This window comes from Eleutherodactylus coqui, chromosome 2 (genome assembly GCF_035609145.1).
Source record: "Eleutherodactylus coqui strain aEleCoq1 chromosome 2, aEleCoq1.hap1, whole genome shotgun sequence".
NCBI classification, from domain to species: domain Eukaryota; kingdom Metazoa; phylum Chordata; class Amphibia; order Anura; family Eleutherodactylidae; genus Eleutherodactylus; species Eleutherodactylus coqui.
In genome coordinates this window covers 172,650,135-172,708,465 of record NC_089838.1, presented here as the reverse complement: position 1 = coordinate 172,708,465, position 58,331 = coordinate 172,650,135, and the positions used below count along the sequence as shown (strand labels likewise).

Genomic DNA, 58,331 nt, shown 5'->3' with positions numbered 1-58,331 from the left:
CTGCATTCTGTAACAGCTCCCAGAAGCTCATTTGCATGCAAATGAAGTTGATAAGTACTAATAGCAATTCATGCCGATTAGTACTTTTATGCAAAACGATCCTTGATCTTTCAATCTTTTGAAAGATATCTGTGTGTGTAAATGGGCCTAAAGGTATGTGGGCCAATCAATAGTTTTTCAGTATTGAGTTGATTTCTGTATATGAGTAGCTCAATATCAGGTTTGTGGTGGGGAGAAATGCATTGAATCTTTAATGGAATTTTAATAGTTCTTCTTGGGGTTGGTTCAGTTTATTATGATGTCATCAATGTAGCAGACATAGGCCAATAGTTTGATGGAGGAGGAGGCGGCCAGGAAGTCAATCTCCAGTTTTACCATGAAAGGTATCATATCTACAAGATCACTTTGTTCCTCTTACTGAGAACAATCACATTTTGCTCTACTGGCTAACACAATGCCAAAGTTTTTTCTTCATACTTTACTGTATAATGATACCTCCTGGGGTAGAGATTTTTGCATATGCTGTGCACGTTTCCCCTAGGTATCTAGTAAGTATAGTATGCATGCCAATGAGAGAGTAGAGTGCCTTCACTATATATCATACAGGCTCCCAAAATCATCTAGAGCAGAGCAAGAGGTGAAGTAAAGGGAAAACTCTCAGCCAAGCAGGTGTCAAAAGGGAACCTCAGTGCAAATGATTAAAATCCCATGCATTTTGTATGGTGTTTCTATATTTTTGTCCACCCCCTGTATATATATATATTTTTTTTTCTTTCATTGACCAGGTTTATTTTACCATTAAGGCTCAGTTAGGAATAGTGTGCTCTCTGATGTCCCAGAGATTAGTGGCAACAGCCCATTACATCACTGTTGCCATTGATCTATATACAGAGACATGTTGAGCAGACATTGTTACTTCTCTGCATTTTCCTCCCGCCCTTTTCCCTATCAGTGATGTCCCTGGATTCACTGGTGAGATTGAGTTTATTATGACCGCTTTGTTCAAGGATTTTAAGGAGAAGGAACTGACTACTTCACTTCCTTTTTATAGTACAGGATTGGGCTGTCAGTGTGACAGCCTAATCCTTTCCACAAATAGTCTAATGCCCTTTATGTACATCACTAATACCACGATACTTTAAGCAGGGAGCTGTTCTGCTATTTACAACTGAAACACTGGGTTGTAGCTCTCCTCACCACCTAACCAGTTTTGGATCCATATATCTCAAAGTGACCCTTTGAGTCTGAAGAAACAAAGATGGCCGAACCACTTCTTTGACTACCTGAGGCACACTGTGAATTAGTATGCATTGATAGGCTAAGGCCACTCTCACATGCGTTCAGAATACACCACTCAAAATTGCAGCATTTCACTTTAACCACTTAAGGACATTGCCCATTTTTTGCTTTTCATTCTCATTTTTTTCCTCCTCACTTTCAAAAAAATCATAACTTTTTTATTTTTCTATTGACATAGCTGTTTGGGGCTTGTGTTTTGCGGGATGAGTTGTATTTTTAAATGGTACTATTTAATGTACCAAAAAACTTTTAAACATGGGGGTGTGGCCTGGACCTGAACTGCACTAGGCGCACTTGTGTGAGCTCCTCCAGAAGCAAGAACACAACAATTCAGCCACTGATACCTCAAAACCAGTGCCTGCTAGAGTGGATTGCAATGATAACCTGCCAGAGGACTTCAAAGGCGTAACCGAAGCGTCTGACAGAGTTTTTCTCTGCTTGCGGCTCACAGCAGGACAAGCAGGAGAGTACAGAATGGGATGTCTTCTTCCTCACCCGGGGTCCCAAGGGACATTGAGGATTCTCAGAACAGAGGATCCCCAATTGCTTCACGCTCTCCTCTGTTGCTGGCAGCGTACCCCAGGGCTTTATCTGTAATGAGGCTGGTGAGTAAGGAAGGAGAGTCTCTATCTTCCCTCACAGCACACCACATAGAGCCAAAATGGAGCCCGCCCATACAGCAGGCTCTGCTACATCACATTCACCCACAAATAGCCCAGTTAGGCCGTATTCACACGGATGAGAAAATCGTGCGAGATTTTTGCGTTGTGAGACTCACAAATCTCACACACATATGAATGGGGTCATACACATGAGTAATGCTTTCCCGCATGGCACCACGATGCTATAAAGTTTGTAGCGCCACAAAAACGCGGTATTGCCACAAGAAGATGCAGTGATATCGCATTGTGTTGCCCGTGTGAAGGAGGCCTAAAGGAAAAACAATTATTTCCTGACTTCAAGTACAAAGGACACAAAGTCATGTCAGAATGTAGTTGTGATGTGGTCACAAGCCACAGCGAGTCCATTTTTCATTGTTTTCTATGGTATATTTGATGTACAACACAGACAGAGCTTGGTTGTTGTGTTGATTTTGTCAACTCTGGATTAAGCATTTGGCCGTAGATATCTCTTTACTAGTCTTAATGTTTTCTATTTTGTTTTGTCCAGGAAGCACATGTAATCCATCTGTAACTGATTGTCAGGCTCATTGATGCATAATGCTAGACACAAGTGCTATCAATGAGGTCTTTAAACACACTCCTTCTCTATTTGGCTTCTTTCCCACGAGCGTATATCAGCCTGCCGTTTTTACGGCCAGCTGATATACAATATGTTGGGAGAGATAAAATTGGTGAAACGGGGGCATAAATCAAATGTTTGTTTGCCTGTTCAGATGGCATGGGTCCCAGCGCATATACGACGAGACTACCATGCCGTCGCCCCTTTTCCCTCCCTCCCTATCGCAGGCTCACCTCTCTTCTCCTCCCCGCTTGTTCTTTGCAATGCATGGGGGTGGAGCTAAGCACCATCCTGTCCTGCCTCCTCCCATTGCTGGCTGTGAACAAGGGGGGGGGGTCATGGGTGGAGCTCTGCCCACGTCCCACCCCTTGTCCACAGTCAGCAATGGGAGGAGGCGGGATGTCTCTGCCCACGTCCCGCCCCTTGTCCACAGCCAGGAATGGTAGGAAGCGGGACAGCGCTTAGCTCTGTCTCCATCCCGCCCCCTCCCATTGCAGAAAGCCAGCGGGGAGGAGAGGACAGGTGAGCCTGCACGGGGGAAGAGAGCAGAGGGAGGGAGTTTAGCAGGCACGCTGCTAAACTCCCTCTCACCTGTGGCTGCTGCCATGGATGTATTCTGGCCCAAAAGATAGTTTCAGGACTATCTTTTGGGCTTGATGTAAAAACGCCCGGCGCTATATTGGGCTGGCCGGGCGCTTTTACGTCCCAGGAATACGGCCATGTGATCTGATGCATTGGAATCCAATGCATCAGATCACAGCGTATATCGGCCGACCGTGAAAACATCCGGCTGATATACGCTTGTGGGAAAGAAGCTTAAGTATGCGAGAAGCAATGGAGAGGCACAATTTAACACCACCTCCAAGCCAATTGTCTATGATTAAAAAAACCTCCTAAGGGCTCTCTCACACGAGCGCATAAACGACGATTTTACTGTATATTTTCTGTATAAGTGCCTGAATGGGCGTTTTTCCGCGATCACGGCCAGTGTTTTTTTGGCCATTCACACGACCGTGAGAGTAGTTTTTAGCGAAAAAATGCGCTGCACCCCAGAAGCCCCTCGCTCTCAAAATCCTTGGGATGGCTTCAAATGCCTCTATAGAGGCACCTGTAAGCTTTTCGCAGCGTTGGACGCTGTATAAATGTTCCTCCCTCCCTTCTCTTTCCCTGCTCCCATAGGAAGTCTATGGGACCCGCCAGCATATATTGGCCAAAAGATAGTTCCAGAACTATCTTTTGGCTGAACGTATATGCTCCGGATTCGTTTATGTTCTAACTTTTATGCTACTGGCGTATTTACACACTTTATATTCGCCCATGTGAACGGATACATTGAAAATCAATGTCTCTCATGGGCGTGTATATACGCCTGGGTGTAAAAACGCGCCATAAATGCACTCGTGTGAAAGAGCCCTTTTGCACCGCTTTGAGGCTTCAACACATTCATTTTTAGAGTGCTTTCAAAAAGCCCATAATAAAACTGCAAAAAATGCCTCAAAACACTGTATGTGAATCCAGGTTACCTTCATACCTTACTGAATTGGCTGTGGATAGTCTGTAGCATTTTATAGTACTAGTAGTGTGGTGAGATTTCAAGAAATCGCATTCACATGCTGCAGAAAATATTGGCAGTGTAAAAATCCACAGCATGTCAATTTGTACTGCAGATTTTCAGCATTGATTTCACCCCTTTGAAATGAGGGGTTGAAATCTGCATTAGAACACGCATGTAACACGAAATCCACAGCTGATTTTTCACTGTGAAAAATTCACTGTACCCTTAGGCTGGTTTCATGCAGCGCATACTAGTTGTGGAATTTTAATACCAAAATCTGCACTGGAATTTCGGTACTTAGTACTGTATAATGTTAGTGAATGGGGTTTAACAAACCTCATTCACTCATAGCTGAAAGAATCTGCTGTGCTTTCCAATCCGCAGCATGCTCTATTGGAGGTGGATATTTCACCTTGGGTTTCATTTATGTCAATGTAATGAGTGAAATTCATGGCTAAATCTGCAACAAAATCATATGCTGATTTCATTGCAGATTTTGATACACAATTTTTTCTCTGGCTTTACATCAAAATTTTTATGCTGCTTGTGAATTTAGCTTTATCATTGCAATTGAAAGACTTTCAAAGTTCCACATTCATTAAAGTATTAGTGTACTGTTGGAATTCTGGCTAGTGATTCATGGAATGCTTTAGATTTTATGGGATTTTTTAGGCACCCTTTTAGCATTATTTTTATTGTAAGGCCGCCTGCACACGAGCGTTCCGGATTCCGCTAGCGGATTTTCACGCGCGTATGGTACCTAAATGTGCTTGCGGATAGGTGCGGATGCGTGAAAAATCACGCGCGGATATACGCGGATGTGTTGCGGAAAAAAACGCGCAGAAAAACCAGCAGACACCCCTTATTGTAAACCCAACCCCTAGAGAACTGCCCATTCCTTGGAAAACAGCTTAAAAACCAACACCCAGACTCCATTTTGTCCCTCTTGCTTGTGCGAGCACCGTTAAATTATTCTGGCAACATGCTTTCACCCGGTGAGCAGATGTCTTTGTGGGCATGGTTGATCCATGTAACTTTTTTTAGGCGCTTCTCCAGCGTGACTTTATTTCAGTCACTGCAAAAAAATTCACAAGAGGAATTCATTACTACAGATTTTGCATTCTTACATCCTGCATTGGCAAGAAATACTACCTATCTCCCTCTACAAATTTGCCTGTGAAGCTCTGCTGTGTGTTGGGACGCCTCCTACCATGCCTACTTCCTGTAGTCATAGCAACCAGTGACTCCATCTGCAGCTGCACTGCGGATGTACTGCGTGAAAAAACGCACCCATTCACTTGTATTGGAGGCTTCACGCGCAGAATCCGACCCAAATTAGAACAGGTCGCAGATTTTTTCACGTGCGTGAAAAAACGCGATACAAATCCGTCCATCTGGGGACAACTGCGGATCCTCATAGGAGTATATTGGCTGCGGTCTGGGGCAGATATTGTGCCTAAAATAACGCGCTGGAAATTCCGTTCGTGTGCAGGCACCCTAAAGAATATGATTTCTTCATTTCTCTCTCATGGTTAATTGATGGCAAGCACTTCCTTGATCAACATATTCTGATGCTGTCCCACATTGCATAATACCGCAACAAGAATAAAACAATTAATAAAAGCTAATTATTGACAAATGAATTGCAATATATTAAAAGCAGATAAGTGATTGTATTATAAGACAGAAACGTTACTATTAAGTAAGTACAATGTGTTACATTTCAAGTCTATGTTTATACACAGACACAATACTTGTTTGTACACAAACATCTAGTCGCTATGCAACAAACACCCAGGAACAATGAAAGATTAGCATTCAAATATTTTATTAGAAGTATGTTGGATCACCAATATATATATATATATTCATTGATTAATAATACGCTGTAATAACAATGCTTTCTAATACGTTTCTAAGAATCTATTACTAGTTAATCCAAAATGTAATGCATACAGTATATTCATACACTTATAATAAAAAGTGTGGGAGGGACAAAAACGAAAAGAAATAAGCTTAATTTGGTAATAGCTGGAAATGTTATTAAGCGACTTAAAGGAGATGTCCCGAGGCAGCAAGTGGGGTTATACACTTCTGTATGGCCATAATAATGCACTTTGTAATATACATTGTGCATTAATTATGAGCCATACAGAAGTTATAAAAAGTTTTATACTTACCTGCTCCGTTGCTAGCGTCCTCGTCTCCATGGTGCTGACTAATTTTCGGCCTCCGATGGCCAAATTAGCCGCGCTTGCGCAGTCCGGGTCTTCTGTAGTCTTCTATGGAGCCGCTCGTGCCAGAGAGCGGCTCCGTGTAGCTCCGCCCCGTCACGTGCCGATTCCAGCCAATCAGGAGGCTGGAATCGGCAGTGGACCGCACAGAAGAGCTGCGGTCCACGAAGGCAGAGGATCCCGGCGGCCATCTTCAGCAGGTGAGTATGAAGACGCCGGACCGCCGGGATTCAGGTAAGCGCTGTGCGGGTGGGTTTTTTAACCCCTGCATCGGGGTTGTCTCGCGCCGAACGGGGGGGGGGTTTAAAAAAAAAAAAACCCGTTTCGGCGCGGGACATCTCCTTTAATATTAAGAGAATATTGCTATAAGGGGATGGTTGAAAATAATCCAGGGACTGCTAGATTTCATATGACTCAAGACAAAAGGGTTAATATGAATGTGCTGGATGGTGAGTTTATTCTACCTCAAACTGGTGATGAGAGTCTGTGTTTTCCCGTAAATAGAACTTCCCTTGGGCTGGTCGGACTATATAATGTGAATGGCACAGGTAGCCTGCCAAGGTTGCTGAGGGCTGCGGATTTCACAGGTACACACAAATATCATTGTATCAGTGTTTGTCATTTTCACAGTCAGTTCCATACAAATCATAGATAGATAAACAATTTTGCAGTTTGGCCTATATTCTTGTGCATCATATTGAAAAAGACACTTTTAAGGTTTTTTTTTTTAAAAACGCTGAATGATTTCAGGATATGTGTAGTTATAAGTCTGGTAGTTATTTCACATACTTTTGGCTTTGTTCTTCAGATGACATCAGGAGGGATGGATATGCAAAGCCCTGGTTATAACCAATATTTTGTGGCACGATCAGTTTATTCAGAACCAGCTTTCCAGGAGGAAAATGAAAAGAAGGAAATTGTTAAGAAAACTATCCAGGAGAAGCTCCAAAAGAACTGCAGGTTGTTACTACAATCATCTCCAATACTTTTGATGTGGTTCCATTGGGTAATGTGATGATATTAGTGTGCAGAGACAATTACTGTAGATTTTTGCATTCTTTTTGTATAGTTTTTAAGGATTAGCTAGTAAGTTACAGCAGCAAAACATGATACAAGCATGTAACATTAAGGTACAATGAATTGTTTCTGAGGTAAGTGCCCACCAGCTTATAGTCAGTGCAAAGCAATGAGATCACTCATCCCCTGCCTGCCTAGTGGGCCACTGGAACCCTAAATTGATTGTGCTAAACATATTTTATTTATATGTATACATGATATTGAGGTTAGAAACAAACATGTTACCTGTCAAGTATTGTTAATTAATGTTCAATGGCTTATGAGCATACAATCTGCTCTGTACATCTGTCTTATTTCTTTAGGCCTATTTTCTTATTCATTCTTAACTTATATGTACAACTTTAACTTCAATTATGCAATTTGGATGTGACCGATTCACTGTTAATACAGTTTCTGTTTTCTGTATAAAAAGTGAATGGATCACTTCTGGAACCCCCTCTAAATTGCAGTAATTAGTAAATAGCTAAAAAGATGAGGATTCAGAATCTGTAATTTTTACAAATCATTTCTACTTACTTGCATTCTTCCTCTGTGCACCTGCAAATGGGTGTGCATTGATGGTGATACATAGAGAGGGCTCTTCAATATAAATGAGAGGACCCTAAGGATGGCGCTACACACAGCATTTTTGGAAAACACACTTGCAATTTGGATGCAGTTTTTTGAGCCAAAGTTCATCTCCTTCCTGTTGGATCCATCTCTAACTTTGGCTCAAAAAACTGCATCAATATCTGCAAGTGCATTTTCCAAAAAATGCTGTGTGTGGAGCCACCATTAGTATTCTCCATCAGCATACAAAACACAGCCCATTAGCGGGCACACAGTGGGGAATTCGAAAAATAAAGATTGCGGATTTGGAATTAGCATCTTTTAAGCTATTTACTGATTACTACATTCTGAGGGGGTTCTCAGAGGTGAGAGTTTCTCTAAGGACATATTATTGAATTTAAATGTACCTGTATACATCCGTCTTCAATAAGTTCCCCCACTTTGTGGCTGACAGAAGCCATAATTTTAATATTTAACTATATGACTTTGTGAAAGGGAATTCAAGTATATAAAATTATTAAATATCTAAATTAACTAGAACTAGATCTTGTACTTTAAAAACTGACATTCAACGTTGGTGACTTTTATGTATTATAAATATATTTTAGAAATATTTTCTGATATTATATTACCATTAGATATTTTGAGTACAGGCACATTTTAGGCTGTAATCATGCATCTGCTGTTAGTACATGAGCGATTTTGTCAGTGTGTTAATCCTGCTTTCTTATTTGATAGCTGTACATCCAAAAGAGCTCTACTGATCGTGAAGTCATTATTCCCTGTCCTGGACTGGCTTCCTAAGTACAAATGGAAGGAATGGATTGTGAACGATCTTATTTCTGGAGTAAGCACAGGACTTGTTGCTACACTGCAAGGTATGCTTGATTATTTAAACATTGAAATACTTCCTCAAGACGCACCTAGAGACACAGAAAATTCTGCACCAAAATCCACACATATACATGCGGGCTATAGAGCAGAAATCCACAGCAGCAGATGGAGCAGCGTTTTCTGTCACATCCTTAGGTGCGTCTTGCAGAAACATTCCGCACGTGTGAAAGGTCCCTAATACACGGTGGTACCAGGAGATAATTTATAGAGCTAGGTTATAATAAGACATTAAGATCAAGTATATTCATAGAGGCATCCACATTGGGACATTTTCATTTATCTATACCTAAGATCTGGGCTGCAATATGACTTAGTGCTAGAGATGTAGTCCAACAATGGGAATAATTAGGCTACAGAGCTGCATTGTAGTTATTCAGGAGTTGAAAAGGGAACTATTGTAAAACTTGACTTTTATTTTATACCACTAAACTATAAAAAGTGCTATTCATATTGATAATACTCCTCCTAACCTATCATTCCTGACACATAGCTTTGAGGATAGAAACTGTGAGAAGACAAATTCCCCCTCCACTGTAGTTACAGTATATTCCCTGTCTAATTCTGCTTGTGCCTTCAATGCCTATTACTGTCTATTCATTGTGACTACAATTGTGTTTAGACAGAGGAATTAAATTTTTCAAGTTATGTCAACTTCCGGTCATGGCCGACAGAGCTGTATTGTATTACAGGGGTTACAGGGCATTACTCATTAAAGGGAACTTGTCACGTCGCTACAGCATTACAAACTAAGTTATGGTGCTGTTAATGGATGTGACATGGAGTCGGGTGATGTATGTTTTATACTCACCTGCCTCCTGCGATCCCGCAGTGTCACCCTTTGAAGATTGCAGTGCACTGGAAAATCTGACTCTCTTCAGAATCCCGTGCGTGCTTTTCCCATAGACTTTTGTAGGAGAGCGTGCACTTGGGACTCTGAAAAGAGCCAGGTTTTCCATCACCACAGGAACTTCATCGAGTGACATCGCAAGATTACAGGAGTGGGTGAGTATAAAAAAATACATCACACGGCTCCCTGTCACGTCCCCTAACAGCACCATAGCTTAGTTTATGGTGCTGTAAGGGGACGTGATAGGTTCCCTTTAAATTTAAATAGCTTAGACAGCTTGTTCTTATGTGATAGAAAATTTGCTAACCAGTAAAAGTGCAATTTATTTTATCTCCCTAAAGTAATATTTTTATTGTGAAAAGAAATCACTCTAAAGTGCTGGTTACTAGCGGTCTCCCTTCCTTCTCATTTGCTGTACACTGTCTGATGTCAAGTGACGACTGTGTTTAGTAACAGAGATGATGAGATGGAGAACAGCAAGTGAAGGAGGGTGATGACTCATGCTGCCCATAGAAGTCTATAGAGAGGAGAAACATGAGGGAGAGGAGGGAGACAGAAGCAGAGAGCCTCATGAGGGTGCCAGCAGTTAATAGTAAACGATTGTTTACTGTCTTATAGATGCTGGAATCATATGTACATTTGTCAGTACTTCTCTCGTGTCCTACATTAGTGTTTATTAACTCCAGTCCTCAGGGACCCCCAACAGGTCATATTTTCAGGATTTCCTCAGTATTGCCCAGGTGATGTAATTATTGTCGGTCCCTCAGACATTGCCACAGGTGTTCTTACTATAGGATATCCTGAAAACATGAGGACTGGAATTGAGAAACACTATCTAAATGATATTTCTGTGTGTGTGTTTCAGACAGTTAGGGAACAGAATCTTCAGTCTTCTCTGTACGCAATGTGTATGAAACATCATAAGAGCAAGCTCCTCTCACCAGTTCAGAGACAACTGAAAATCAGACTTAGAGCCTGTAGAGGGATAAACTAGTGATAAATGCCATATACACATAATATAATGGCCAGATAGTGTTTTTATAGTATATACATACACTAATGCAGCTAAATGTATTTTACCAGATTTTAAATGAAAATTGGATTCTGTCTTAATGAATTTATAATATTATAATTAATTGGCTAACAGATTTTATAAGGTTGAAGGTTGCTATAGCTATGTTAGTAGATAAACAACCACTTTAAATAGAAAGACGTGAGGAAAATGCTGATTATTTCTGGCTATTTTCGTTTGGTAGTATATGACTGCAGTCTACTTGATATTTATTGTGGACAGGTCTGGCTTTTGCCTTGCTTGCTGCAGTCCCTGTTGGATATGGCCTCTACTCATCATTTTTCCCAATTTTGACGTATTTCATCCTGGGAACATCTAAACACCTCTCAGTTGGTAAGTTTTCATACATTTTAAGATAGAAAAAATAGTTCATTTGCCTCGTGAAAAACAAAAACTTGTAAGTAGTATCCTTTTGTCTGAATACACAGATACAATACATATACAGAATATATCAAGCATTCTATATTGGACTCCCATTGTGCCTCTCTGATTTCATAGTTTCTTATTGTCATATTTGCTCAGTAATGCACCCTGTTTGATCCACAAGGAGTAGTGGCAACTAAGTAATCAAAAAATGGTTATTATTTTTTTAGACCATTTAAACATTGGCTTGATCAGCTAGATTAAATATCTCCATTGTGCCAGGAGTAATTGTTCTAAATCACTATGGCCATTTCATAGATGTCTGCAGTTGGTTTATCTATAATACAGCTATGTGAAATTGGTAAGCCGTTTCTGTTTGTCTCAACAGGCCCATTTCCTGTGGTCAGCTTGATGGTGGGGTCTGTTGTCTTAAGTATGGCTCCTGATGAGAACTTTCCCATGATCGGAAACAGCACTGGACTTAACAAGACAGTTCTAGACGTAACGGCCAGGGATGCAGCTCGAGTTATGATTTCGGGAACTCTAAGTGTCCTAATTGGAATCATTCAGGTAATAAACATTTCTTTTGAAATATGTACATAAAACATATAGCACATGTTGCTAACCACTAGTACTCACAACTTTGCTTATAGTGTGCAAAGAAGAATGTATAAGAACATGGTATTGAATAAATCAGTGGAGTTTGCTCTGCTTTTATTGAAATTTCCTTCCTCTGCCCTTACAAATCCACCAGTTACTGCTCAGCACCCAACTACAAACTACCAGCACTATTCATAAGTGTATAATAACACATTCACATGCATAACACTATCTTTCTATTGATGTACACATCTGTGTTTTGTCTTCACAGCTTTTATTAGGGGTCTTTCAGATTGGCTTCATTGTGAGGTACCTGGCAGATCCTTTAGTTGGTGGGTTTACCACTGCAGCTGCTTTCCAAGTCTTAGTCTCCCAAGTCAAAACAGTGCTCAACGTTCCCACAAAAAACTACAACGGGGTGCTTTCTATAATATATGTAAGTTTGCCAGCATTTGTAAATGTGCTTTATGTAAAATGTCTATGTTGAGCCTGTCAGTTGACATTAACAAGCCGTGCCTGTAATATCATATAAGAATGTATGTCTGTCACATATGTCACTACACCATGGTCAGCTACTGACACTTATTTTTATTTCAATACAGACAATTATTGATATCTTTAAAAACATTGGACAAACCAACATTTGTGATCTGATTGCCGGACTTTTGACTTTTATTGTATGCGTTGTGGTGAAAGAATTAAATGATCGATTCAAGCACATTATTAAAATACCCATTCCGATAGAAGTCCTGGTGGTAGGTGCAATACTTGGACTGATATATTAACGCCTTTCTAGGGTGCATTTGCTTAATTTTCATTTCATTTTAAATATAGACAATTGTGGCTACAGGCATATCATATGGAGTCAATCTAGAAAAGAAGTTTAATGCAGGAATTGTGAAAAGCATTCCGAGTGGGTAAGTGTTTAGTTGCATTTAAAAAAGTTGTTTAGTGTTTAGAAATGAATTTATGTGGCTATAAAGATGCAATATGTGTTACTATGTATCAGCCAATATATGGTATTGTATGAGCAGATAGTGTAGAATTCACTGACTATATTTGTGTTCAATATTAAAGATTTCTTACAGTCACACACAGCATTTTGTTGAAAAACATCATCTTTTGTGGCGTTTTATGCTTTTTTTTTTATTGTGTGAGTTGTTATAAGCAAAAATGCTGCAGACAGATGACACTAAAGTCAATAGTAAAATATAAAATACACTACATATACAGTGTTAAGGCATTTTTGATGTCTGTGGGTTTTTTTTTTTAAAACGTAGCTTGCTATGAGCATGATGTTTGTCCAATAGACGTCTCTATAAGTTCTCAAAAAATGCCAGGAAATTAGTAGGCAGATTTCATTAGCAATGTAGCTGAATAGGTGGTGGAATCAACGTCTCTAGGAATATTAGAAGGCACTACTGCAAGACAGAAGACTAAATATTATATCAATCTACCATAAAACACATAAGTACATTTATTTCACTAAATAAATTAATTTATTGACCACTGGAAATTCGATATTTATCATTAATTAGTTTTTTTCCCCCTTTTAATAGTTTTATACCTCCTATGACACCAGACGTCAGTCTCTTTTCAGAAATGATTGGCTCAGCATTTTCAATAGGTATAGTGGCCTATGCTGTGGCCGTTTCTGTGGGAAAGGTGTATGCCACCAAACACAACTATGCTATCAACGGCAATCAGGTATGTGTCTTCTATAGACTGTACATTGTAAATTGCATCATGCCATAGTACGACCATGTGTGGATATCACATACTGTGTCCAAATGTCACACTCAAGGTAAAGCAAAATGTGTAGATTTGCTTATTGTTGTAAATATATAGCTTTTTTAAAGGGGGTTTCCAGGCATTTACTACTGATTGGTGATTTGCCCTATGGGATCACCACCAAGCAATGAGCGAATCATTCAGCCTGCTGCCAGTGTAGCTGTACATTTGCACTGGGGTTGGAGCTGGAAGTGTAGTAGAAGGCTTCTTGACCACTGAAATCAATGAGATATACCTTCTATTACACTTCCAGCTCCAACCCTAATGCAGACGTCTGGCTCTGCGACACTGACAGTGGGCTGGAGGTTCAGCTGATTGTTCGGGATCCCGAGTGGCGGACCCCCACTGATGAACTACCGTGAAGATAGGTCATCAATACCCAATGCTCAGAAAACCCCTTTAACCTATTCCTTCAGTAAGTCACACATTTAAGGGATTACAAAAAAGTCAGACCACTATAGTGTATACTGATGAAACCTCTATATACAATTTGCAGGGATGTAAGAACTAAGATATTCATGTAGAAGTCAAGCCCCAGCGCTATCATTTTATAACATAACTATGTGCTGAATAAGGTTTCTTATGTTTACAGGAATTTATTGCCTTTGGGGTCAGCAACATTTTTAGTGGGGCATTTTCTTGTTTTTGTGCCACTACTGCCTTGTCCCGTACGGCTATTCAGGAAAGCACAGGCGGACGGACTCAGGTTAGTTGGATCTTTGTTTTGAAGGCAGTTATTGGGCTTTTGAATGCTATTCTCATTCTGAATAATATGCATTTATATAATATAACAACCTCTTGTGTTGCAGATAGCTGGGCTCATTTCCGCCTTGATTGTGTTAATTGCTATAGTAGCACTTGGTAGACTCCTTGAACCATTGCAAAAGGTAAGTAACTACGGAACTTGGATTTTAATAAGGAACTTTATATTTTTTCCCCTTTATTTTTGTATGCTGACAATTCTGTTTTTCTTTCAGACACACAATAATATTTGAAATCTGTAATCTAAAACGAATCTAAGGCTGCCTGTCCACAGGCAATAGTTCATTGCGTTACTCGCGACGATAATCCGTCTGCGGGTAACGAAGTGAACGCTTTCCATAGCATTGCTATGGAAAGTGCAGCCCTGATGTCCACCAGTGGAGAATCATAGCGATTTTCCGCTCGCAGGATTCAAATCGCGGCATGCTGCGATTTGCCACGATTCTCCGCTGTGAGCCTATCTGTCAGATAGGCTTACTGCAGAGAACTGACAGCTCTCCTCCCTGCTCCCCCACGGCGGAATATATTGCTAGCAATATTCTGTTACGGCCGTGGACAGGGGGCCTAATAATTAAATAAAATGCATATTCCAGTAAATAACCACAATTTAAAGATGTCAATGCAAGGACGTAATGACCTAATGCATAAAGATATTTTAAAAGTGGTTGCCTGGAAATACCCAGAGCAAAATACATGGTATTCTGTAAAGTCCAAAATACTGAGACTACTGCTAATACCAGTGTACTGATATTACTAATAGAATCTGTATATTACTGGTATATTGTGAAGGAAGGATATTTTGTTAGGTGATATAGTAAGTAGGAGCAAAGTGTTCTGGCTTTGGAGCCATTAGTTGATAGTCCCTGACTAAAGTGAGCAAGATAGCTACTGACTCAAATGGAAGAAACAACCATATTTATTCGCCAATGATAGTTACACACTATAAAATAAGATGTCATAGGGCAGTGATTCCTTGGAACCCAGTCAGGGGTTCTCCAAAAGGCAGCAGCAAGACACATACATTTTACAGTAGCAGAGAAAACTGTGTTCACCATGCTCAGATATTTTTGTTATGGTGGCAGACAGAACATGTAACTAATGTCATCTACAATATAAAATGCCTTACCCACTCCTACACCTTGCTTCTTTGAGGGGAAAATGGTTATATGTTTTCCTGGTAGCACAAATACCTTCTATGGGATCCCCCATAGCAATAAAGTTGGCAATCAATTGCACAGTTTCCCCAAATGAAATTTCATCTTTTTCTTCATGATCAGTGCAAGATAATCTGGGACTAGTAAAACAGAATAACCATTAAAGGGGTTGTCCCGCGCCGAAACGTTTTTTTTTTTTTTTTTTAACCCCCCCCCCCCGTTCGGCGCGAGACAACCCCGATGCAGGGGTTAAAAAAACAACCCGCACAGCGCTTACCTGAATCCCGGCGGTCCGGCGTCTTCATACTTACCTGCTGAAGATGGCCGCCGGGATCCTCTGTCTCCGTGGACCGCAGGGCTTCTGTGCGGTCCATTGCCGATTCCAGCCTCCTGATTGGCTGGAATCGGCACGTGACGGGGCGGAGCTACACGGAGCCCCATTCAGAAAAGAAGAAGACCCGGACTGCGCAAGCGCGGCTAACTTGGCCATCGGAGGGCGAAAATTAGTCGGCTCCATGGGAACGAGGACGCCAGCAACGGAGCAGGTAAGTATAAAACTTTTTATAACTTCTGTATGGCTCATAATTAATGCACAATGTACATTACAAAGTGCATTAATATGGCCATACAGAAGTGTATAGACCCACTTGCTGCCGCGGGACAACTTAAGGCTAGGGCTACATGACGTGATTTGCAAGTAACCACAACTGCAACCCCTGATCATGAAAAAATCAACTTTACTGGATTTTGCGATCTGCAGGTCAAAGTCACAGCTACTTGTGAGTCACAATGCATTAACTTCTGTTAGATTAGAAGATTGCGGGACTGTTAGTGGTCTTGACAATTTGAAACACCCCTTTTATGGTCATTTTCATTTTTTTTCCACATGAGATTACAGTTTAATGCTTGGTACACACACAATACTTTCAAGAATACTAAACAAAAACATTGTTGCATAACAATGTCATATACTTATAAGCAATGCAGTATATTTGGAGAATTACCCAACTTTTGCTGAGTCTGGGAGGGTAATGTTTCTCTTTGTGGAGAGCACCACAAGGGTGTAGGGAGTCTTCTATAGTCTATAGAATGCTTTCTGGGAAAGCCATGGCTTTTTCCCAGGAAGTATTGCATCCATCACTTATTGGCATCAACTTTTTATGCAGAGTAATTCTAGCTATAAGTAGCAATATTTGTAAAATACAAGATAGCCATTCACTTAAAGGAAACTTAATTTTTTTTAAACGATCCATTATATTATAGTGGTAAATCCCTAGCATATTTTAAAGCAATTATGATAACTCATAAGGCTTACATGTAAAATGATGGTCACCAATATGGAAATGTACTCTTAACAAAGGGTTACCATCACAAAGTAATTGCTTCTTATGACAATATACCAATTTGTAAGTTAGTGTCTAATAATGAAAGTTTATATTTATAAGAACATTGAAAAGCAAATGTATTTGTCTTATTACAGTCAGTACTGGCGGCCATTGTCATAGCAAATCTTAAAGGGATGTTTTGGCAAGTTTTTGATATACCTCGTTTATGGAAACAGAACAAGTGGGACTCTGTAAGTATTTAACACAATTTTTTGAAGCCAAAGACATAATGTAGCATGGGTTCCTTTCTCCCTCTTCTATACTGCAGAAAGTTATAGCAGCTTGGCTGATGTAACCTAACCCAAGCAGCAGCGCTGTTAGAGGGGACAAAGGAGGAAACAGGAGGGAGGGCAGAGAGTGGCTCAAACAGAAGTGGGCTCTGATCACTACCAACATTGGCTGCAAAGGGCACGTAAGCGTTTTAACTCCACAACAGAGTAATGAAACAAGGTGGCCAAGTCTGATAAATCATGTTTTCTTATAAACCATGTGGACAGCTTGATGCACGTGTCACTTACCTGAAGAAGAGATGGCACCAAGATTCACTATGGCAGGAAGGCAAGCTCGCAGAGATAGTTTGGCAATGTTCTGCTATAAACCTTGGGTCCTGGCATTCATGGGGATGTTGCTTTGACATGTACCACTAACCTAAACATTGTTGGTGCACACTTCATGGCAATAGTATTCTCTAATGTAATAGGCCTTTTTTGCAGCAGGATGTACCATGTCACACTGCAAAAATTGTTCAGCGTCCCAAGGACACAGATTAAATTGACGATGATGGTTAGCCTTGGAACCCAGCACTGGTCGACAGATTGCTGATCCCTGTTTTAAGGAGTATTAGAGTCATAACAAGTAATGGCATATCATTGGATATGCTGTCACTAGCTGATCAGTGGAAGGCCAACTGTTAGGCCCTCATAGACTGCTAGAATGAAAGGACCACAGTGCTGCAACTCAGTGCCACAGAAAATGTGGTCAGACCCCCATCAAACAGCAAGTGACAGTATATTCTAATGATATTTCTTGACTCACTACAGCTGAAATAACTTTAAGCACTAGGGAGTTTACAGCGCAGATCAGGGATTTCACTGTGCAAATGACATCGAAATTGAAGAACAAGGCAAAAGAAAAACATTCTCACTGTGCATGGGCATCTGTATTTCTGAGTAGGGTCCGGTGGGTGTTATGGCTCATCTTTCTCTTGTTTGAAGCATTCTAATGTGCTATTCTGTATAACTTTATAAATTGGTAGATAGTAGGTTACTAAGGCAACAGTATAACAGAGGGTTTTTGTTTATCTTTAGGTAATCTGGGTGTTTACATGTCTTGCATCCATTATATTAGGACTTGACCTGGGATTGTTAGCCGGTTTAATATTTGGATTACTAACCGTTGTTCTACGAGTGCAGTTGTAAGTACTTATTTTTTAAGCATGCTAAATACATTCATTGTAAAAAAACATCAAGCACCTAGGAGAAGTTGTTGGAAGTGAAACGTCCATTCAGCTTTTCACATTGCAGTAATGCACCTCTCTCAAGCACTGTTGACTGGGCGAAATTTCTTTGATTGCATTGTAGAGACTAATGGTCAATAAGCTCTACACAAGCTGAAAAAGAGGTCACTACACACAAGTAGTCTCTGAGAGCCTTTTTATAGGCCAAGGGGGGAACCACTTTTAGGGCATCAGGTGGCAAAACCGTTCATCTAATCACACCACAACCCTAATCTTTTGCATATGTGCCTGAGATGTAACTGCAAGCTGAGTTTTGCAGCAAAACAACTCCTGTGCGCTTGATTTTTTTTCTGACAAAGGCCACCTGCAGACGAGCGGGTCGGATCCGGCAGCGAGAATTCTCGCCGCGGGACCCGACCCGAGAGCCTGCAGGGACGAGCGCGTACTCACCCGCGCCTGGCGGCCCCGACTCTTTCATGTGCCGGCTGCGGCGCAGCCGGCGCATGCGCAGACCGGAGCCGGCGGCCAGGTGAGTGTGTGCCCCGCACAAAAATAGGACATGCCGCGGTTTGTTTGCCGCGCGAAATCTCGCGCGGCAAACAAACCACGGCAGTCTGCATAGGAGTGCGTATTGTAATGCACTCCTATGCAAACTTTCAGTGGCGGAAATCCCGCGGGAAATACCGCCGCGGGATTTCCGCCCGTGTGCAGGCGGCCAAACAGTGTAGATTATATATGTTTAGAAATAAAGCAATGGATGTTGGAGATACAATATGGATTCTTATATACAAGGCCTTTGGTATTATGAGCAGTTTCATATTTACTGGAATTGTTTCCTTAAACGTTGGGATCAGCAGCATTGAGAGGCCATCACTACTTCCCCATACTATTACTTAATTCTTTCTGCTCGTAAAGAATGCGATTTTGTTATATTACTGTATATTACACACTAATTGAGTATATATGTGAATTGCTGATAAAGTATAGTAGAAGAGTGAATTTCTAAAAGTGTATAATATATTAGTGAATGGCTAATCAAGCAAACTCTGATGTTACAGATAATTCCACCTATGGAGCCTTAGGGTGCGGGCAGACGAGCGCATAAACGGCGCGTTTTTGCGACCAAACGTATATACGTGACCATCTGAGGCAATGGTTTCGAATGTATTCGTTCACATGGGCGATTTTATGGCGCGTAAAAACGGAAATTCGAAAAAAAACGGAACATATGCGACCGAAATACGCGCCAACGCATATTCGATCGCTGAAAAGACCGTTTGCAAAGTAGGAACAAACGAAAATACGCTTTCTAGTGCTGGTCGTGATTGGTGAAAAACGATCGCTCGGGCGATTATACGTTGCGCTCGTGCGAACGTAAATACGCCTACGCTCGTCTGCCCGCACCCTAACTCTGTTTTATGACAAAGTGTTGTTGTTAGTACTATACCAAAAAGTCACTGCATTACTACCCTCTTAAAAATATACTTAATTCAAGTACATACAGAGAACTAATATTGCTCCTGACAGTCACCTATTATAAGGGATGGTGTAGGAATCTATCCTGCCAGAGTATACCCCGGGTCCCATTGACTATATCAATTCTTTTTGGATTTCTGGAGGACTATACCTATAGTACATGACCTTTGCCAGAAGGTCCAACTAATTGTGAGTTGTCTATTATTACCTGCTTATAGGTATGTATGCAGCCTATATGATATATTTTTATACCTTTATGCCATTATTGACAAATAACATTGAATTATGATTCAGTGTTATTTATGCACTTGTTTTGCGTTGGGTATTTTCATAATCATAATAAAGTGTAGTTTTAGGGGCATAGTAATGCATTGACTTTTTGATATTTTGCCTGTGTTAGAACATCAGTGTTTATGCAGGGATTGGATAATTACTATACAAATAGCTTTTTTTCATACATTTTTCTTTTAGCCCCTCATGCGGTGAACTTGGAAATGTTCCTGGAACAGAAATCTACAAGGAAGTTAAAAAATACAAAACTGTAAGTAAAACTGTAAACAATATGATTATTTTGGGAATTTTATATACTTGCAAAAGCTGTTTCTAGTAAAGCCAAAGTAATAATATAGATATTTTACATATGGTACTATACCATCTTATGCCATATAAGAGGGGTGCCTGAATATTTACCCTTTAGGAGCTCCAATAATGGTTAGTTGGAGCCTGATTTATGTGTGAGCAGAAATGATCACATCTGTTGCATGACAGGCAGAATCCAAGATTTTCTCACTGAATCTCGCAGTTTTTTCAATGTGATGGAGTACTTAGGAGCCAATTGGAAGGTCCTTAATTCTCATGTGACCCATGATGCATAACTATCAGAGCTTGTAGTTCATAACAGGGGCATAGCTAAAGTTCAGGGGCCTCGATGCAAAAGTTAAGCTATGTCCTTCCCTAATCTGGTACCTGTTCCCATACTTAGGCCGTGCTCCATACAACTGCAACACAAATTTACATACATGATTTAGCCACTTGACATAAGCTTTTCTAACATGTCTCATACATTAAAAAACAACATGTGGTATTTAAAAATCACAAACGTTTTTAAGAAATTGCACACACTATTAAAAACCACGCGTGGATTTAAAAAAATGTAAAACACGTATGGTGGTCACTAAGGGGTTAAACAATACATGCAGTTTTTCTTTTAAACTGAATGCATGTTTTAGATGCGTTTTTTTATGGTGTGTAAAGTGTACAGTCATATACAGTATATACCCAGGTTATATCAGCATGGTCTATATCACTATATACAGGAAATGTATAACTTATACCAGCTGTACATATATCATATACAGGAGATATCCAGGTTATACCAGCACTGTCCATATCACTAAATACAAGGAGATGTCTAACTTATACCATCTGTACATATATAATTATATATAGGATATACCCAGGTTATACCAGCATGGTCCAAATCATTATATACAGGGAAATGTATAATTTACACTAGCTGTACAAAAATAAATATATACAGGAGATACCCAGGTTATACAAGCATGGTCCATATCACTACATGCAGGGAAATATATGTAGAACTCCTGTACATATAGTGATATCGACCATGCTGGTATACCCTGTATATCTCCATGAAATGACTTTTTTGTGTTGAAAAATTTCTTTATAGTGCTGGTCACTAGGGGTCTTGCTTCATTCTAATTTGATGCCCATCTCTAGTAACAGAGATAACAAGACAGAGAACACTAGGTGGATAATGGTGATGACTAGAGATGAGCGAACGTACTCGTCCGAGCTTGATATTCGTGCGAATATTAGCGTGTTCGGGATGCTCGTTACTCGTAACGAGTACCACGCGGTGTTCCGGTTACTTTCAGTTTCCTCTCTGAGACGTTAGCGCGCTTTTCTGGCCAATTGAAAGACAGGGAAGGCATTACAACTTCCCCCTGTGACGTTCAAGCCCTATACCACCCCCCTGCTGTGAGTGGCTGGGGCGATCAGATGTCACCCGAGTATAAAAGTCGTCCCCTCCCGCGGCTCGCCACACATGCCTTGTGAGTTAGCTGAGGGACAGTGGTATCGTGCTGGAGCTGCTGTAGGGAGAGCATTAGGAGTTAGTGTAGGCTTCAAGAACCCCAACGGTCCTTCTCAGGGCCACATCTAATAGTGTGCAGTACTGTGTTAGCACTGTATTTATTTATTTTTTTTCAAAATTGGATCTGCAGAGCATTGCGCCCTGCAATAGGGACAGAAGTGGTGGTTAGGCAGGGAGAGTGTTAGCAGTGAGTGTAGGCTTCAAGAACCCCAACGGTCCTTTCTAGGGCCACATCTATCCGTGTGCAGTACTGTCCAGGCTGCTGTTAGCAGTGTTGCATATTTTATTTTTTTTCTCAAAACCGGCTGTGCAGACCATTGCACCCGGCATTAATACTACAGGGATAGAATTGTGTAGGCAGGGCCAGAAGACATACATTATTCATTGAATAGACGCAGTGTGGCTTGTCCTTTGAAAAACAAGGGAAAAAATTCTATTTCGCCTGCCTCTGACAGTCCTCAGGGCTCTGGGTACGTGTGTGCTGCGTGCAGAACGTTAAAAAAAAATCAGACGCAGCCAGCTACGTTTTACTGCAGGCTTGCGCCAATTTTTTTCCTGCATGGGAAATCCCTGATCTGCTGGAGCCAATAACTTTGCATCACTGCAGTTCTCTGACACATTTGCAGGGCCACAACACAGTTATTAAACTTAGTAGTATTCATTGAATAGACGCAGTGTGGCTTGTCCTTTGAAAAACAAGGGAAAAAATTCTATTTCGCCTGCCTCTGACAGTCCTCAGGGCTCTGGGTACGTGTGTGCTGCGTGCAGAACGTTAAAAAAAATCAGACGCAGCCAGCTACGTTTTACTGCAGGCTTGCGCCAATTTTTTTCCTGCATGGGAAATCCCTGATCTGCTGGAGCCAATAACTTTGCATCACTGCAGTTCTCTGACACATTTCCAGGGCCACAACACAGTTATTAAACTTAGTAGTATTCATTGAATACACGCAGTGTGGCTTGTCCTTTGAAAAACAAGGGAAAAAATTGTATTTTGGCTGCAGGCTTGCGCCACTTTCTTTCCTGCCTGGGAAATCAAATCACTGGTAATACACCATGCTGAGGGGTAGGGGTAGGCCTATAGGACGTGGACGCGGGCGAGGACGCGGAGGCCCAAGTCAGGGTGTGGGCACAGGCCGAGCCAGTGTGGTGGCCAGGGGTAGAGGCAGGGCCAGACCGAATAATCCACCAACTGTTTCCCAAAGCGCCCCCTCGCGCCATGCCACCCTGCACAGGTCAAGGTGCTCTACGGTGTGGCAGTTTTTCACAGAGACGCCTGACGACCGACGAACAGTGGTGTGCAACCTTTGTCGCGCCAAGATCAGCTGGGGAGGCACCACCAACAGCATGCGCAGGCATATGATGGCCAAGCACCCCACAAGGTGGGACGATGCCCGTTCACCGCCTCCGGTTTGCACCACTGCCTCTCCCCCTGTGCCCCAACCTGCCACTGAGATCCAACCCCCCTCTGAGGACACAGGCACTACCGTCTCCTGGCCTGCACCCACACCCTCACCTCCGCTGTCCTCGGCCCCATCCAGCAATGTCTCTCAGCGTAGCGTCCAGACGTCGCTAGCGCCACAGTTTGAGCGCAAGCGCAAGTACGACGCCACGCACCCGCACGCTCAAGCGTTAAACGTGCACATTGCAAAATTGATCAGCCTAGAGATGCTGCCGTATAGGCTTGTGGAAACGGAGGCTTTCAAAAGCATGATGGCGGCGGCGGCCCCGCGCTACTCAGTTCCCAGTCGCCACTACTTTTCCCGATGTGCCGTCCCAGGCCTGCACGACCACGTCTCCCGCAACATTGTACGCGCCCTCACCAACGCGGTTACTGCCAAGGTCCACTTAACAACAGACACGTGGACAAGCACAGGCGGGCAGGGCCACTATATCTCCCTGACGGCACATTGGGTGAATTTAGTCGAGGCTGGGACAGAGTCAGAGCCTGGGACCGGTCACGTCCTACCCACCCCCAGAATTGCGGGCCACAGCTCGGTGGTGGTATCTGCGGCGGTGTATGCTTCCTCCACTAAAGCACCTTCCTCCTCCTCCTCCTCCAACGCAACCTCTGTCTCGCAATCAAGATGTGTCAGCAGCACGTCGCCAGCAGTCGGTGTAACGCGGCGTGGCAGCACAGCGGTGGGCAAGCGTCAGCAGGCCGTGCTGAAACTACTCAGCTTAGGAGAGAAGAGGCACACGGCCCACGAACTGCTGCAGGGTCTGACAGAGCAGACCGACCGCTGGCTTGCGCCGCTGAGCCTCCAACCGGGCATGGTCGTGTGTGACAACGGCCGTAAGCTGGTGGCGGCTCTGCAGCTCGGCAGCCTCACGCACATGCCATGCCTGGCCCATGTGTTTAATTTGGTGGTTCAGCGCTTTCTGAAAAGCTACCCCCACTTGTCATACCTGCTCGGAAAGGTGCGCCAGCTCTGCGCACATTTCCGCAAATCCCACACGCACGCTGCCACCCTGCGGACACTGCAACATCGGTTTAATCTGCCAGTGCAACGACTGCTGTGCGACGTGCCCACACAGTGAAACTCTACGCTCCACATGTTGGCCAGACTCTATGAGCAGCGTAGAGCTATAGTGGAATACCAACTCCAACTTGCGCGGCGCAGTGTGAGTCAGCCTCCTCAATTACTTACAGAAGAGTGGCCCTGGTTGGCAGACATCTGCCAGGTCCTTGGAAAATTTGAGGAGTCTACCCAGGTGATGAGCGGCGATGCTGCAATCATTAGCGTCACCCTTCCTCTGCTATGCATCTTGAGAAGTTCCCTGCAAAGCATAAAGGCAGACGCTTTGCGCTCGGAAACAGAGCCGGGGGAAGACAGTATGTCGCTGGATAGTCAGAGCACCCTCCTGTCTATATCTCAGCGCGTTCAGGAGGAGGAGGAGGAGCATGAGGAGGATGAGGAGGAGGGGGAAGAGACAGCTTGGCCCACTGCTGACGGTACCCATGCTGCTTGCCTGTCATCCTTTCAGCGTGTATGGGCTGAGGAGGAGGAAGAGGAGGAGGATCCTGAAAGTGATCTTCCTAGTGAAGACAGCCATGTGTTGCGTACAGGTACCCTGGCACACATGGCTGACTTCATGTTAGGATGCCTTTCTCGTGACCCTCGCGTTACACGCATTCTGGCCACTACGGATTACTGGGTGTACACACTGCTCGACCCACGGTATAAGGAGAGCCTTTGCACTCTCATTCCCGAAGAGGAAAGGGGTTCGAGAATGATGCAATACCACAGGGCGCTGGTGGACAAACTGATGGTAAACTTCCCATCCGACAGCGCTAGTGGCAGAAGGCGCAGTTCCGAGGGCCAGGTAGCAGGGGAGGCGCAGAGATCATGCAGCATGTACAGCGCAGGCAGGGGAACATTCTCCAAGGCCTTTGCCAGCTTTATGGCTCCCAGCAAGACTGTGTCACCGCTCCCCAGTCACGGCTGAGTCGGCGGGAGCACTGTAAAAGGATGGTGAGGGAGTACGTAGCCGATCGCACGACCGTCCTCCGTGACGCCTCTGCCCCCTACAACTACTGGGTGTCGAAGCTGGACACGTGGCCTGAACTCGCGCTGTATGCCCTGGAGGTGCTTGCTTGTCCTGCGGCTAGCGTCTTGTCAGAGAGTGTGTTTAGTGTGGCTGGGGGAATCATCACGGATAAGCGTACCCACCTGTCAACCGACAGTGCCGACAGGCTTACACTCATCAAGATGAACAAAGCCTGGATTTCCCCAGACTTCTCTTCTGCACCAGCGGACAGCAGCTATACCTAAGCAATACGTATTATGCACCCGCGGATGGAAGCATCGTTCTCTCTCACCATCCAAAACGGGGACATTTCTGCTTCATCAATCTGTGTATAATATTCCTCCTCCTCCTCCTCCTGCTCCTCCTCCTGAAACCTCACGTAATCACGCCGAACGGGCAATTTTTCTTAGGGCCACAAGGCTCACTCATATAATTTTTCTAAACAATTTTTATACGTTTCAATGCTCTTAAAAGCGTTGAAACTTTAACTTGAACCAATTTTTCGTTAAACTGGGCTGCCTCCAGGCCTAGTTACCACTTAAGCCACATTAACCAAAGCGATTAATAGGTTTCACCTGCCCTCTTGGTTGGGCATGGGCAATTATTCTGAGGTACATTAGTACTGTTGGTACACCAATTTTTGTGGGCCCTCGCCTACAGTGTAATCCAATTAATTTTTTGCCCACCTGCATTACAGCTGACGTTACATCAGCTGTGTTGGGCACTGCAATGGGATATATTTATGTACCGCCGGTGGGTTCCAGGGAGCCACCCATGCCGTGGGTCCACACGGAGTTGTAACTACATGTGTCCACTTCTAAAGAGCCCCAGTCTGACTGGGGCATGCAGTGTGGGCCGAAGCCCACTTGCATTAAACATGACATTACCTCAGCTGTGATGGGCAATGCAATGGGATATATTTATGTACCGCCGGTGGCTTCCTGGCACCCACCCATGCTGTGGGTCCACACGGAGTTGTAACTGCATGTGTCCACTTGTAAAGAACCCCAGTCTGACTGGGGCATGCAGTGTGGGCCGAAGCCCACCTGCATTAAGCACGACATTACTACCTCAGCTGTGTTGGGCAATGCAATGGGATATTTTTGTGTATCGCCGGTGGGTTCCAGGGAGCCACCCTTGCTGTAGGTGCACACGGAGTTTAACCTACATGTGTCCACTTGTAAAGAACCCCAGTCTGACTGGGGCATGCAGTGTGGGCCGAAGCCCACCTGCATTAAGCACGACATTACTACCTCAGCTGTGTTGGGCAATGCAATGGGATATTTCTATGTACCGCCGGTGGCTTCCTGGCACCCACCCATGCTGTGGGTCCACAGGGAATTATAAATGCATCTGTTTCCACTTGTAAAGAACCCCAGTCTGACTGGGGCATGCAGTGTGGGCCGAAGCCCACCTGCATTAAGCACGACATTACTACCTCAGCTGTGTTGGGCAATGCAATGGGATATTTTTGTGTATCGCCGGTGGGTTCCAGGGAGCCACCCATGCTGTAGGTGCACACGGAGTTTAACCTACATGTGTCCACTTGTAAAGAACCCCAGTCTGACTGGGGCATGCAGTGTGGGCCGAAGCCCACCTGCATTAAGCACGACATTACTACCTCAGCTGTGTTCGGCAATGCAATGGGATATTTCTATGTACCGCCGGTGGCTTCCTGGCACCCACCCATGCTGTGGGTCCACAGGGAATTATAAATGCATCTGTTTCCACTTGTAAAGAACCCCAGTCTGACTGGGGCATGCAGTGTGGGCCGAAGCCCACCTGCATTAAGCATGACATTACTACCTCAGCTGTGTTGGGCAATGCAATGGGATATTTTTGTGTATCGCCGGTGGGTTCCAGGGAGCCACCCATGCTGTCGGTCGACAGGGACTTCACAATAGGGAGTTGTACCTGCCTGTGTCTATGAATTAAAAAGCCCGGTCTGACTGGGGCATGCAGAGACACCTTGACAGAATGAATAGTGTGTGGCACATAGGTTCCCCATTGCTATGCCCACGTGTGCAGCTCCTGATGGCGGTGGCACAGGATTCTATTTCTCATTGCTTCTGTACAGCATTGTGGGCTATCGCCCCGCCCCTTTTAAAGAGGGTCGCTGCCTAGCCGTGCCAACCCTCTGCAGTGTGTGCCTGCGGTTCCTCCTCATGGCAGACGCACTTCTAAATAGACATGAGGGTGGTGTGGCATGAGGGCAGCTGAAGGCTGCGCAGGGACACTTTGGTGTGCGCTGTGGGGGGGAGGGGGGGCGGTTGGGCAGCATGTAACCCAGGAGAAGTGGCAGTGGAGTGTCATGCAGGCAGTGATTGTGCTTTGTTGGAGGTAGTGTGGTGCTTAGCAAAGGTATGCCATGCTAATGAGGGCTTTTCAGAAGTAAAAGTTGTTGGGAGGGGGGGGGGGCCCACTCTTGCCGCTATTGTGGCTTAATAGTGGGACCTGTGAACTTGAGATGCAGCCCAACATGTAGCCCCTCGCCTGCCCTATCCGTTGCTGTGTCGTTCCCATCACTTTCTTGAATTGCCCAGATTTTCACACAAGGAAACCTTAGCGAGCATCGGCGAAATACAAAAATGCTCGGGTCGACCATTGACTTCAATGGGGTTCGTTACTCGAAACGAACCCTCGAGCATCGCGAAAAGTTCGTCCCGAGTAACGAGCACCCGAGCATTTTGGTGCTCGCTCATCTCTAGTGATGACTCATCCTGCTCATAGAAGTGTATACAGAGTGGAGGAGAGAAGCAGAGACCTACTTTATTTATTCGCATTTACATTGCTTGGTTCTTCTTTAGGCCTTCCTCACACAGATGTTTTTGTACTGCATTTAGCACTGCTTTTTCAGCGTAGCGCTAAATACTGTACAAAGCTCCCATTCATTACAGTGGGGCTGTTCAACAAAGCGTCAAATCACTGCGCTTTGACAGTGATGCATGTTCTATCTTTGGCAGTTTTTAACCCTGCGTTGCCCATTGAAATGAATGGGCAGCAGTTTCAGCGCTGCTGAAAACACGACACGACTTTGTACAGCATTTTAGGCAGCGCTAAACGCCCTGGCTGTGATTGCTGCATCCAGCATTGCCTGTGATTGGCTGAGCCGGCTGTCACTCAGCCAACTCAGCCAATCAGAGCAATCTCTTGCTGGAGGCGGGGGCTTCCAACCCCGTCATTAGCAAAAGATTCTCTGTCGGCTTGACAAGTGCTCGAAGCTGGCCTGGAACTACAGAGAACGCCGTCAGGGACCCTGACAGAACCTACTAGGTGAGTATGGATTTTTTTTTTCAGCATCCTTGACTGCGTTTTCAGCTGTACTAAAAATGCAACCAAGACGCTGCCATAACGCATGTCAGTGATGCTGAAACCGGGCTGAAACAGTAGTAAACGTAGCGCTGAGTTACTGCAAATGCCTGTGTGAAGGAGGCCTTAGTGTTCTCCCTGATTATGATATTTCTCTGCAGCTATTTCAGTGTTCCACAGAGAGCAGAATCTAATGTTTTTATGTGAGCAGTATATAGAACACAGCACAACAATAGACTACTCCCACCAGCTCAGAGAAAACTAAAAATCAGACATACAGCTTGCTGAGGGGAAAAAATGGGAATAAATTCAAGTTACAAATCATATAATGGCCAGATATATTGTTATTCCTCATGTATACACACAGCAGCAGATTCTGAAAAGTTATCTTACATATTTCACTTTCTCTGCAGGTTGTGGAAGCAGAAGGAGTTAAAATTGTGCGGTTTAATAGCGGTATTTTCTATGGTAATATTGATGGACTGAAAAGTGGCATTAAATCAATTGTGAGTGCTTTTACATTAGTATTTCTCTCTTTGCATGATTTCATGATTTTAATAACACTACTGTCTACTATGTGGTCTGTAAATATATTATGTCTGTTTGATCATAGGTTGGGTTTGATGCTGTCAGAATTTTCAATAAACGGACCAAAGCATTGAGGAAAATAAATAAACTAATTAAGAAAGGACAACTAAGAGCAACTAAGGTAATGGCTTGTCTCAAAAAATGTTTATTGTTGTTATCACATAGATATCGGATAAACATACTAAATAAGAATATTAGAAATCACTAAAGAGTTCCTTCACCATGTAAAACTGGGAAACTGAGTGCTAAACAGGACATGAACAAATCACTGAGGCAAAAAGACCTTCACAGAAAACAACTCCCTAAGGGTGCATTCACACGAACGTATATTGGCTCGGTTTTCACACCGAGCCGATATACGTTGTCCTCGTGTGCAGAGGGGGGAGAATGGAAGAGCCAGAAGCAGGAACTGAGGCTCCCGCCCCCTCTCTGCCTCCTCTCCGCCCCTCTGCACTATTTGCAATGAGAGGAGGCAGGACGGGGTCGGGGCTAAGGTCTGGGAATTAGCCCCGCCCCCGTCCCGCCTCTCCCCATTGCAAATAGTGCAGAGGGGCGGAGAGGAGGCAGAGACGGGGCGGGAGCACAGTTCCTGGCCCTGGCTCTTCCATCCTCCCCCCTCTGCACACGAGGACAACGTATATCGGCTCGGCGTGAAAACCGAGCCGATATACGTTCGTGTGAATGCACCCTAAAATCCAATTGATTAAAGATTCTTAAAAGGCAGGGGCTACAAAACAAACAAGACAAAAATGAATGCATCCAAAATACACATCAATAAGGATCAATGATAGGTCACATCTAGATAGTTCCTTTATCCTAGGTTGCATTCAAAAAAATCAGTTTCAAAATAAATGCTCATTATTACATAGACAAACCTTGGCATCCAGCCTGGTAGCTTATAAAGCCCCAGGCCAACAATAAAGTGCAAGATCTCGTATAAATGACAGTCAAGTCAATTCACTCCCAATGGGAGTGAAAGTCCCAAGTGTGGGAGAAAACGGACTTAAATAAGACATCTACATTTATTGAAGACGCATCCAGCTCACAGCAACAGGATAGTAATAATCCCAGAGCAAAAAGTATCTTCAAAAATATTATGATGTGTCTAATGTAGATGTAATAGTTAATGGCCCAAATAAAAGTTATTTATCACTCCAAAACTATTATATCTCCTGAAAGTACTTTCTAAGTTGACGGAATTCTTTATTGGTTCAAAACATATAAAACAATTTTTCTCAGTGTATTTTAATGGCTCAGCTCAACGCGTTTCACTAGGGGATTCCTAGATCATCAAGAGCATAATAGCTATACGAGGATGTTCCTAGATAATCAGGAACATAGTATCTATGAAACTTAACAGGACATGGAACTTCAAGGGGACTTCTAATATTTTTCATTCATCTACGTATTTAAATATATTTAGCAAATAACTACAAAATACTTGATATAGTATGCAAACATATTAATCAATGATGTTTAGTGTGTCAGTTAGAGCAGAACGTACTATCACTGTGGAGTCACTTAACTATGAAATTCAGCAAACATTTACTTCCCCTTATTTGCTCTGACTGCCTTGTAAGCCAACTTTGCTACCCATTTTGTTTGTAACATTGGAAGTTTCATCAGTAAGTACCATATTGGCACATAGCAGCCTCCATTGTTGGTGTAACTGAAAGCGTTACAATCACATTTTTGTAAGCAGGGTACTTTAACTATAGATAAAGGTACCATTATTTGTCATATATATTTATTCCTTATCTCCATCGTATAAAATACCCACTCTATCTACCCTAGGGACAGTGGGACTTATTTAACCCAATAATCATTATTTTCGTCTTTAGAATGGTATCATCAGTGATGTGGGTACAGATAATGAAGGGTTTGAGCCCGATGATGATATTGAAGACCCAGAAAAAGAATGGAGCACAGAAGTGAAAGAAGTTGAGGTTCAAGTAGACTGGAATTCAGAGCTGCCAATTAAAGTGGCTGTTCCTAAAGTCAGCATTCACAGCATTATTTTTGATTTTGGACAAATAACTTTCCTGGATGTGGTGGCTGTAAGGTCATTAAAAGTGGTAAGCAAAATTCAGATTTCCTGGGAGACATAGTTTAAAAGGAATATAACATTCACAGCCTGTTTAACATACACCGCCCCACTTACTTAATGATACTTCATGAATGCAGAGCTCCTGTTGAATACTGGCATGCATGCATGCCTCTAAATCACCTTCTCACTAATTATATATATATATAATGCACACACTTTTTGCCAATAAAAATGAAGCACCTAGAATTAGTTGTTGTGTTGCTGCAAAACTCGACATGCAGTTACACCTCAGGCAGAAATGCAAATGATTGTAGTTGTAGCGGTTTTTGATGAACTGTCTTGCCAATCAAGGCACTAAAAGTGGTTCCACCCTTGGCCTATAAAAAGGCTCTCAAGGGCTACTTGTGAGTAGTGGACCTCTTTTTCTGCTTATGTAGAGATTGTTGATGACTAGACATGCCTCTATGACACAATCAAGGAGATATTGCCCAGTTAACAGAGTCTGAGGGGTGTCACAGGAGCCTCCACAACATTGCTTCACTTCCGTGGCCTGCTCGGTTGCCAGACTTATTGCAAATAGGACATGTATGGGATGCCAACGTCAACTGCCTACAAGTTTGCATGATCTAGAGGCTCAGTTACAGCAAATGTGGACTGATATGCCGCAGGATACCATACTGAACCTGTATGCCTCTATGCCCACCCATGTCACATCTTGCATCCAAGCTAGAGGCGGTCCAACAAGGTACTATAGCCTCCATTCAAGTGTTCCGTTTTCAGCAATTAATTATCCTTCTGCTCTGATATTGTAATCACTTACTTGCATCAACATTACAATCACACAGAGGAAGTTTCATTCCACTCTGACAACTCCTTCTAGGTGCTTGATTTTTTTTTTTACGAGTGTGTAAATATTCATGTCATCTGACTAACTTAGCATTCTAATAACATTATTTTACTAATCTCCGTTTGTCACCTCAGTTTCTAAGCCGCCTCTCGATTTTTCAGATTTATAAAGAATTCAGGAGGATTGATGTAGATGTCTACATTGCAGCATGTGATGGTAAAAAACAATATTACTCTTTTATATTGTATTTTATTACAGCATTGGTCACTGTCACATATACTTTATAAAGAAGATGTAAAATGAGTATGTTTCTTCTTTTTACTTTTGACAGATCATGTGTATAAAAAAATGGAAGAATGTCTATTTTTTGATGACCAAATCAAGCCAGACATTGTCTTCTTAACTATTCATGATACAGTGTTATATATAGAGGAAAAGAGAAAGTTCAATGAAGGACATGATCCATTAATGGAGAAGGTAAATGAAATATGGCCTATATATTTCATTATCTATTGATATTAGAGGTTTTCAGTATTGTGTTTTGTGAGGACTAGTTAACAAGCTGCATTAGAAGCATGTTAAAAGGGTTGTCTGCTTGAGAAAACTATCTTCATATAACCATTAGGGAACTCCGAGTTAAAATACGGGGTCCACCGTTCAGAAACTGTTATCTCTTGGCTGGAATGGAAAGTGGCTGGAGGACCTGCTGTGTCCTGTGTTACACAGACAATCCATTGATTTAAATGGATATTGTGTAATGCTTCATTTTCCCTGTGTTGTTGCTGCAGGTAAATTAAAGCGGTATTCCAGCTAGTGGGTGAAATTTCAAGTTTTCATTCATCCACTGGATGGGTGAAGACTGATAGTTCAGTGGTAGTCCAGCCGCTGGTACCCCCCACTGATCCCTAGAACAGGGGACCCGCTTCCCCAGTCCTCCTCACATCCTGGTTTATTCTCCCATGGCAATGAACAAAGGGCAGGTTGCGTAAGCGCACTGCCACTCCATTAAGTATCAATGGGACTGCCAGAGTCAGCGGAGTACTGCGCTCGGCTGTAAACATGTTTTCATGTTAAAATAAAGATCATGTAAGGGTAAAATGGGATGATTCATGGTGGTTTCTAATGTATAGACCCCTCAAAGTTACTTCAGAAATAAACTGGTCCCTTAAAAAATAGGTTTTGGATATGATCTTCAAAATTAGAAAAGTTGCCTGCATAATAATAAGCTTTCTAACATCCCCCCCAAAATTTAAAGTATGCTTAAAAAATTATGCCAAAATAAAGTGGACATATAGTAGAAGTCATTTATTAACGTTTTCTGGTGCAGTATGTGAATGTGTCTTACAAGCAGAAAAATTGAAAGTTTTAAAATTGGGAATTTTTCAAAATGCTTTGAAAATGTAGGATTTAAAAAAAACAAACCAAAAGAGGTATTGTCCAAAATTTACCTATACAATCTTAAAATCATTTGGATAAAAAAAGGCATTCCAAATGTATTACCAGATAAAGTAATACATATCAGATTTGAAAAATAGAGCTTGGTCAGAAGCAGAGGCATAGCTAAAGGCTTATGGGCCCGGGTGCAAAAGTTTATCTTGGGGCCCCTTAACTTCACTTAACCCCTTAAAGGGGTTCTGACACGAAAAAAAAAAAATTTACTCACCTTGCCTGGCCAGGACCGATCGCCAGGCATGTCCCCTCCGTCAGGCATCTTCTTCGGTGGCTTTTAGAAGCAGAGCAGCTTCCTGCTCTGCTCCGTCCATCAGCCACTTCTGGGGTGAACGGACGGGCCGCCCACAGCAAGCACGTCACAAGCAGTGCTCGCTGTGGGCGGCCCGTCCGTCCTGGCTGAACTCCGAGATTCTGCGCGTGCGCAGTGGAGACGCGGCCCTTCCTGACTCCTGTCAGAGGGCACCTCTCCACTGCGCATACGCGGATTCCAGGAGGGGGGCGGCATGTCGGAGGAAGAAGAGGAGCCTGCTGGGAGATAACTCTGCTGCAGAACAACATCACAACATCAGGAACAAAGGTAAGTGTAAGATTTTTATGCTTTAGCAGCCATTGATCGTGGGTTCCCTGTGTCCATTAGGCAGACCAGGGAACAATGGCTGCTAAAGCATAAAAATCTGATTCGTGTCAGAACCCCTTTAATGCAGAGGCGTAACTTGAAGCTCCTGGGCCCCAATGCAAAACCTGTAATAGGCCCCCCAACTATAATGCTCTATGCATAGTATTGGGCTCCCTATATGGAGAAGAGAGGCCTTATGAGCCCCCTAAGGCTCCTGGGCCTGGGTGTGACCACATTCCCTATAGTGGTCAGGAAGACCAAAACTGGCTGCAGCTGGAAGGGGCTGTGTAGAAGAGAAGTGCCCAAAATACGTGTACAAAATTCATTATCTGATACAAAGGTTCTTTTTTTTTTAAAGATCTCACTAATGCAAGAATCAAAAGAACCCCTGGAATACACAGATATTGAGCCAACAAATCAGGAGCTGGACGCTCAAGAGGAGGTAAGAAAACATCTAAAAACATACATACATACCGTATAAATATACCTTGCATGCAAAAAGACTATTAACCCCTTAACGACCGGGCCATAGTGTTTTTACGTCCTGCAGCTGCAGGACGTGTATGGAGGGAGTAGCGGCGCTATCTCTCTTCATACAGTGCGGGCATCAGCTGTTTATTACAGCTGACACCCGCGGGCAATAGCCGCGCGCTCGGCCGATCGCGGCTATTAACCCTTTAAATGCCGCTGTCAATTCTGACAGCGGCATTTAAATCCCCCGAACGCTGTTTGGGGGTCCCGCACGGCCCCCCCGTGGTGAGATCGGGGGATCCGTGCAGGTGTCATGGCAGCCGGGGGCCTAATGAATGGCTCCAGGGCTGCCTTAGCAGACTGCCTATCAAGCCATCCACACAGGGTGGCTTGAAAGACTGCCTGTAAAAAAGCAGTATGACGTAATGCTGTAGCATTACGTCATACTGCAGGAGCGATCAAAGCATTGCATGTTAAAGTCCCCCAGGGGGACTTCAAAGTAATGTAAAAAAAGATCAATAAAGTTTTTTAAATTGTAAAAAAAAAAAAGTTATAAAAGTTTAAATCACCCCCCTTTTGCCATATGTATTATTAAAAAATCTAAATCATAAAATAAAAATATGTATTTGATATCGCCGCGTCCGTAAAAGTCCGATCTATCAAAGTAGTGCATTATTTTTTCTGCACGGTGAACGTCGTCCGAAAAAAAAAATAAAGAACGCCAGAAATACATTTTTTTAGTTACCCTGTCTCCCAGAAAAAACGCAATAAAAAGCGATCAAAAAGTCCTTTGTATTCCAAATTGATACTATCGGAAACTACAGGACATCCCGCAAAAAATGAGCCCTTGCTCACCTACGTCGATGGAAAAATAAAAAAGTTATCGCGCGCACAAAATGACCGCAGAAAATAATTGAAAAAAATTTAATATCTTTAAAAAAAATACAAGTACTACAGCAAAAACAATACTATATAAGTTTGGTATCGTAGCAATCATACTGACCCATAGAATAAAAATATCAGGTCGTTTTTGTTGCAGTTTGTGTGTCGTAGAAACAGGATGCACTGAAAGATGGTGGAATGTCGTTTTTTCCCCCATTTCTCTCCGCTAAGAATTTTTAAAAAGTTTTTCAGTACATTATATGGTACAATAAATAGTGCCATTGAAAAATACAACTCGTCCCGCAAAAAACAAGCCCTCATACAGCGACGTCGATGGATAAATAAAGGAGCTATGATTTTTTAAAAGGGAGTAGGAAAAAACAAAAATGGAAAAAAGCAAAAAAGCCCGGTCACTAAGGGGTTAATGAATGGAGCTATGTATATTCTCCAAACGAGCGTATGCAAGACCTACCAAGGTATTATAGATATTATATAATCGCATGTCATCAGAATAGTGCAAGTAAAACTTTTGTTCCCATTTGTGTACCTCTAATGCTAGGTAGAGTGCAGTAATTTCCAAATGCTCTGAATATAGTGTAAGGGTTCTGTTTGAACAATTAACTCCTAAATGACTGGCAGCCATAGCTAATGATTTCATATATAAATGAGTATACTGTAATATCCTGCTAAAGTGCTGGAAGTATATAGTACTTTGTTTCATTTCACCTAGCCTATTAATTGACTGATTGGCTTGTATTACTCCCCAGGCTCTCAGAAGACTTGCTTCATGAAGAATGCTACTGGAACCTCTAAATTGGGATTTGCAGCATTTGTTTTCCTTTGTATTGTTAAACAATTTGTTTCTTCATGTGTCCAGAACTTGTCAGTTTATGGCTAGTCCATATCTACAAACATTTACTAACTTCTCATAAGAGATGATGCAGTTTATGATTAACAAAGTGGAACTGAATAGTCTTAGATGTTTTATTCATCTAACAAACAAAGAATTAGTAGAGAGAATGTGTTGTTATATCATTGGTCTGTGAAGCCTCATGTCCACGGCACATGCGGCTTCCATGCAAGTAATCCCGCACAGAATCCAGCACTGCCCGCGGCCAGCGAGCCCTGCTTACTCGATTTCCCCGGCAGCATTGTCCACGTGGATCCCTCCACTTCTGGGTTCGCTGTACTACACTGGTGCCTTACGGCTTGCCGTCTGACATACAAAGTACAGTTGTTTTTCTTTCTAAATCTGTTGCTCTTACACGGATCTGTGGGACGTCCGCAGTGTCAGGTATGGGCAGACTGCGGATCAGACAGCTTCCATTGACTGTAATGGAAGCCGTCCGAGCGGGAACCGCACACAAATGAAGCATGCTGTGATTTGTTTTCTGGGCCAAAAAGGTCCACAAATCAAATCCACATGTTTTAATCCATTTGTGGACGTCCATTTATCTCTATGGGCAACTTGATTCTCGGATTCCGCAAATCAAATTTGCCCGTGGACATTGGGCCTTAGTAAGAATACACATACAAGGTTCTGTTCACATCACGTTTGGGATTTACACTTACTGTGTATGCCAGGAAGGTTCCCTGTGTACACACTAAGTGAATCCTACTAACTCCATGTGAACGGGGCCTTAGGCTCTGTTCATATCATTCTTGGGGTATATGTTGGAAGGATACATCAGGAGTATAGTCCCATTGGTATTCTGATGTACGTCACTGTGCAGCTATAACGTTGCAGCCATTGATCACAAAGGTAAAAATTGTGTTCCACACAGTATACATTTATTGTTGTGGCATACTTGTATAGAAAAATGAAATCTGTGGAACTTTTTTTTAAAGTAAAAAACACATACCACCCTGCTAAAGGCCAAAAGGACGAGATGTGAACAGAACCTAATTGTTGGTTTCTTTTTGACACATATTTAGTAGTTTAGCATCAATGGGATACAGTATAATAATACACACAGGTCACTACTTTGACAGTCTTTGTGGTTGTGGTCTCTAAACTATGGTTCTGTAGCACCATAGTACAACTGTCTGGTCATGTTGTGTTACCATTTTACAGTAGCTGGAAAGCCACAGATTGGAGACCATTATCCTTAATAGTCTACTGACTATGGTCAGTACTAGGGATCCTGCAGTAGTAAGTGCTGTTTGTCATTTCACTTTAAATCTGGAAATGTAGATGAAGAAATGGTCATATACTACAGGTGCTATACAAGATATTAGACTTTATATTATTTGGGTAGATGTGAAGGGCACTCTGCTTCCTGTAGACCATCTCCATTAATGCTCAACATACTGCAATCATGAGAGCAAAGATTAAAGAGAACCAGTCATGTTGAACATGCAGTTCAATCTGAAGTAGCATATTATTGAGCAGTGTGAGCTGAGTAGTTTGATATACAGATTTGTGGAACTCTATATACCTAGGAATGCAGAGGGCGGTCCTAATCAGTGATTGCCAGCTATCTCTATATGATGCTCTTGGTATTATTGTATCTTGACGCCACCGGAAGCTAGGGGTTTGACAGGAGGAACGCCCCTGTCACACCCCTAGCTCCCGATTGGGTCAAGCCTTGAAGGTCCTAGCAGTAGCGTGTGCATTGTTACTTGCCGGGCCTGCAGGCTTAGGGTGAAGGTTCGTTTTCCACTTAGCCTTAGATTAGGAGTTGTAAATGCTAGCATGTTACAGCTGGAACATGCCTGCATTTACAGTTAATAATTTTAAGGCCCATTTACACCAGCAGATGATCGCTCAAACTACAGTTTGAGTGACAGCTTGGAGCGATCATTTTGCATAAACTATTAAGTAACTACTCAGCTACCTAAGAGCAATTAAGTGTGCAAATAAAGCCTTAGCTGAAAGCAGTTAAAAGCCCGAGGGCTATTATCTGCATTCAGATCCTTTGTTCTCCAGTGGGAAACAATGCTATCAGCACTACCACTGGAGAACTGCTGATAAGGCTGAAAGACGATTTTTAGTTTGGACTGAATTTAATGATCAGCTAGCAGTGCACAAAAAGTGCATGATGGGCGCACATTTAGATGCAACGATTATCGCTAAAACGATCGCCGTTTAGTGATTTTTAGCGATCATCGGCTGGTGTAAATGGGCCTTAAAGGGGTTGTCCCGCGCCGAAACGGGTTTTTTTTTTTTCAACCCCCCCCCCGTTCGGCGCGAGACAACCCCCGATGCAGGGGTTAAAAAAGAACACCGGACAGCGCTTACCTGAATCCCCGCGCTCCGGTGACTTCTTACTTACCCGGTGAAGATGGCCGCCGGCATCTTCTTCCTTTGGTGGACCGCAGGGCTTCTGTGCGGTCCACTGCCGATTCCAGCCTCCTGATTGGCTGGAATCGGCACGTGACGGGGCGGAGCTACACGGAGCCCCATTGAGAAAAGCAGAAGACCCGGACTGCGCAAGCGCGTCTAATTTGGCCATTAGACGGCGAAAATTAGACGGCAACCATGGAGACGAGGACGCCAGCAACGGAGCAGGTAAGTGAATAACTTTTGATAACTTCTGTATGGCTCATAATTAATGCACAATGTACATTACAAAGTGCATTAATATGGCCATACAGAAGTGTATAGACCCACTTGCTGCCGCGGGACAACCCCTTTAAGGCTAAGAAGAAAAATTACCCGTATCCTAAACCTGCAGCCCTGGCTAAAAACAATGTACACACTGCAGGTCAGACTCTCAGCAGAGCTGCCATCCACCGTGTCTGTGCTCCGTCCCTGTGTGGAGCTTCCCGGGTGCTGGCTGTGTGTTGCGTCCCGGCCGCCAGCTCCTTGATGGCCGTTCCCCCGCTGACTGCTTCTGCACATATGCCGCCGGGGCTCCATCCCGGCCACTGGCTGTGTGTTGCATCCTGGCCGCCGGCTAGAAGCTCCCTCACGGACAGTCCCCGTGGAGTGCTTCTGCGCATGTGCCGCTGTGGCTCCGTCCCGGCCGCCATCTGTGTGTAGCGTCCTGGCCCCCGTCTGACAGCTTGCTCCAAGCGGTTCCCCCACTGACCGTGCGCTTGTGCCGCCGGCGACCCAGACGCTCCTAGTGCTGCAGTCTGCCACCGCTCACACTCTCTTCCCCTTGTGCTGTGGCCTTCCAGGACCTGCAGGCCAGCCAGTACTGCATCCAATCACAAACAAGGGAGTGTCACCCCTGTCAGTCTTGACTCCACCAGTACTTCCTGGCAGTTGGTCCAAGATGTCGTCTTTTCATGAGTTTGTCCAAGGAAAAACTTGTCCAAGCAGACAATTCGTCCAATCTCAATTTGTCCTATATATCACTATGTCCAAACAGGATTTTATCCACTTAGCTTTGGAAACGCAAAAGTGATTCAGAGACACTTGTTTTAACCCCTTAGTGACCAGGCCTGTTTACGCCTTAATGACCAGGCCAATTTCTTTTGGACAGTGATTTCATATAGACTGTCTATCTATAGATATGTTCTAGAGAAGAACAAACGTCACTTTTCTTAAGTATGGCATAAAGTATCAATGGCGAAATGTCAGTTATCTTACTTGACGAGAAAAGCATTGGACAAAATCTATAGATTGGACGAGATTCGGATTGGATGAAAAAAAATAGACAAAATGTCCTGAAAAATGTAAAAGGGCCATAGGCACTCTGAGTCTCATTTGGCGGCCTGACAGTTGGACCCCTACTCAGCAGAAACTGATGGTGTATCCTAACAATATGCTATCAATTCCTCTGGTGGTAACAGTACTATGAGCCCTATTTCATTTTACCTATGTGCAATAGAATAAGACAAAGCTTACTAAGGTAAAGTGGGTAAGAGTGATCAACTGCTCCAAACTTTTCACAAAAACTACTAAATATTTTCCTCTAAAATATTCTAATAGGAATCAAAAATGGCATTTCCAGTTTTGATATGTGTTGATCCTTAAACCTCCATTGTGTAGTGTATATTGTAGCTATAGTGAGTTACTTAATGTACAAATATATGTTATTGCTATGTTTTCTGGATTTAATAAAAAAAACTATTTTCTTTTATCTGAGGCCATTATTGCCATTATCTTGTTCTAGTCTATTATAGATTATAATACACAAATGCACACTGTAGCTCACTCTTGTAATGACAGCCTTTACCAATATTAATGACTGTCACATGGCTGTCATTTTACAGTGTCATCTATGGCATGACTATAAAACCAAAAAAATGAATGTGCTTCCTACCACAATGCCATACTAACATATTGAGAGTGCATGGACAGAAGTATTGCAGTATTTTGTACCAGCGATCAGACGATTGCAAGTTCAAGTTCTCTAAAGGAAGAAAGAGGAAAAATAATGTAATAAAAAATGTTAAATACTAGAAAATACACACCTAGTATTGCCATATCCATAAAATTAATATTGCATTATAAAGTAATATTACATTATTTCTCATGCACAGTGAACACCATAATTAAAAAATACACAGTGCCATAATTGTGGGGTTTTTTTGTACACTGCCACTAAAAAAATAACAATGAAGGAAAAGTGAAAAAAAAGACATATGTACTGCTTATTCATACTGATAAAAACTACAGCTCACCCCGCAAAAAACAAAGTGTCATACAGCTCTATTGACAAAACATGGAAAAAGTTATGGGGAAGTAAACTGGGAGTTCATGCATGAAACCCTGAGGCACATTGGACCGGGGTCCCATATAATATCTTGGGTCTCAAGCATTTACACATCCCCTTCAGCCGTAGTGAAGGCTAATAGCAACATATCTCCCACATTCGACATAACAAATGGCACGAGACAGGGCTGCCCACTATCGCCCCTTCTTTTTGTCCTATGCCGGGAGCCCTTTCTAGGACATGCTCGAGCTAACCCAGATATCTTGGGGATACAGTCGAGAGGAACCATGCAGAAAGTAGCTGCATATGCTGATGATCTTTTGTTCATGATCTCGGAGCCACGAGTCTCATTTCCCACCTTAATAGGAGAATTTCGCCAATACGCACAACTCTCTAACTTCAAAATTAACTATCAAAAGTCCAAAGCACTCAATATATCCTTACCCCAGTAGCAAATCTGAAGGAGTCCTTTCCTTCTGATGCGCTAAGGACAACATAAAATACCTGTGCATTCACTTAACTGCAGACATAGGAGATATTTATTCAACTAATTATCCAGGCCTGCTTAACGAAATAAGATCAGATCTGAGCACCTGGACAAAGAGCTTATTCTCCTGGCTGCAGAGATGTGTGATCTTTAAAATTAACATACTACCTAGACTCCTGTACCTATTTCAGGCCCTCTCAATCGCTATTCCATCCCAATTCTTCCAACGCCTTAACTCTCTAATGGATACATTTTCCTGGGTAGACAAACCGACTTGCATAGCACATTCCACATTGATGAGACCCAAATCAGAGGGAGGACTAGGCCTTCCCGACGTTTAAACATACCACCAGGATTCTCATTTGCTCTGTGTAGTGGACTGGCATAGACAAGGGGACACCAAACAATGGATATCTATAGAAGGGGAAATTCTGTCAGTGCCCTTAACAGCGTTACCATGGATGCAAAGTAACTTTCCCCCAAAAGCCAGAGACCACCCAACAATTGGACCTACCATAGAGACAATCCTTAAAGTATTTAGGACACCGGACATTTCCCCCTTCCCTTCTCCATTATTCCCAATTTTAGGAAACACCGTCTTCCCAAGGGGACTGGAGATAGGGGTTTTTAGTAGATGGATAGCAAACAAAAAATCCATAGCAATTGATTTCATACAGGATGGGTCCTGGATGTCAGCAGAGGAAATGAGTCCACTGACCCTACCCTGTTATAAACGTGGCAGATCATGCAGCTACGACACTTTCTTACATCCCTACCTCCTCCCCTAGGCTTCACCCGCCCAAAGACCCCCTTTGAACAATTGTGCTTGGCAGAGGGCCCAGCTAGACACACTTTTTCTTGCATTTATAACTTACTAAATTCCCAACTGGACACACTAGCCCCATCATACATAAATAAATGGGAAAGGACCTGTCGTTGACGCTTACAATAGAATACAGACAGAAGATTTATACATTCACACACAAATCCTCTATCTCCTGCAAAATTCAAGAATCGGGGTTCAAGATACTCATTTGCTGGTACAGGGTGCCCTCTCATTTGCATGCCATGTTCCCTTCCGTTTCCCCGATATGTTAGAGATGTGGAGAAGAGCAGAGTACAATGCTACACATATTCTGGGAATGCCCAATGTTGAGCACTTTCTGGAATGAAGTGTGGTGAGTTACTTCCAAATGACCCCACGTACCTGTCAGTTGTCTTCATTGTCTGTGCTGCATATAGTCCGGACGGCTCGCCGTCGGACATGCGTGATACAGATTTTCCCCGCGCCATCGTTAGGCAATAACGCGGGTCCCGTAAGCTTTCCACAATGTTAATTGTGGAAGGGCTGCAGGTCGGATGGCTTCCATTGACTTCTATAGAAGTTGTCCATGCAGAGACTGCTCAAAAATAGAGCATGTTGCGATTTTTCCTCCGCGAGCGGAAAATCAGAATTGATTTCCGCTCGTGTGTAGGAAAAAGCGCTTTTTCATTCCATGCTATGGGAGATATTCCATGCTATAGGAGATATTCCATGCTCTGGATGCTGCAATGCTCATATGCCAATGTGCAGGCGGCCTCACACACTGATGTCTTTAGACTATGGATCTAACTTCTTATAATGTATTCAGTTGACTTGTCACTAACGGATGGTCTTCCTGAACGCTGTTTATGCAGTAGATTTCCCATATCTTTCACCTATCTATTCCAACAACTTTTTTCACAGAACAGATCCCTAAAATCTAACTTTTATTTATTTAATTTAAAATGGCTCAAAAGAATGACAAACTCATAAGTATATCAGTGTCACCACCTCAAATTCAGTGTGACCGGTACATACCGGTGTACAGATGGTATAAGCACTTATTAAATTAAAAGTAACCCGAGGTGTAAACGCTAACTCTGGATAGATACTAATAATAAGTTCCCAACAGATATAAACTGGGAGTACCAGCCTATATCAGTAATCTCCACTCCGGAAAGGCCTGAGTCACCTACGTCCTGATTCGGGCATAGCCTCCAGTCTATTCCGACAATAAATCGTGTCATGGTTCTTCATTAAACAGTACTCGAGCTGTATGTGTCACAAATTCACATTATGCTAGCCACAAAACACACTGTACATTCCTTTGAACTATTGCCCTCTTGTCTACTGTCATCACCATGCATACCAGGGTGGTCGCAAGAAATCGACGTCCAAATTTCTTTGACGGGAACCCATAAAAAGTTGCCAATTGGCATAAACATGAGATTGTCAAAGTTTCAGCTGGATCGGATAATGATAAGACCTGCCTCATCAACCTTAAAATACTCTAAGGGCTTCTACCCACTAGCAATATTTTTCTTGCGAAGCGAGAGTGATGATTATGAAACCAATGATTTTCAATGGTTTCATACTCATTTGCGTTTTTTTTCTAAAGTCTCGCAACGCACAGAAAAAATCTAGCAGTGGCAGAGGATTCCTTCATCTCTGTGGCAGAAGTCCGCAATGTATTCCGTATGGCTTCAAAGGGGCTGGCGTCAGCGTTGTCCCCGGCTTTGTAGTCCTGATCCATCAGCATGCGAGGATTTAAAATCCCTGCCTGCTGAAAGACCTGATTGTGATTGGCTGAGTGCCTGATAGATCAGCAGCGCTACAGAGTCGGGGACAGTGAGGATAGGACGCTTGAAGAGGGCAACTGTTTGCCGAAACGCGTTGCATCTAGACACTAAAGAAAATTGTTAAAGGCTAATAAGTCATTTGTAAACCTTTCGGGATCCGTGAGCGCGGGGATTTTTTCCAAATCCCCTGATAGATCAATAGTGCAGAGCCAGGGACAGCATGGAGAAGTCGCAGCTGAGCCCCGGCAGCTAAAGGGATTTCAGGAAAGGGCTTTAAATATAAGCCCTTACCTGGAAAACGCTGAGAAATAGTGTAAAAGAAAATAAAATCGATACTCACCTGCCGGGGCTCAGCCGCGCCTTCTCTGCGCTGTCCCCGGATCTGCACTATTGATCTATCAGCAGGCGGGGATTTTAAATCCCCGCCTGCTGAAAGAGCTGATTGTGATTGGCTGAAGCGCTCAGCCATGAAAAACTATTCAGGGGTGCCGTCAGACTATTGTTTTCAATGGAGCCGCCGGCAGCAGCCGCGGCTCCATTGAAAACAATGCAGACCATCGGGCACCTTGAAAAATGCTCGAATCCCCCATTGACTTCAATGGGGTGCGTTATTTGAAACGAGCTCTCGAGCATTAGAAAAAGCTCGGCTCTAGTAATGAGCAATTTGGTGCTCGCTCATCTCTCACTTTAACCCCTTAAAGACATGGCCTTTTTTAAAAAATTTTTCCTCCCGTCTTTAAAAAAATCATAACTTTAATCACAATTTTATTTATCCATCGACGTAGCTGTATGAGGGCTTGTTTTTTGCAAGACAAGTTGTATTTTTTAATGGTGCTATTTAATGTGCCATATATGACATGATAAATTTATTCTAAAACGATTACTAAGACATAGGGATTATTCACACGTCCATATATCAGCCGGGTTTTCACGCCTGGCCGATGTCCCTTTCCGCAGTTGGAGGAGGCGGGCCGGGAGCCGTGCACTGAGCTCCCGCCCCCTCTCCACTATTTGCAATGGGAGGGGTGGGCGGGGCGGAGCTTAACTCCTACCCTCCTCCCATTACAAACAGTGGCGAGGGGCGGAGAGGGGGCAGGAGCTCAGTGCACTGCTCCCGGCCCACCACCTCCCCCTGCAAAAAGGGACACTGTATATAAGCTGTGCGATATACGGACGTGTGAATAGGCCCTTATATATATTTTTTTTTGCTGTACTACTTTTATTTTTTTAAAGATATTTAATTTTTTAAAATCATTTTCTATTGTCATCTTCTGACCGCATTAACTTTTTTATTTTTCCACAAACATGGTTGTGCGAGGGCTCATGTTGTGCGGGATGTCCTGCAGTTTCCATTGGTACCATTTTCGAATACATATGACTTTTTAATTGCTTTTTATAACATTTTTTCTTGGAGACAGGGTGACCAAAAAAGCACAATTCTGTCTTTTTTTTTTTTTTGTGACAACGTTCATTGTGCGGGGTAAATAATGCGTTACTTTGATAGATCAAACTTTTTCAGCTGCAGCGATACCAAATATATATTTTTGATTTATTATTTAGATTCTTTTATTATAAATATGACAAAATTTTTTACTTCTATTGCTTTTTTTTTTTTTAAATCAAACAACTTGCGATGCTTTGATCGCTCCTGCAGTATTATGTACTGTCATAGCATTACAGCATACTGCGATCGGGCAGGCATTCTATCAAGCCACCCCACTGGCATGGCTTGATAGGCATTCTGCCATAACAGCCCTGGAGCCTTTCAGAAGGTCCTCAGCTGGACTTTGTTGAGGATTTTGGTGCTGAACTGTAAAAAGATTTCACTCCTTCAATTTGAATTCAACTGAAAGGCTGAAATCTGCTACACATTAGGCTGCGTCACACGAATGTATGTGTGTAGCGGTTTACGTACCGATACGCATTGAATAGAACCAATGGATTTCAGGGGGTTTGGTCATATTAGTGTATTTTGCATGTGCAACAAAAACTACTCTGCATGCTCTATTGTCCTGTGAAAATAGCATATATTGTACTAATTAACCTAATTGCCCATTTCAATGAACAGGAGCATGCTTGTCTGGGTTTTTTTGCGCACGCAAATTCAGTACAATAAAACACTCATAAGCGCACGCAAATCTGCAGCATCCATTGTGCAAATACACAGTGCATATGCTTTTACCTGGGACACTGGCCTTAGGGCTTCTTCACATAATTGAAATTATTGCGCGAGTTCTGTGCAATGCTGTTCTTTTGAATGAATTTATTAATACAAGTGAAAGTCGCGGCACGTTTCATCTTTTGATGCTCCCTCGGAACGCATCGCCTATTTTCAAATGGACCTTTAAAGACATTGCATGGCACTGTGTGATGTGCATGTGAGTGCGATGCCATGTTTCCCATTGAAGTCAATGGGAAACACTTCCGATCCTTCCATGCGCGTGAAGATTGCAATTTCACAGAAACAATATGATTTTCATTCAAAAACGCTTTGCACCACCGCGCCATGAGAATCGCACGTTGGCAAGTGTGACTCGGCCCAATATTATGCTCACCCACGGGAATGTAGCCTTAGACAGCTTTTAGGCAAAATTGCCCCTGAAAGCTGGAATATTACCAATAGTTAGTCTGCCTTTGACTTTCAGTTGACCCCAAATTCCATGATAATAGACTGGTAGAGTTAGAAGGGTCCTCCAGGGTCATCGGGTCCAACCCCCCGCTCAGTGCAGGATTCACTAAATCATTGCATATATTTGTCCAGCCTTTGTTTGAACACTTCCATTGAAGAACTCACCACCTCCCGTGGTAACCTGTTCTACTCATTGATCACCCTCACTGTCTAATATCTAATTTGTGTCTCCTCCCTTTCAGTTTCATCCCATTGCTTCTAGTCTTTCCTTGTGCAAACGAGAATAGGGCTGATCCCTCTGCACTGTGACAGGCCTTCAGACATTTTTTTAGACCGCTATTAAATCTCCTCTCAGTCTTCTTTTTTGCAAGCTAAACATTCCGAGATCCTTTAACCGTTTCTCATAGGACATGATTTGCAGACCGCTCACCATCTTGGTAACGCTTCTCTGAACTTGCTGCAGTTTGTCTATGTCTTTTTTAAAGTGGGGTGCCCATAACTGGACACAGTACTCCAGATGAGGTCTGACTAAGGCCTCCCTCACACAGGGCGTTTTGTACAGAGTTTAGCGCTGCCTTTTCAGCCCAGCGCTAAACGCTGTACAACACTCCCATTCATTTCAATGGGGCTGCTCACACAGGGCTGAAAACGCAGCGCCTTCCAACGCTGCGCTTTGACAGTGATGCATGTTCTATTTTGGGGCGTTTTCAGCCCTGTGTCACCCATTGAAATGAACGGGCCGCGGTTTCAGCACTGCTGAAAACGCGGCAACGCTTGCTGCCGCGTTTTTGGCAGCGTGAATCGCTCACCGATTTTCGAGGGGAGGGCTTGCAATAGAAGCCCTACCCCGAAAATCAGTCCCAGCTAGCTAGAGAAAAAAGAAAGTAATACTCACCTAGCCGCTGCGGTCCGGGTCGGGGCCGCTGGTCTCTGCCGCTGATCCGGGCTTCCCCTGCACTCCCAAGTCTATTGCCGCAAGCCTGGTTTGAGAACCCCGCCTCCGGCAATAGAGTGCTGTGATTGGTTGTCGGCGCTGGCTCGATGCCCAATCACAGCCCTTCATTGACTGTCTCAGCCAATCAGAGCTTGCTGATTGGCTGAGACAGTCAATGAAGGGCTGTGATTGGGCATCGAGCGCGCCGACAACCAATCACAGCACTCTATTGCTGGAGGCGGGGTTCTCAAACTTGGCCTACGGCAATAGACTTGGGAATGCATGGGACGCCCGAATCAGCGGCAGAGACCAGCAGCCGAGACACGGACTGCAGCGGCTAGGTGAGTATTACTTTCTTTTTAGCATCCTTGGCTGCGTTTTCAGCTGAGCTGAAAACGCAGCCAAAGACGCTGGCATAAAGTATGCCAGCGCTGCTGAAACTGGGTGGAATCTGCAGAAAACGCAGCGTTGAAAAACGCTGCATTTCCGCAAACGCCCTGTGTGAGGAAGGCCTAAGAGTAGATGGGGATAATGACCTCACATGATCCAGACTCTATTCTTCTCCTAATATATCCCAGAATGGTGTTTGCCTTTTTGGCTGTGGCATCACAGTGTTGACTCATGTTCAGTCTATGATCTATTAGTATACCCAAGTCTTTTTCACATGTGCTGCTGCTTAGCCCAATTCCTCCCATTCTGTATGTGCTTTCCTCATGATGTGACTTCCAGGCACTGCGTACGTATATATATATACAAGACCAGCAGACCAGGGCTGCCGACCGTACAAAAATCCCTGCTCAGTAAGGCCGCCTGTAGACGAGCGGGTCGGATCCGGCAGCGAGAATTCTCGCCGCGGGACCCGACCCGAGAGCCTGCAGAGACGAGCGCGTACTCACCCGCGCCCGGCGGCCCCGGCTGTTTCATGTGCCGGCTGCCGCGCAGACCGGAGCCGGCAGCCGGGTGAGTGCGAGCCCCGCACAAAAATAGGATATGCCGCGGTTTGTTTGTCGCGGCCAAACCGCGGCCGTCTGCATAGGAGTGTATATTGTAATGCACTCCTATGCAGGCTTTTAGTGGCGGAAATCCCGTGGGAAATCGATTTCCGCCCGTGTGCAGGCGGCCCAGGACTGTAGTCATCACTTCCCAGCTGATACTACTGCTGCTGAGCCCCTGCCGTTATCCGCCTGCACACACGCATCTCGCATTACGGTTACCAACGTGTCCGCCACAATTACTGGCCAGCCGTGATATGTAATCTGTTAGTCCAGGAGCCAGAAGGACTCCGGCTGGTGGCCGCACACCAAGTCACACTGGGGACTTCCAACCGTGTGTACGACTGGGACAACTATACGCTCGACACACTGCACAGGGCGGCCGCTCGCACCTCTCGCCCTCCAGTCCCCACCTCCTCCATGACGTAGCGGCCTCTATGGGGCCTGCACGGTCGTAGTTGTGGCGCATGCGCACACCCCAGTGACTGACGGCGGCGTTCTTTCCTCTTCCTTGGAGCGCTCTGTGGCTTCCGCTCCCGGAGTGCCCCGCGCCGCATCATGGATCATAGTGGTAAGTGGAGCGCAGCGGCCTCCCTGCTAGTCACCCGCCGCTTCTCCACGGTCCGACGTGTAACGGCGGCCGTCAGTCACGTGTGGCCTGGTTTGCGGGCGGCTGGCCTGGCGCCGGCCTGAGGCCTTGTTTGCCGCTTCTTCCTGTTGGACTTTGCGCGGTGTGTGTCCCTCCCGTCACCGCACCCTGGCGGGCACCTGGCTCCTGCCTGCCGGCGCCGCTCGCGGGCTGTCAGCCGGGCGCCTAGCTGTTTGGGTGGCACATAATACAGTGCGGCAGGGTGAGAGGGAGCGCTGGCGGCGGGCGGGTGTGAGGGGGCTGGAGGTGGCGGCTCCCCGTCCGTCTGCCAGCAGGGAGGTGACTGGTATAGGGGGGTGACCACTGTTTTGGGGTCTCCTCCACTTATGGTCCTTCTAGCCAGAACAAGAATCTCCGGACTCTGATTTGCCTGGTGGCACGGACTGATGACATCATCACCGCTCGCCGCGCTCTCTCTATACTACATGGTTATGGTAGAGGACGGCGCGGTTCACAGCTGCACATTTCTATGTGAAACACTGAAGCATTCGGCCGCTCTCACAGGCGCTGCTTTTACCGCGATTACCGTGGTGTTTTGAACGCAGCCGGGCAATGCTCCGGTTGATTTCAATGGGGTCTCACAGAGCGGCGCTCAAACATAGTGTTTTCTAACGCCATGATTTTTATATCTATTTTGGCGCATTTTCGTGCTTTTTAATGCACCTCCTCATCCATCACAATGGCGAAGTGCGTTAAAAAATGCTGTAGAGCGCAGAACCTGCATTCAAAACCAACATGCTTGTGTTGTGAGAGCGGCTGACGTGTCTAAACGATGCAAGAAGCGCGCTCCTCATTCATTGTTGACGCACGTTTAAACTGAACGGTTATCATTCCGTTTCAGACGTTTGGACAATCTTCTGAACGATAATGGTTCGGTGTAAACGCGGCGGCGCCTTGAATCTTGGTTCCGGTTACCAGTACTATTTTCCTGCTGCTCGTGTGGCGCTGTGACTCCCCTCGCAGTGTAGGTCGGGCGTCCACGGATGAGTCTTGCGCCAAACCCCTGTGGGACGGCTCTCCAGCATCCTTGCACTGCGGCTGAACACTTACGGTTTCTGTGGTAGTTTTGGTCCAGACGCATCCGCCTTTTCCTCCTTCTCTTTGGATCCCCTGTGCCTCCAGCGCCGTAGATCCAGTTCTTGCTAACCTCCTTGCATCTTCTTTCAGACAATGACTTGCAGGGGACGAACAGTATGGGGTCTCTGAGCGGATTGGACGTCAGACGGCGGATTCCAATTAAATTGATATCCAAGCAGCCGAACAAAAATAAACTGCCAGCCCGACCAATGAGGAACATGCCCAGGATCCCCTCAAAGCCCCAGCAAGGTGAAGAAGGTATAGCTTATGAAGTGGTAATGCTTAGTGCGCAGTAACAGTCCAGCTGGCCTCTGCCCAGAACATAATCCCCGTAGCTGAGAGCAGCTAGTCTGCTCTAGAGAAGTGAGAACGCCATCAACTCGCACCTGAAGAAGTGACCTCGTTAGAAGTATGCAGGTGCACAGCCATATTTTGTGACCCCGTATTCTCTAAATACTTGTACACTTTTAATTTAGGAAATAATTTTCTTCTTTCTGACCAATCCGGTTTTGAGGAAAGGGAACATGGTGGTTGTAGCCGTGGCAATGAGCGCTTTGTCAGGTAGTACCAGATTTGGGACTATGTAGGCAAACAAGCAGGTGGTTTGTGCCACCTCTTCAGAAGGTCTCGGCATTGTGTAACCACCAGGCATGTAGAAAGGGATGGCATCAATTCCTGGTCAGACATAAGGCCAGGCTCACATGGGTGTATGTTTACCACGTAATACGCAGGTTCTGTGCATCCGTGGGATTGGCAGGCAATCAATTATATTGCCTTGCGCATTTCCGGTCACATTAGCGAGTTGAAATTGTGTAATACATGCGAAAAAGAAAAAGAATCCATTTATTTTTTCTCACCCATTCTCCCCAGCTCCAAATAAAATGGGGGGGGGGGGGGGTTGGGGGGACCTGCTTACCTGTCAGGCGTCTTCTTCATTCTCCTTCTGCCTCCCGGCTCGGCGATCATGTGACCGCTGGGGTCAGGTGGCATCCAGCGGTCACATGATCGCCGAGCCGGGAGACAGAAGGGAGAATGCCGAAGACACCGGACAGGTAAGCAGGCCCTCCCACAGTGCAGGCTCCCGGCTCGGCGTTCATGTGACCGCCGGGGGTCAGGTAACACCGGCGGTCACATGATCGCCGGGCGGAATCTCTATGCATTGCATAGCGCTAATTGAGCGCTATGTAATGTGTAAAGGAGAAGGCAGGAAGGGTTAAAAACCCTTTCTGCCTTCTCCTCGGGGGTCCTCAATGAGGACCAGTGCAGAAGTGTATTTGCACCCGATGTGTCTGACGATCAGGTGCAGATCCACTCCTGCACTGCAGTGTCGGGCCTGCCCCGACATCGGAGCTGTGGAGGGAAATTATGATGTCGGGGCAGGCCCGACATTGGATTGGAAAGGGTTAACAAATAACAGGTGTACTACACATGGCAGTGTGCCTGATCGTGTGGTCATGCACAGTACAATTTCGCCGCCATACACGGCAGTACGCAGGGTCACGGTCGGCTGCACAGCTGTTAAGTGTTGCGGGATCCCCACAGCGGTTTGCGCTTACAGCCATGTGAGCCCGGCCTTTTTTGCCACTGCATAGTGAGTTTGGGTATACGGGCATCTTTAATGTGGATTGTACTATCCCTTCTCAGTTGCTGCAAAATAGTGTTAGGCTGCCTGTCAACAGGCATAGCGATATCCTGCGGCGTATCTCCACCGCGGGAGCCGCTGCCCGGGAGCAGGGGAGAGCTGACTATTCTCCACACTGAGCTTATCTGACAGATAGGCTCACCGCATAGAGTTGCAGCATGCTGAGATTTGCCACCTGTGAGCGGAGAATCACTATGATTCTTCCCTCGTGGACAGGGGGTCTACGCTTTCCATAGCAACGCTATGTAAAGCGTTGACTGCATTCCCTGCGGCCGGATTATCGCTGCAGGGAACGCAATGAAAATTCACCCGTGGACAGACAGTCTTAGTTTTTCTAAAGGTTTTATGTATATGAAGTGTTTTTCCAAAATGAGTCAAGCTGCACAAGGGATTGTCTCAGAGAGAACCCATACACTACAGTCTGCGGACAGGACTGCGTTTTGCTCTGACCGCATTGCATAAAACTGTTCTGCAACGGGGAGTAACTCTTTGCTTAAAGATCACCTTGTAGACTTGTTAGCAGAAGCAAAGGGATTCGTAGCGCAAAATCTTTAAAAATGGACTTGACTCAGTTTGGAAAAACACCCCTAAGATTACTTGTAATATGTCTGACTTTGGCTTTAGCTGTCTTCTTTCTTTCAAGAAGGCTTTGATTACAATGACGACGACAGGTATGACAACAAAGGAAGCGATCTGTTCAGCAACCAAAGAAGATTTCCTGCTCACACCTTCTGGGACTTTAAGGTACAGCGCTTCAGTGAGATATATAACAACTGCCCGTACTCACTAGTCACTATGTAGTTGTTGATCCAAGAACAACATTCAATACATTGGCATTTATAAAGATCATTCATACTAGTGGCAGATTATAAAACCTTTCCTTATACAGTTCAACTTTGACTAGTAGGCATATGTAATATGGTAGTAATGTGCAGAAAGACTCATGGTACTATTCTTGTTAGTACCTTTAACCCTTTCCAGTCCAGTGTCGGCCCTCGTCTGACATTAAGACTCCCCTGTATAACTCTGATGTTGGACGAGGGCTGACACATATTTGTAACAATATGCAGTACAGCCTTCGACATCAGAGCACTGTCCTGCTTGCTGTAAGAAACGTATCTGCCATGTCGGAGCTATGCAGCAAAATCTTAATTTCGGATGAGAGCTGACATTGGATTAGAAGGTTTAATTGCTAATAAAATCATCCTGACAGTTCATGTTTATGTACTTCTGTTGAGTAATTGCAAGGAATCCACAATGCGCTTTCACACTGAAAATAAATAAGAACTGGGGAGCGTGCTGGTGGCAGGGCAATTGGATTTGAAAGGGCTAACCCTTTGTAATCCAATTTTGGATTCAGGGTTTCCAAGGGGGGTTTCTCTTTCTGCCATTATACAATAGTGCCATCTGCTGGCTAGAGCCAGTACTACGGTATGGGACATGCTGGAGAGGCACCCGACAACACAGCAGCCAGTAACATACATTAAGAATACCCTGCTGGACGTCTTCCGACATTGGAGCAGTCAGAATTTCTTAAGATGTCAGACATTGGATTGGAAAGGGTTAATGCTTCAGAAGCTAGAATACATTTCAAGTTCTACATGTCTGTTTATACAGTTGAAGGGATTATCTTCTGGCACATGAAATGATGATTGGGCATTATCCCGATCAGTTTGCCCATGCAGCTGTTTTGGAGGCGGATGTCACAATTTGTACTTTTACTAAACAAGCCCCTTGCCTCCGTCTCCCGTTGTTGTGGCAGCGTCGGCAGTCACAGGGCCTCACAATCTTACTTTGTTTAAGTTCCGTGCAGTCACATGACGTGACCGGAGGTGAGCTGACATGAGGGGAAGGCGGCGCTCAGTGATATGTCGCAGCAGAAAACTACACATTGCAATACTCGGGAGCGCACTGGGAGATCAGGCATTTTTAGTAACAGATGTTATTTAGTAAGGTGGCCCTTTTTAAGTGACTGTCAGAATGACGTTTTTAGAAACAAATTGTCACTTAGGTTGCCCTATAGAGACCCTATGTCAATTTCTTTGTGATATTTTGTGCTTGTGAACTCCTTAATGTTTCATAGTTATTACTTCTTATCTTAGGCCACTTTCACATGTCTGAGAAAAGTGTGCGGGATTTGTGTGTTGCGAGAAGCACAAGTCTTCCGCAAATATGAACTAGATTCTTTTGAATGGAATCGTGTACATAAGCATTTTTCCCCCCCGTATCGTGGTTTCAGAGAAAATCGCAGCATGTCCTATATTTCCATGTTCCTCGGAACGCATCGTCCGTTGTTTTCAATGGGACAAGAAAATGCATCGAGTGCGATGCGAGGTTTCCCAATAAAAACACTTGCTGATCACTACTTTTCCTGAAGTGATGGGAGGAGTTCTTAAAGAAAAACTCCTTATAAGCGTGGGTAAACTGCATGTTGGCGAGCACGATATCGGCCTGAGTTTCACAGCCCCATATTGCACTCACCCATGCCTAGGAAGCCTCATGTAGATATATAATTTTTCTTCCTTTAAAGCAGGGTGTACTTTGGATTACACAACCTTTCCACATTTTTGTTTTTACAGCTTAATCTTATAGGAGAAAAGGATGATACTCCTGTTCATTTCTGTGACAAGTGTGGCCTGCCGATCAAAGTATACGGACGTATGGTAAGTGAAAAATGAGGTAGAGCGCACTTCTCTATCCTGACTACGGCATGACTGAGCTGGCTTGGGGATCTGCCATATGTGCACTCTGAAAGACTGGCATATAGTGCTTTATTTTTTTGCCAAAAAACCACTTGAGTTTAAAAAAAACACAAAAAAAACTTTTTTTTTTAACATTAAAAATCTATCAAAACTTGCAAACATATTTGGTATCACTGTATTAGTTAGTCAGTTTTGTTTAAATGCATTATTTATCTCTCACAGTGAACACTGTTAGGGATAAATACACACCACCAGACTTGTTCTTTTTAAGTCCCCTCCATCTCAAGAAAAACATTTAATAAGTGATCAAAAAGTTATATGTACCTCAAAATGGTACCACTGAGCACTACAGATCATCCAGCAAAAAAAGAGTCCTCACACAACCGCATCAATGTCAAAATAAAAAAAAATAAATAAAAGTTATGGCGATCAGAAAAGTACTTTTTAAATTTTTTTTAAAGATAAAATAAGTACAACAAGAAACTGTATAAATGTTGTATTCATGTAATCATACTGACCTACCAAGTAGTTAACCTATGAATCTTGCTGCACTGTAAATGCTGTAAACACAAGTCCCAGAAAAATGGCGCAAATGTGCTTTTTCTGTTTTACCCCAGTTATAACATACTGAAAGTCTTAAAAAAATTTCTGTTAAATGGTACTATTGAAAAATAAGTGATCCAGCAAAAACAAGCCCTCAGACAGCTATGCAAATGAAAACTATAAAGTTATAAGGTGTTTTTGTTTGTTTGTTTGAGTGGGAAGAAGAGAAAACAAAAATGAAAAATTGCCCTGCTGTCCAGGAGGTAAAGGTGTTGTTTGGGTTTGAAAGATTAACTGGGATTTGCTGTTCATTGGACTGCTGTTATGGTGTACAGAGCAGGAGGCAAATAGCCCCATACACTGTGAATGGGAACTGTGCCTTCAATACTATGCCTGGCCAATGCCCAGCATAGGGGGCTACCCACTTCCTGCTCTGTGTCTCTAGATGGCAGTGTGGCAAGCATCCAAGAGTCTTGGGCAGTGGATTCTATGATCAACTTTCGATGACCTATCTTGTGAAGAGTCTTGTGGAGGCCTGGATAAATTGTAATAAATTACTAAACTTTTGCCTTTTGCTGTTCCTGCTCCATGTCTTTCAGATACCTTGTAAACACGTCTTCTGTTATGACTGTGCCCTTTTACATGAAAAAAAAGCTGATAAACTTTGTCCAGGGTAAGTTTACTATTTTTCTGCCTCAATATTTTAAGTCTTTATTTTGTATTGTAGTGTAATATCTTCTGTACATTCCCCTCCCTTTGATTGATGTGGATAATACTTAGAAAACTATATTGAGACAAAACTATATTTAGTATAACGTTTTTGATTTTTATAGTTGTAATATTACTTTAAGTAGAGTTCCACTTTACACTTCTAATAATGATATAGACTTTCCTAAAGGTGTATTTGACATCCCCACTTATAGCCTGTAGCCTTACAATGTGCATATTATTTCCTGCTATTTTCTTTTATTTTGTGGTATAATCTCTTTCTTTCCCCTTCCCAAAAGAACACTTGTTGAAGAAAGTATTGACACCTATAAACGTGTGAGGTAGGTTGTACAAGAATAGTATTTTATTTTTTTCCCTTTTTATTTGAAGGTCTCTGCACATTTTTAATGTTGATGGAATTTGTACTAAGTATATTTTTACAAGAGCTGTACAAGAAAAGATAATTTGGAGCAGATGTACCGTATTTTTCACTTTATAAGATGCACCCCCGTTTTAGAGGGGGAAAATAGGGGAAAAATATTTTGAACTTGCCCAGGGACAATGCAGGGGATAGTGCCGGGCGAAGGAGCAGCAGAGGTCTGGAATAACGAAAGTTCAGTCACAGCGGTGCTTGTTTGGCAAGCAGAAGGGAAGAAGCTGATTGGTGGAGGCGGGTAAGCAGCAGCAATTCCTGACGGTGTTCGCCACCAATCAGCGGTACATATGGGTGGCAGTGGGGAGGAGAGAGAACGGGTAACTGATCGCAAGTTTGTTTGCTCGATCACACAAACAAATGGTGATACGGCAAATTTTGGCACGTTTGCTTTATAAGACGCAGCAACTTTCCCCCTCCACTTTGCGGGGAAGAAACGTGCGTCTTATAAAGCGAAAAATACGGTATTTGATAGTCTGTTAAGATAGAAACTGAGGCAATCTTCCTGGGTGTCTCAGCAAAGTCTGACAAATATATAATAGTATATATCACGTCGTTCTTGTATAAATTGTATAAGTACCAGTGTTTCTACTGTGTGCCATCAATCCAGTAGAGTCCTATACTGAAAATAAAGTGGTCTTGGCAATAACCTCCAGGTGAAGCGTATCCACCCCTGCTACATACACGCAGACCATTACTTTCCCTTCTATTCTATCAGTGACGGTCTGTTACATAAATAAACTTTTTCTTGTACATCATCTTAATATGATCAAATATCACCAGCTTGTTTTTTCATGATGGTGCTTTCTAAATTAAAGATACTAATCAATTGAAAAGTGTGGAAAAATACTGATGTGAAGGCCCAACACTGTAAGCTACTAGAAGATTAAGGTCCAATATGTGACAGTGAATGCGCTTTTTTTATTTCACAAAATAAAAACCAGCAATTGAAAACGCGTTTCGGGGACGAGCCCCTTAGTCAATTTGGCTGGATTGAACACGACAGGATGCCTGGGGGTGACACAATCCCAAAGGTTTTTTGGATGTGCCAGAGGTCCTGTATGTGGCAAGGAGACAAGGAAGAAAGAAGTGCTTCAGCATGATGTGCCTTCACACCAGTATTTTTCTCATTCTTTTTTCGCTATACTCACGCCCACCTTGGTGGAGCATTATCTGGTTGGCGGCACCTCCATCATTGGAAACACTTCATACTCCAGAACTATTTCACCACTCTCACTGGGTCTTGCTCCACCCTCCTTTTTCATCTTTTACTCACTAATCAATTGAGACACTTTTTCTTACAGCTTTGTTTGATCCTACTTATAGGAAACCTAGTAATAAATCTTAAAACAGAAAAAGCGAAATTTCAGTGCAATGGTATAAGGTTACTATGCTTGGTGTGGTACTGGTGTATCTTGTCTCCACCGGAAGAATAGGTGGAGACATGGGATAGCCTGGTTGAGTTGTAGGCGAGGGCTTGGTGACACCCACAACAGCGCTCCCATATCCCTTGCCGAAGATGCTGCTGTCAGTATCTCGCCTCCCATCTGCCATGCCGACCCCGCGTCACCCCACTGGTGTGAGTCTCCCATGCCTATCCTGCTGCCTGTGCTCTCTGGGCCTCTGACTGTCACCTGCCATCTGCTGTCTATCGGCTCCCTCTGCCCTGGCTTCCCTGCTCGCATCTCCACTGTCACTTTGCTCCTCCACCCC

The 58,331-nt window shown here is 43.8% G+C and overlaps 2 protein-coding genes across 5 annotated transcripts in view; both read left to right on the top strand.

Annotated features, from left to right (window-relative positions):
* Positions 1–6,902: 6,902 nt before the first annotated feature.
* On the top strand, positions 6,903–40,645 carry LOC136611937 (pendrin-like). The gene is made up of 21 exons (XM_066591925.1): positions 6,903–6,917; positions 7,139–7,290; positions 8,695–8,834; positions 10,992–11,102; positions 11,521–11,702; positions 12,004–12,168; positions 12,335–12,487; positions 12,567–12,649; positions 13,292–13,439; positions 14,116–14,229; positions 14,333–14,410; positions 16,920–17,015; positions 18,132–18,238; positions 20,228–20,297; positions 29,123–29,215; positions 29,323–29,418; positions 31,139–31,372; positions 32,353–32,407; positions 32,523–32,668; positions 34,618–34,701; positions 36,380–40,645. The coding sequence occupies exons 2-21, from the start codon at positions 7,139–7,141 to the stop codon at positions 36,401–36,403; spliced, it is 2,331 nt and encodes a 776-aa protein (XP_066448022.1). The 5' UTR covers positions 6,903–6,917; the 3' UTR covers positions 36,404–40,645.
* Positions 40,646–49,314: 8,669 nt separating this feature from the next.
* Positions 49,315–58,331, top strand: part of CBLL1 (Cbl proto-oncogene like 1) — a 14,026-nt gene continuing 5,009 nt past the window's right edge. Inside the window, exons 1-6 of one of the 4 annotated variants that reach the window (XM_066591924.1) lie at positions 49,315–49,435; positions 50,681–50,839; positions 52,879–52,976; positions 54,812–54,895; positions 56,077–56,150; positions 56,485–56,526. In XM_066591924.1, coding sequence (XP_066448021.1) covers positions 49,423–49,435; positions 50,681–50,839; positions 52,879–52,976; positions 54,812–54,895; positions 56,077–56,150; positions 56,485–56,526 — 470 coding nt within the window. In that variant the 5' untranslated portion in view covers positions 49,315–49,422. Of the gene's footprint in view, positions 49,436–50,680; positions 50,849–52,875; positions 52,977–54,811; positions 54,896–56,076; positions 56,151–56,484; positions 56,527–58,331 lie in introns of all 4 variants that reach the window. The other 3 variants (XM_066591923.1, XM_066591922.1, XM_066591921.1) reach the window with 3 other exon arrangements.

Excerpts from the sequence above, each read along its gene's own strand:
- LOC136611937 (XM_066591925.1), top strand. The coding sequence starts at position 7,139 with ATGACATCAGGAGGGATGGATATGCAAAGCCCTGGTTATAACCAATAT. Across the intron at positions 12,488-12,566 it reads TTCCGATAGAAGTCCTGGTG|ACAATTGTGGCTACAGGCAT; the intron begins GTAGGTGCAATA and ends TTTTAAATATAG. Across the intron at positions 17,016-18,131 it reads AACAGAACAAGTGGGACTCT|GTAATCTGGGTGTTTACATG; the intron begins GTAAGTATTTAA and ends GTTTATCTTTAG.